We start from the raw sequence: 70424 nt of genomic DNA, 5'->3' as shown, positions 1-70424 counted from the left end.
AATTTTATATATATATATATATATATGTGTGTGTATATATATATTCCATTATATTTTATATATATACGTGTGTGTGTGTATATATATATATATACACATATACATACGTATGTATATATATATACGTATATTTTATATATATACGTGTGTGTGTGTATATATATATACACATATACATACGTATGTATATATATATACGTAAGTATATATATATATATATATATACGTATGTATATGTGTATATATATATATACACACACACACGTATATATATAAAATATAATGGAATATTACCCAGCAATAAAAAGTGAAATCCTGCCATTTGCCACAATGTGGATGGACCTGGAGGACATTATGCAAAGTAAAATAAGTCCGACAGAGAAAGACAAATGACATGATTCCACTTATATGTGGAATCTGAAAAAAACAAAAATAAACAAAAAAAACCATCAAATTGATAGTTGTCAGAGGGGAGGGGGTGGTGGGGATGGGTAAAAAAGGTGAAGGAGAATATAGTCAATAATACTGTGAAAAGTTTGCACAGTGACAGATGAGTACTACACTTAGGTGGTCACTTTGTAAGGTATATAAATGTGACTCACTATGTTGTATACCTGAAACTAATATAACATTTTATACCAACTTGAATAAAAATTTAAAAAACAAAAAAAAATACATTTTTATAAAAAAATTAAAAATAAAATAAAATTTCTTCTTCCTCAAAAAAATAAAAAGGTTTTTACTCTCTCCGGTCAGGACACCGAGTCTGAGTTAGGTGCTCCTCCTGTATATTCCCTTGGCATACTGTTTATTCCCTGTTTAGCATTATCTCACTGTAAGCTAATTACTAACTTACTAACTTGCCAGTGTATCCTACCTTGATGATACATATGTAGAAGTCATTCAATAATATTTGTTGAAAATAAAATAAACTAAACCCCTGATAGGCCAAAATCTAAAGTCCTCTGATTTTAGCATGCAGAGTTTCATGTCAGATTAAGACGAGGTGCTATTCCTACATAGTAGAGGTTTGCAGGAAGTGGAGCAGAACATGGAGCTGATTGTTTAATCAATCAGTGATTTATTTACTCTCATTATAGTTGTCGAACATCTGCTATGAATCACATGGTGTGCTCTAGGTCACTCCCTTGCAAGGCCTTTTGCCTCTTTCCTGAAATGTTTTGTCCTGAACCTGATCAACTACGTTGGCCTTAAACTGTAAGTCTCCAATTCTTTACCACATGTGGTATGTAGAGACAACTATAAGATGTCTTATAAGAAAGTAGAAGTGAGAGAAATACGAAAGAAAATTGCCCTTATAAAATCAATTCCTTAAACATCAATTTCCTTATTACTATCTATATCCCTTAAAAAGTCTTTGTATAGGACCATAGGCATATATACCCCAGTTTGAAGACCGCTGCCTCAGAACACTAACTCTGATTATTCTTGTGATGGTTAATTTTACGTGTCAGCTTGACTGGGACATGGAGTGTCCAGATTAAACATCATTTCTGGAAGTGTCTCTGAGGGTTTTTCTGGACAAGATTGCATTTGAAATGGTGAACTAAGCAAAGCATATTGCCCTAGTGTGGGTGGAGCATCATCCCATCTGTGAGAGCCTGAATAGAACTAAAAGGTAGAGAAAGGAGGAATTTATTCTCTGCCTGACCGCTGAGCTAGGAATCAATCTTCTCTTGCCCTTGTCTAGGAATTACACTATCAGCCCTCTTGTTCTCAGAACTACATCACCAGCATTCCTGGGGCTCTAGCTTGCAGACAGCAGATTGTGGGACTTCTCAGAATATATAATTGCATGAACCAAGCCTTATATATTATATGTATCTCAGTACTGTTTCTCTGGAGAATCCTGACTCATAGAACCTCTATTCCATCTTAATGTTTCAATCTACTGATACATGCCTAATTTTGTTATAGAGAATTATAATAGTGTGGTCAATAAAAGCTTTTCAAGCAAAATTTTTTTATTTTAATAAAATCAAATAGGAAATGAATAATTGAATTTTTTAAATTAAAACCCCAATACCATTTATATTAGCACCAAAAAACAAAAATCTAACAAAATTAATACACAATTCAAATGAGGAAAATTATAAAACTCTGATTAAAAAATGCAAAAAAGCTACAAACAAATGGGGAGATACTCCGAGTATGTGGATAGAAAGACTCAACATTGTCAAAATATTAGTTCTTCCCAACTAGATCTATAGATTCAATATTATCCCAATCAAAATCCCAGCAGGTTATTTTGTGGATATCAACAAAATGATTCTAAAGTTTATATGGAGTGGCAAAAGACCCAGAATAGTCAACACTATATTGAAGAACAAAGTCAAGGACCGACTTCATACTACCCATCTTTAAGACTTATTACAAAGCTACAGTAATAAAGACAATGTTTTTTAAATATTATACTAATTTTTTTTAGTTTTATTAAATTTATTGGGTCTACCACCAAGCCACTCTGAACATGCCCGATCTCGTCTGATCTCAGAAGCTAAGCAGGGTTGGACCTGGTTAGTACTTGGATGGGAGACCACCTTGGAATGCCAGGTGCTATAGGCATTTAAAAAATAAAAAAAATACAACTCTATCGGGATGACATTGGTTAATAAAATCATATAGATTTCAATTGTACAATTCAATAATACGTCATATGTGTATTGCATTGCATGTTCACCACTCAAAGTTAAATTTCCTTCGATTACCTAGATAGATAATTGGATAAAGACATTGTGGTACATATATACAATGGAATATTACTCAGTGATAAGGAAAGATGAAATACTACCATTTGCCAGTCTCATAATAATCTTGAGATTATCATGCTAAGCAAAATAAGTCAGACAGAAAAAGTTGAGAACCATATGATTTAACTCATATGTGGGATATAAAACTGAAAGCAACAAATGAACATGACAAACAAAGACAATGTGATTTTGATGAAAAACAAGCAAACAGGTCAATGGAACAGAACAGAGAGCCTAGAAATAGACCCATACAAATACAGTCAAGTAATATTTGACAAAGGAGCAAAGTTGTTTCAATGAATAAAAGGTAGTCTTTTGTACAAATGGTGCTGGAACAACTGGACATCCACATGGGGAAAAAATGAATCTAGATATAGATCATAAACCATTCACAAAAGTAAACTCAAAATGGATCATAAACCTAATGTAAGATATAAAACTTCTAGAAGAAAACACAGAAGTAAATCTAGGTGACCTTGAATTTGGCTATGACTTTTTACATACAACACAAAAGCTTGATCCATGAAAGAAAAAAATAATAAGTTGCTCTGTGAAAGATACTGTTAAAAGAATGAAAAGATGAGCCACAAACTGGGAGAAAATATTTGCAAAACACATCTCTGATAAAGGCCTGATGTCCAAAATATACAAAGAATCCTAAAACTCAACAATATGAAAACAAACAACCCAATTTTAAAATCTTCACATTAAAAAATCTGAAGAGAAGTAAAATGGTCTGAAAAAACACCTCACTAAAGAAGATATACAGATGTCAAATAACCATATGAATAGAGATGATACATCGTATGTCACCAGGAAATTGTAAATTAGAACAATAAGTTACCACTATGGACCTATCAGCTGGCAAAAAGTCAAAACACCTATAACGCTAATTGCTGGCAAGAATGTGGAGCAAGAGGAATGCAAAATGGTACTGACACTTTAAAAGATAGTATGACATTTTCTTACAAAACTAAACATGCTCTTCCAATATGATCCAGCAATTGTGTTCCTTGGTATTTACCCAAATGAATTGAAAGCATATTTCATTTTAAAAACCTGCACATGGATGTTAATAGCAGAGTTATGCGTGACTGCCAAATATTCAAAGCAACCAAAATGTCCTTCAATATGTGGATAGGTAAACTGTGGTACATCCACACAATGGAATATTTTACTGTGATGAAAAGAAATGAACTATCATACCATGCAAAGACATGGAAGAGCCTTAAATGAATATTGCTAAGTGAAAGAAGCCCATCTGAAAGGCTACATACTGTATGATTTCAACTGTATGATGTTTTGGAAAAGGCAAAACTCTAATAATATTAAAAAGATCAGTGGTTGCAAGAGGTTTGAGAGGGGGCGAATGTTGAACAGGTGGAGCACAGGGTATTTTTAAGGCAATAAAACTATTATATATGATACTGTAACGTGGACATATGTCATTATACATTTGTCAAAACTCATAGAGTGTACAACACAGAGTGAATCCTAATGTAAATTAGAGACTTTAATTAATAATAATGTATCAGTATTGGCTCATCGACTGTGACAAATGTACCACACTAAGGCAAGATGTTAATAATAAGGGAAACTGGCTGAGAGGGATGTGAGGGGCTATGTGGAACTTCCTGTACTTTTCACTCAATTTTTCTGTAAATGTGAAACTACTCTAAAAACAAACAAACAAACAAAAAACAAGAAAAGTAGACTGAAAACACAAATGAAGGACAAAAAAAAGATGTAAAATTTCCTATTATTGAAGAAGAGTTTGTTAGCATTCTTAAATGAATGACAATGGGTATGAAATCATTATATTTAAATTCCAAGCAATAAAATTCATATTTTAAAATTTCTAAATTTGGAATGTTATGGTGATTACATTTCTTGCAAATATTTTTTAATGTGATGACAAATATATGAGAGAGTTACATAATAGTTGTTTTAGTTTGATTTTTTTTTAAATCCCATATTAAAATCATGTTTATTCATCTGATCTTCTAGTGGGAAAAATTGGGTAATCTTTATTTTTGAAATCTGGTATAAATTCCTAATTTTTTTGAGCTATATCCTCCTTTACCTTCATCCATAGTCCTTCATGTTCTTTGTGCATTTAAAAAAAAATTTTATTAGTTTCAAGTATACAGTACATTGGTTAGTTATTTATATAGTTTATAAAATGATCCCCCTAATTGCTCCTTCTTTCCTCTGTTTTCTACCTAGCCAATATATTATTAATGCTAGCTGCATTCCCTATGCCGTGCTCCCCATCCCCGTGACTATCAACTACTAATTTGTACTTCTTTAACTTTTCACCCCATTCTCCCAGCTCTCCAGCCCTCCCTCCCCTCTGTTACCAAATTATCCTCTATGAGTTTGTTTTTGATTAGTTTGTTCTTTCTGTTCCTTAGATTCCACATATAAATGAAATCATATGGTATTTATCTTTCTCTGTCTGACTTATTTCATTCAGCACAATAACCTCTAGGTGCATCCATGTCATTGCAAGTGGTAGCATTTCATTTTTTTTAATGGCTGAGGAATATTCCATTGTATATATGAACCATAACTTCATTATCCAATCATCTGTTGATGGGCATTTTAGGTTGCTTCTATATCCTGGCTATTGTTAATTGTGCTACTATGAATATTGGGGTACATAAACCTTTATGAATTATTGTTTTGGTTTTCTTTGGATATTAGGTTGATTTTTTAATTGAGATTATAATTAACGTATAGCATTATATTAGTTTCAGGTATACAATATAATGATTTGAAGAATGTGTATATTGAAAAATGATCACCAAAATAAGTCTAGTTAATATCCATTCATCCAAAGTAGTTTTACAAAATTATTTTAGGTGTTATGCAAACAAAAATGTTTGAGGACCACCATTCCAAGGACTTTTCATTGTTTTGGAAGAAGGTAGAAATAATCATAGTATTTTCTTTTTTCTTTCTTTTCTTTCTTCTTTTTACAGTGTTTTAGACTTTAAGTTTCATAACATTTAAAAATTAAGATTAAGAAACATGAGAATAGAAATAGATTATATAACTCCCACACAGTAGGGAGGAGAAATGGATAAAATAAAATAAAAAAACCTCAGTCAATCCAAAAAATGTCAGTGATTAGCTCCACAATTTCTTCTTTGTTTTTGTAATTTAAAATCTGTTGACAAATATAAACAATACTTGCTGTTCCATTTACAATTAGAAACTTTCAGAAGCACATATTGTTAATTTAAATTCATAAACAGCTGTAGTAGGGATATGGAAATTTTAAAGCAACCATTTTAAACATTAGTAAATTCTCTGAGTTTTTAGGGTGTTTAATAATAAAGACGCTTAATTTTAACCTAGAAAAAATATTTTTAGAATGCTGTTTTAGTATATCTGAAGTGACTAACAAGTAGTACAATTTATGATTACTATCTTTGACATGAGCCAGGTTTTATGACTTCCCATAATTATTTAAAACATTTCTTACAAACCTTGAAATCCACACAGATAGAGAGTTATGTTTACATATGTAAACAATAGTGAAACAATTTGAAAGCATCAGTTATTACTTCCTTAAAATGAATAGCTAGCATTTACTCAATAGTTTCTATTTGCCACGTATTGTTCTACTCACTTAACAAACATTAACTTATTAAATCCTCTCAACTCTATGAGGTAGATACTATAATTATTATCCCAGTTGTACAGAGGCATAGGGCAGAACCAGGGTTTCAATCAAGACAGTCTAATTCAGAGTTTATGCCCTTAATCCTAATGCTATATTACCTCTTATGACAGTAAAACACAACTGAGAAATCTGCCACTATTAATAGAGAACAGATTATATATGATTCAATCTTTCACAAAATCTTTTCCTCAGACTTTTCAATCGGCTAATCAAGAATCTTAATTTACAATGTTCATTAAGTCCAAATAGTTGGCTTATGTGACTATTTCCACCTTAATCATGCTCTGACTTCTCCCCGAATGGATGTGCCACCAATGTGAGTCCCTGGGCAACTGAGAAAGGACACTGTATCTCAGAATTAAAGAGGAACAACTTAGAATGCTGGGGACATTAAAACAATTAAAATCAATTAAAGCATCAAAATAATTTAAAAGAGCAAATATATGAAATGTCAATTTTATATAATTTTCCCTGTCACTTAAAATTAGACACTCACAAATGTTTGGCAAATCCTTTGTTTACATAAGCAGAGAGAGATTAAACCAGTTCTAACAAATTTTGTTGTACTTTGGCTAGAGGATTAATGGATTTTCTTTCTTAGGAATTCTTTCAAAAGAATTAACCTGGTTTGCAAGAAGAAAGCTTATAAAATGGCAACCAAAAATAATTGAAATGTTTCAAACGTTAATCTCTAACCCCAGTAGCTTACTACAGTGCCTGGCATATCATAGGTATTCAAGAAATAGTTCTTAAATAATCAAGAGGGTGAAAATCAATCTTCTTCAATTTGAAAATTAGTTACACAACATACAAGTAGTAAACATTTTTTAGTCTTTTTCTTTGGCCTTAGTTTATTTTTAAAGGAAAAAAATCTGTTCCTCAAATTTTCAAGCTCTGCCCCAAGTGACTAGATTTAGGCAAAGCTAGAACAAATGATCAGTAACCATAGAGAGAAATTCCCCTTTGTATTTAGCAAAGACTGTGTTGATGAAGAATGTTATTGCTAGGACTACATGAACTTCTCTGAAGCATATGTGAGTGTATAATGAATGAATTTCTTTGGTTGGGCAGAGTTTAGCATGGTCTAAGACTATATGCATCAAGCTGTGGTAAACAATGATAATTTCCTAAAGCTAATTTTGATTGTGTAGCTATTCCTAAATCATTTGATTCACTACTTCCTGAGAAAGTGAAAAAAAAAAAAATCAACTGATGAAGCTTAGGTAAAAATACCGGCTTCCAAATTTCAGTCTGAGGCAGAGACTTAATCACATAAAATTGAAGGATGAACAATCAGGTTGTACACATAAGTGATTCTGGATTTAAGGAGCATGAGACTGCTGTAGATTTTAATTTTTACAATTTGAAAATTATTAATTGGTGATTCTAGCTGTGAATTGTTATTCGTTTGCACTGACACATCAATGTTTTTGAGCAAAGCTAAGTAGTAAAATATTTATGAAAAACAGTCTATTTAAACTTGATTATTTAGTATGACACAAGCTGTTTGCTTTGATATTTATTCTGATTGCTAAAAAAGATTTTCTTTACATAGGTAAAAAATTGAAAACAAGGAATCTTAAAAACATCTGATTTTCTGATACTGGATATAATTATTCCTAATATATATATACATTACTAACATATATTTCCTAACTTAATAACAATTTACTGAAATTTTAACATTTAAGGTTATCTAAGGAAGGTCATAAAGTACAGGTTAAATAGTATTAAAATGAAGTTACTATAAATATATATGTGTTTATGTGTATGAGTATGTGTATACTTGCCTCACTATTTGTAAGAGATTTTCATCTTGTTTCCTGAAGATCTCAAAGGGATAGCATTCAAGTAGCTAATCTTAACCTAATATACTTCAAGATCATAAAAGCCAATTACAGTATACATAACACTCTAAAACATGTAAACATAAAATAACCAAGCAACCAGCTATTAATTGGATTAATTGGCTCTGTGCTTTAAATATTTAAATACAATGTTTAATAACGAATGATTCCAAATGTATAGCTGGAGTAAAAACATAAAAAGATGCAATAAAAGGTGATGAGTTGAACACAGATGTAATTTTGTGCCCTCATGAAACACTATGAAACAAATTTTCAAAACTAATGAAAAATTTCATACATATGCAAAATAGAAACACTCATCACCTAGATTAAATTGTTGTCAAGATTTTTCTGCACTTTGTTCTTTATTTTTTTCTTATTTTCTTAGCTGAAGCTGATTTATTTTAAAGTAAATCATAGATATCACGTCATTTTGCTCTTCTATATTCAACATTCTTAAAATAGAGCTGAAAAATGCTCATGCCTAATGACATAGCCATCATAAGGGTTGTAGCACAATGCATTACTCACGTTTGTAATGATGCTGGCGTAAATCTACTGCTGTCAGTCATGTAAAAGTATAGCACATACAATTATGTACACTGCATAATACTTGATAAACTTCCATTCAGCTGGTTTTTGTATTTACTATACTTTTCAATGTTATTTTGGAGTGTACTCTACTTATTAAAAAATAAATTTTGCTGTAAAAGTGTTTTACTAGCAGCAGCCACAAACATCTTTTAGTGCATCTTGTTTGCATCATTTTCTCTTGTATTTGATTTAATCTAGTGTTGTTTTGTACAGTAAGATGCTGTATAGGCTATACCCTATTGCCTAGGTTTGTGGTAGGCTGTACATTCTAGGTTTGTGTTAAGTGCACTCTGTGATGTTTGCCCATCTCAGAACATATCCCTAGCACATGGCACATGACTAAGCAGCACATGACTGTATATGTTAAAAGAATGGACATAATGATGCCATTCTCATATCTAAAAAATGATCAATTATTATTTGGTATTGTCTTATATCTAGTTCATAACCAAATTTTCCAACATGTGGCTCTCAAATATTGTTTGGTTTGTCGAATTGGGATACAAACAACATCCACACAAATGATTTGGGTGTCATGTCACAAACATTTCTCTTAATTTAGAGCAGCACCTCCTTCCTGTTTTCCCCTCAATACTGTTGATTCATTGCAAGAATCAGTTGTCCTTTAAATGTTACATATTCTATATTTTTAAGTTTGCTTTCTTGTCATTTAATGTGTTCCTCCATCCTCCAGATTTTCCTTAGTTAGAAGTTCCTGCTCTAAATTTGATTAGATTCTAGGCTGTCTTTTTTAGCAAAAACACTTCATGGGGCGTTGTGCTTCACACTGCATCATACTGAAAGGCCTACAATGTCTGGTTGTCCCACTTCTGGTAATTCTAAGATTTATCAATGATTTCAGGTGCTGACAGCTTAAGGCCTTCCTTTCATCTAATGGTTTCATATGCTGATAACCATTGCCTAAAACAATTTTCATTTGGGATTATGAAATGGTTATTTTCTAATCTTATCATTCACAAAAAGCTACGGATCTCTTCTCCTATTTCATATAGCTGAGTAAATGTCCCTCCCAGACTCTGGCAGAAAACTGGAGTTTTATTCTCTGGAGACAGTAAAATAGAGGGGAGGATACCAATAACAATTGAGGGTATGCATGGGTAACACACTGAAAATGGTATTTGAGTGAATGTCTGCATATAGAATGCTGAGACCCTCTCCACACTTTCCCCAATCACATGACTCCAGGAGTTTGGAAAACGATACAAATAATTTACTATTTAACCATCTATTAGTATGAATGCCTATTAAGAGAAAAATAATAGATTTTTATAATTTGTATTTTGAATCTTAGTAGAAGTACATGATAGAAAATGCAAAAAGTACACATATATAGTGAAAAATAAATCACTTTCTTACCCCTGTCCCTCAGCCATCTAACCCCTTTCTCTTCCTAAAGACAGCCACTCTTTCCAGTTTGTTATGCATCTTTCCAGACATGGGCCTGTGGGATGAAACAATGTTCCTCTGCAGCAGGACATGGAGGGAACAAGACTTCCCCAACATGTGGTCAAGACAAAACATGCTCCAGATACAAAACTGGGCCAACCACATGAGTTAAAAAGAAGTACGATGGCAGAGGATCGTAGTATTTGTGGGAACAACATCAGCAAAGCTAAAAAAGCCAAAATTGTTCATCACAAGGGCTATGATACTTTCTCAGTAAAAAAGTCTGTACATACATTAATTCAATAAATATTTATTAAGGGCTATTATGTATCAATATAAATTTCCAATAAATGACCCACATGAAATCTAGGTTTTATGGAAATTTGTCAGACTTATACAACTACACAATTTCATAAGTGATTATTACCATTTATACCTTATGTGAATATGATCTAGTAGTACACTTTTAGTCCATTTTCCATTATTTTTACTAGTCAAAATAAAACATTCAAATTTCATTTTAAAATAGAATTTATTGAATATCATAATGAATTCAATACATTAAAAATTGTTTTTCTTGTCAGTATTGGCACATAATGAAGAGTTTTAAAGCACTGCTAAATTAACACTTGAAAAAATTTTTTAATTTTAAATCATGTTCCATAAAAAAAGCCTAATAGTGTTATAAAGTATTAATTTATATAACTTACATATCAAAGTGTTAAAAAAAAGAATTCCACACTCAAACCAATCATCTAAAAAGTAAAAATTCAATCATATGTATTTTTAAAAAGGTTCTCGTTAAACAAAATACAACAGAAGATATAAAATGCCAAATTTACATTGATTGGTTTTACTATGAAATTCTGCAGGCTAACCAGATAAACTTCGGCTATTTTTTTTTAAAAACAATCAATATTCCAAAGGAATATTAGTTGTTTACAATACTTTTCATGCCTAATCAAAGAAACACATGACATTAAATATCCTATATATTTTTTCTTGTAATTGGCAATATGGGACTATAGTAAAACTTTAGTTTAAGAAATAATTTCCCCCCAATGATTAATTTCTTAGATACAAAAGATGTCCTTAAGTATAGAAACATTAAACGAGAAAGCTCACACATATGGTCTTCACTAGAACATGGCCTGTATATTACTGTCAATCATTTTGTTTACACTGAAAATTCAGTAATCCAGATCATGCATACTATACAATTTCTTTCGAATTCCAAAACACTGAGTAATTTGGTTCAGATCTCTTTAATTTACAGAGTATCTTCCTTCCAGGAAGCAATATTCAGTATTTTTATTTTATTTACGTTACCTTCCCCAACTTGTTTAGAATTATCTCTGCGATAAATAGATCACTGAAAATAAATTTTTTAACTGTAGAATTTGTTATTTGGCATGATTTTAAATCGAACTCTTTTCCTCATTAATGGATAAATATAAAGCCTTTCAAACTAGTACATTCTACCAGTCTGAAATGTAATTCGTGTTTTTGATGTCTCATTGGTTGAGAACAGGCTGATAATTTAGAGATCAAGCTTAAATAAATTAGTTCAAATATTTTTTGGTCAAAAGTAAAAACCATGTTTGCTTATACCTAAGGCAAAAATTGAAAGAGAAAAAAAATATATTAGAAAGCTCATTTGTATTTACTGTAAATGCACCATTTCACCAAAATCTCTATGGACTTTAAAATCTATGAATGCCAACAACAGATGGATTGAAGTTTTCTTTTTTCAAAAGAGAAATGGCAGATTCTACTAGTAAGGTACTGCTAATCTAAAGAATACAAGCCAGAAGAAAGTATAATGTATTAGAATAGCAAGGTCTTTCCTAACAAACCTCATATTTATCTTTGCTAAACTAAACTGAAGTAAAAATCACCTATATTACAATTTGAGATACTTAGTTATTTGATAAGCTACAAAAATGTTCAGGGAGAATTTCTAAGAATAATTTTTTTCAATAAGTAACCTTATTGACATGTTTAGGAAAAAACAACTTCTCTTCCCCTTAAAGTTATGGGTTGTAGGAGGGCAAGAGAAGACATGATACAGCCTTTAAAAGCCAAATTTTCATCTCCCCTACCCTTTGTTCATTTTGATTCCCAAAATAAAATATTTCTGTACTTTATAATTTCTCTTAATATTTTCAGCTGGGTTGATTGAAGGATTGTTTAAGTACAATGTAAAGTTGACACTGAGGATGGAGAAACAAGGAATTTCACTTTTTGTTTCTTATTTCTAATTAATCAATAAGATTTTAATAGCAAACTAGAACAAGGTTTAACTTCCTTGTTAAATAATGGTTGGATAAAGTAGAATTTGTATCAATGAGCCAAAATTTCAGAATTCTACATGTAAAATTTTCTTTAACATTCTTCATAAAATGTGGTTGAGGCTTTTGAAAATCAAAAAGCTGGGATGAGAATGCAGATAATTTTACTAAAAAAGCTGTATTTTGGCAAACATTTTATTGATATTATAAAGCAAAATATAGTTGGAGCTTTAAAATGGCACTTAATCTCTTCTCTCTATCAGAGTCTGCCAACTAAATCAGATTCTTTGGAAAGAATTCAAATGATATTATGGAGGCAAAATTAAGATTAACCCTTACTTGTCAGATACTTACTTATCATTTATCAAAGAACCCATAAGTGTATTAAGTGGATAGAGGGCTGTCAAGAGAGCCTCTCTATCTACAATTTACTCAGCAAGTTAACCAACAAAAACATCTAATTCTCTCAAATGCTAAATTTAAGCTCTGAATCAAAGCTCTGAATCATTTTAAAAGACATTAGCTTTATCCTTTAATCAATCAAAGGGGACTTAGAATGAAAGATCATAGATTTATTCACATATCTTGTATATTATTTACAGAGAAATGCAAAATTCTGCTGCCTTTGCAATCACTTGTCATTTGGAAATTTCTCAAGAGAAAATAAGAAAACGGAAAGATAATTTGATGTTTGACTCCCAGTAGAACGTTCAAGGCCACATCTGAGATTTAGCAAAGAATAAAAAGATTTTTTCAAGCTGGGAGGTACCAGAGTGATTAATTGGTCTAACCTACTCATTCTATAGATGAGAAAACTGAAACACAAGTGTCTTGAGCTAAGACAGTTTACACAAACTCTTGTAATATAATTAAATTCAAACTAACACCCAGTCTTCTGTCTTTTGTCTCCAATTCTTTCCTCTGAAGCACACTTTGTATATTAGTAAACCATCCTCCACAAAATATTAAAAGGTTAAGAGGTTTCCTTTGGGGAAAGGAGTGGGAATCAGGAAAAAAAGTGGGAGAAGGATTGTTAGAGATGTTACACTCAAACAACGAGCTATATGTATCAATATACAATTTGATAAAAAAATAATTTATACAAAATATCAAGCCTTAACATCAACAGAACCAAACTTCAGAGATCAGAAATGCTGTAGTGAAATTGAATGTTAATGTAGAAATATAAGCTACATCTTCAAGGAAACAGCAGACCACTGAAAACTGTGGACTTCAGTTTTTGTGTCCTTTTAATGACTAGTTCTATATATTATGCTTCTCTAATCTGGAAAAATAATCTAATATAATACATATGCAATTTGAAACAATTTAGGTTCTCAAGTTTAAAAAAAGGACTGGAATCTTTGTTAACTTATACTATAAAAATATGCATTTATGTATATTCCCAAGTTATATTTTTCTAACTTTTGCAGTGATAAAAGACCAAAATTTCATTGTTGAACTGCCTTTTTGCATGGTCTTAAATAGTTATTTCTATAGATCATAAAATCTGCATAAACCTTTACAAGAAAATCTGTTCGGAAACTCACTTTGACAGAAATACTTATATCTATCACTAGAGTTGAAAAAGAACAGATTTCAGTAAGAAAAGTGCAGGGGTGAGTTAAGACCTTTTTTTTAGAAAAATATACTGTATATAATACATTCTGAAAATTACACAGGCCATATCCTTTTATTTAATGTGAAGGCACAACTTTAACATAGTTAAAAGTAAATGTATTTTAATTATTTATGATGTAATTGTCAGTACCAGTGCTTAGAAATACATATTTGCAAGCTATCATTGGAGATTCTTTCAGATTGTCAATTCAAAAGTCAATTTAAAAGTTGAACTCTATTTGTAGATAATCAATTGATGCATTATGGCAGGTCCACATAATATTATTGTTGGACAATCTGTTCACCAGGAGTCACAGAGTTTTCTTCATTTGTTGCATAGTCCGGCTGGTCCATCATCTAGGTATAAACAGACATGTTAGGAAATGCAAATTTTCAACTTGTCACTAATTTGGCAAACGGATTCCCAATTTTTAAAAATGACAGAGTGCTCTATGGACCTGAGCACTCCCTTTTGGAGTAATGTACTGGTTCAACATCCATGCTCCTAAGGACATGGTTGAAGTGACACTGAACCTTTCAGCAAGCCCAATCATTGGACTCAGGGCCAATTTGATAAATGCTTTCTCCGGACCTTCACTATTTCCCTTTCCCTAAATGAATACTGCCCTTCATGGCAATGAGAACCCTACTGTAAAAGGATGATATTCTTGATGCTTATTCCAGGACACTATACCAATCAGCGTCCACTCCTAGAAGTGAAAAAACTAAAAATGGCCCCACGACTCATTATAAGAATACCTGCTGGTTCGGGAACAGTGCAGCCTGGTTGACACCTTGAACTGACTTCAAGACAACTTAAAAATGATATGAAATTCTGGAAATATTGTATGACAAAAATTTCTACTAAAAACAAGTAACTTCAAGGTACTTAAGGTCAAATGATATCTAAAAACAAAATCAAGAATACGTTTGCTATAGACTATTTTAGAGGAATTAATTACCAGTTAAATTTTTCTCAAATGATCACTTCAGCTCTTCCTATATTCCCATAAAAATCTTTCCATATTTGGGAATGAAGGAAGAAGTGCTTAAAATATTTTCAGTGTTTTTACCCTGTTCTTCAGATAAATTCCTTAAAAATAGAAAAAAATACTTAATGTCTTTGTGAATATTGTCAAAGATTTTTAGATTAGTGATTAAATTTCAGTATTGTGATGCACTTTTTTTTCTCCTTTATCAAAAATCAGAAGAAAAGACCAGCAAGATAAATGTTCTTATTTTTGTAAACTGATTCTATAAGCTTTAGTGTCTTTTGGAAGAGGAAGCAGAGAGATTGAAGCACTTCCAAATAGGGTCTCAGGACTCGCCAGACAAGAAGAATACAATATGAGCTGAGGCTTTCAGCTGACAACAGTCTCAAGTATAGAGAGACAGCTTATATAACTCAAACTTGCTGATACTCTGAGTCATCGCAAATCACCAGTCAGTTTTGAGGTCCTCTGTCTGCCAAAGATATCCCCTATATGAAGGTAGTTACATGTGCGTAGCTCTTCTGGAGGGACAGAAGAAGTCAAATCAAGGCAGGTAACATTTATTAAGCATTTTACTATATGAAACATAAGGTGAAGTTGTTGAAGAGTTGATTTTAGTCACAATTTAAATGAAGGAGTGAAAGGAGAAGCATGTAAGATATATTTAGCCCCCCTTTCTTCTAGGAATTTAGAAGCTCTGGGTCTAAGAGGCTGGAGCTGTGGTGAGAGAGAATGGAAGCAACCTCACCTAATGGATGGTGGGGAAACCCTCTTTCTTCCTCAAGACCTGTTTATCCTGGTACCTGTAACCTAATGAAATAATAGCCTACATACTTTAAGTTACAATATGCCTCCACTTTGCTAATGTTCGGGCACCTCATTGGTACTGTAATCTAATCCCTAAGTATAGAACTATATTAGTTTTAAAAAACACTTTAAAAATCAACTTACTGAGAAGTAAACTTCTCTACTCTGTATTTACCTTTCTTTACTGACTTTTCAATGAAAATAATATAGAAACATATCATTTACTGATAGCTCTGCTTATTTATAATTAAACCAATTTCCAAAAACAGTTTAATAAAACACTCATTAAGGCAGGAGAGTTACTGGAGAGTTGTTGATACTAAAGTAGAGTTGTTCTAAGTATCTCTACTCTGACTAGTTAGTCACAGCTTGTGACTTCTAAAAATAATTAGAAGCACTAGTGACATTTAACAGAGACAAACCCACTGTATACTGGATATCAACAAACTGAAAACTTACGTCCCACCCAGAGTAAAACTGCCCATTGGAGATAGCTGCATAAATCTAACTGTACTGATTTAGGATTAGGAACAAACAAAAATCCCCTAAGATGATTATTTCTTTTAATTGTTCTACATGCCAAAGTAATTACACTACTGCCTGATTTTTCTCTCTCGAGAAAATACACCTTTATTTACTCTATACTAATTAGAACTAAGACTTTTAGTAAAATCAAATAAATGGAGTCAAATACTGTACTCTTGAAGCATTCTAGAAAAAAAGTGTTAAGTAGCTTTGAGCTACAGAAAAAATATACAATTGAGATTTCGAAATTAGTATTATTTTAGTGAAATCCTATAGAAACATTACTTATTTTGATCAGAGAAATTCACGGAAAGGGCAGTAACACTCCATGTAAAATACTTAAGTATTCTATGAAGTCTCTCTAAGTTTCGACAACAAGGGAGGTATAATTTGCCCTTTGAAAACAACACAAAAAGGCTGTCAGGGTTTCCCATTACATTTAGAAGTCTCCAGTGTAAAGCCCTGCTTTTTACCACCACTGTTCATGCACTCCACGCTAATATTAGGCATTAGAATAACCAAATGATTAACAGCATAAACAAAGATGCCATTGCCTTAGATTCTGACTTTATTTTATATTATTTGTTTTATCTTGAGTTATTTCAAAACAGCAGCAAAAATTTTTAGCATCTGCAAAAAAAATGATTCTACATACAGATTGTAGAAATAGAGGTCTAGTTTAATGTTTTTAAAGTGCCTCACTTTTATACCTTATAACAATTTTGGTAATTTTATGAGGGCTGCTAAAAAACAATCAAGAAGCTTATATACACACATACAAAACTGACTAAAGGTTAGTGGATTAAGGACCAAACATTACAGCTACTTTGCAGGAAGAATTTCAGTAACACTGAGAATTTCCAGTATATAAAACACTGTTATCGGCACTTCGGAGCTAATAACTTAGGGAGGCACATAAATATCTACATCAGAAGGCAGATGTTAATAAGTATTTAAAGTACAAAGTCTAAAAAAAAAATATGGGGAAAGGTGAACGAACTTAATTGCAGTTAGAGAACTCTTGGATGTCTGCTTGGAGAAGGCTGATTATGAGTTGGGAGTTACATAAGGGATATTCTAGAAACTGAGACTGCCAATACTATAAAGGTAATGGAGATAGGGAGAGGAGGGAAATGATTATTACACTTGTTAGCCTAAGAGATGAACCAGGTGTCTGACAGTTGTCTTCAGAGCTGACCCTCAGGCTTATCCTACACAGAAGGGGTCCATATCTAGTCTCCCTCTGTTTTACCAGGCTTGTTGAGGTTCCCTGGTCTCCTTTCCCAGTGTCTGCCCAGCCTTATCTGATTTCACCTGCCTCACCAGGTCTTGGGCTAACTCACCACTATGGATTACACATTCTCCTACCTGCCTGTGGATCCAACTTCATTTTATGGATGAAGAGACAGTCTTAAGAGATTAAGTAATTTGCCAGAACTGACGCCAAAACCTATAATATACTTTATGTATATAACCTATAATATACCACAAATGGTAACATTCAAACTAAATTAATTTTGACTTTAAAGGCTGGACAAAAAGCAATGAGAGATTTTTCTTTTTCATAGTAACAGGAAAATAATTTTGTGAAGGCATCACATTGTATAACTTTTAAAAATGCTAGTTTTCTGGAAAAATGAACTCTCTCTTGGCAGCAGTTTATACCATCCTACAATTAGCTTGCTTAAAATTTCAGCAAATATCCATTCTTCATATTTTAAAATCTAGTGCACAGTGGGAAAATGACTGCATTTAACAAACAGCTGTGATGGGTATCAAATCCTTTTACAAATAAATTAAAGGGACCAGATTTAACAAAGACCCAAAGTTTTGATACCCAAACCAGGAAAATGGAAATCTAGTTAATGAATTGAAAAATAACAGCCAAAACAACAAATAAAGCAAAGCATAAAACTCCAATTCCTACAAATAATAATAGCAAATACATTTAAAGTGCTTAACGTTGTGCCACGTACTAGTCTAATCATTCTATATACAGTACAACAAACCTCTTAAGTAGGATGGTTATTATCCTATTTTATATTGGAGGAAACTGAGACACCAAGAAATTAAGTAACGTGCCTAAGATCACACGGCTAATAATTAACAAAATCAGAATTCATACACAGGCAATTTGGCGGCAGACTCCACGCTTTTTATTACTATGTGTTATTTTACATTTTGAATGTCTTTATTTAGTAAAATTATGACACCACACTACAAAAGTGAGAAGTGTATAACCAAGTTGTTCTATCTTTTCAGACACTTTTAAAGGACTTTCCTACAATCAATATCCTTATTTAGCTACTATGTCACATGATGAAAGCCCTGGAGTCTGTCCTTCTGGGGTGATTTAGTACCTGCTTTGTATCCAACTGCAAAGATTGTTCCCTTTACAGGTAGCTGCTGTGTAGCAGATCATAATTTTTTCAAGATCATAACTTTTAAGAATAAAATTTGGATGGTCCAGGGCAGAGCTTTTATTCATAGGTAATGTAAAAGCATCCCATGCTTGAATTCCTTATCTACGACCCTTTCTCCTCAATAAACATGGAGAGAGAAAGAAGGTGCTACATTAAACCCTAGAAAAAATGAGCTGTAGAATATTTCCAAAGAGACACAATGTTGTTACATCCACCTATAAAACATCTCTAAATATTCAACTATTTTTAGTATGAGTTGGCATAAAAAAAGATGTGGACGCTCCACACAAACTGTTCAGAGTAGCTGCCCCTTCAGGGTAGGAGTGGGGTTGGAAGATAGCCTTCAATATTTAGAGTTTTGTATTGTTGGTTTAAAAAATGCAAACATGCATTACTTTGTAATTAAAATACAAAAAGAAAAACAAAGTAAAAGCAGGATTAGGGTCTATGTAAAAAATTTAGTTCATTAACTGCCAATAATATTAACCTATAAGTCATTAAATACAACAAAGATGACTAGAAGTACACTAATGAACATCTTTTCATGTCAATTTTGCCCAAATTTTTAATCATTTTCTGGATGAACCGCTGAAGAGAAATTACTGGGTCAATGGAAATGGTGAAATAATGTATGGTAAGTACAAGTAAGAAAATATTATACAGCCATTAAAATGATTCTTACAAGGAATTTAAAATTAAATAACACAAACATGTAGTGGAGAAAGAAGACAAGAGAGAATTACTTAGAGTATGGTATCATCTACTACTCCCCTATCCATTTATCTAGGAAGGCATAGAAAGAACCTTACTTAAATCTTAAGAATGAGATTATCTAGGTGGTGGGATTACGGGTGGATTTAATTTTCTTGTATTTTCCTACGTTGTCAAATAATAAATAATAAAGTACTTTAAAAGCTATATTAAAGGGGAAGGAAAATTTTATGAGTAAAAATGAAATGCTGCTGATGAAAATGACAAGAAATATAATTTAATTCTATAAGATAGCACATGTGTTCTAACAGTCCCAAATTTAAATTCTAACGTAAGTAAAGATGGAGTGAAGGGTTAAAGAAGTACAAATTAATAGTTGATAGTTGGGCATGGGGAGCACGGCAGAGGGAATGCAGTTAGCATTAATATGATTGCTAAGTGGAGGGCCAGGGGAGGGAGGGAGCATTTGGGGGGATCGTTTTATGAACATTATAGATGTCTAACCATGTACTATATTCTTGAAACTAACTGAAATAAATTTATTAAAAAAAAAAAAAAAGGATTTAATGCCAACTCTAAACAAAATTTCCTCATGTTGCTCATCTTCCTTACCCTTAAGTCATAATCAGTTAATCAAATGGTCTCCAGTGCTCTTAGGACAGAATCCAAACCCTTTAACATGGCTACAAGACCCTACAGGCTCTGACCTCATTTCCTCCTCCAGTTTTCATTTCCCACAGCTCCCTTACTCCTACTCAACATTATGGTCACTCTTATCTCCTTTTGGTCCCTAGAATGTGCCATGCACTCTTCCCTCTGAAGACATGGTTCCCTCAATATGGAACACAGCTTAAAGTCTCAACATAGGTTTTTATATTCTTTAAAAAGCCTTCCCAAAATCACCTTTGACTCTGCCATGAAACCACAAGCACTGGGTGTCCCACCTCTAGCTTTCATGTCACGCTACCCTGATACATTTATCACACGTTACTGTTAGTGACTCTATCTGCAACCCTCACTACACTCTAACTTTCAAGAGGCTGTGAGAGTAGGCCTGTTTCTAACTTGTTCATCTTTTATCACCAGCACCTAAAATAGTACTTGGGTCATAGAACTGCTCAATAAACATTTGCTAAATGAAGAAATATAAAGCTATTGTTTTAAAAAGGATGACAAAGAGCACTTAGGGGGATGTGACGTTCAAAGGCTATTAGTAGGGCATACTTTAATTTTTTTAATCTATAAAAAAATTCTATGTGGATGTCCTCTTAATGGAAACATTACCATAAACTAAGTCTATGTGTATAAATATAAATTAAAGCAATAGCATTGTGAGGTAGGCAAGGCAGGTACTGTTATTTTATATAAATCTCAGAGAAATTACAAGATACTTAAAAAAACTCTAGATCAGTGCTTTTTCCAATTATGATAATCTAACTTAATGTGTTAAATCACCTCTTGTTAAATAAAAATGATCCTACAGACCAACCACAAGATGGGTATGAACTTTGAACTGTTTATCTACTAACAGAATTGTAGCCATCCACTCAAAGTATCTCTATTTTGTTCATGTGACCACTGATATGCATGCATGAGGATGGATGGAGGAGGGCAGTTTGTTGTAATAGGGCAAAGCAAAGCTAACTGCTACATGAAGGAATCAATGCCATGACCCTGACCTCAAAGGCTAGGATTTCCCAACCTTTTAATTTCCATGCAAACAAACTTTACTGGAATACCAAGAACATTCAGAAAAAGAAGAAAGGGGTTTAACTTCAGCGAAGAAAGAACTCAAATATAATAGATTCTGGTATCAAGATTTTCTCTGTTCTGAAATTTTACAGAAAGGTCAATCTTGATCCATTTAAATCTGAAATGAGTGCCCTACTTAATTTAGTCAGGCCTACTGAAATGCTGAAGAGAGTATACTTTTTATCTGCAAAACCTTAGGACTATTACTATAAATAGCTAATGTCACTCTCAAAATTCAGTACTTAAACATAGAGTGTTACCTCATTACGTCTACTTTTGTGTGGATTTTACAAACTCATGTTGATATGCTTGCTGTTTTGGTTTTCCCTGATGCCTTCCACTTCTTCCTAGTAGTTTTATCTTGAGTCACCAGGATTTTGGCATCAGATTGACTTTGGACTGAGAAATGATGACACAGCAAGTGGACGGGAAGGGGGCAGTAGTGGAAAAAACTTAGGACATCCTGAGAGATCCAAGATAACTTTTCGGCACATAAAAGCTCTGATATACATAGGCAGCTCCCAGCTTAAGTCAGTAGTGAAGTATGTCAAAAGATAACTCAGTAAACGAAACATAAGCACATACCTGATATCCGCTACCTTTCCAAAACCTTTTCATTTCCTTACGTTTCCAAGCAACAATTGAGGCAGTAATAAGTGTGCAAGGTACTAAATAGAGAAGAGCAGGTTGCCCCTTTTTCATCAGCACCAGAACAACAAATGTAAGTATCATGCCAACAGCATAGGCTGCAAGAAGAATACCAGGTATCAGTCATTTCTACATGCTCCCAAAGGTGGATTTTAACTCCTTCATTGAAGTGATGGTTTTCAAATATTTGAAGACATTTTTACCCTATGTTGTCTTCTCATAATTTCATTATTTTCCTAGATAGTAATTAGGAGAGACATTTAACAGAACTTCTGAAAATTTTGGAAACTGGTATTTCAATTATAATTACCCTAATCATCAATCATAGGTAAAGAAGTAATTCAATAAAGTCTCAATTATTTGTCACTATTAAGGATTTGAGTTGGTCCACATTTTAGATAACTAAAATCTGTACCTATAGGTACTAACGGTTGCTTTGAAAGATATTCCTAATATTGATTATATACTTCCTGAACTTCTTCAACAAAAGTATACCAAACATCATTTGATCTTTTCTTAATGACTCAGGGTCTCATTATGAACATAGGACCTCAGAATTTTGGAGCTAGATGGGCCTTTACAGACAATTTACTCTTTCGCTTCATTTTATAGATGAGGCAATGGAAAATCAGGGAAGTTAAGTGAGTTGCCCAAAGTTAAACAGCAGAATTGACAGACAGTCCTATTATATAACTTCATTGAGTGTTCTTTTATTGTATCACTGTGACTCTCTTATTGTGACTCTATTATGTTAATAACCTTACAAAGTACCATACATAATGGCCTCAGATTGCTTTTCTTATTTCTTTATAGATTTTTCTTTTTTTTTTTTCATCTTTTCACTCACTTAACTGTTCTTTCTTATTGTCAGAGTACCTATTTCTAGCAACAGCCTTCTCTACTACTAATGTATACTTTTAATTTACTGGACTTAATTCTACTGTGGAATTGAAAACCTTGCTAGAACAGTATCTAATTGGCTCTGGTGCAGGCCCCTTACCTAAGTATAAAGAACTTCGGTGTATGGACTTTGAGATAATCTATTTGATATATTCAGAAGTATTAAAGTTATTTTTTGGCTCCCTTTCTGTTCTTATCTGTTTTCAATAATACAGAGAGGTAAGTAACAACTACCTCTGCTGTCCTAAGTAAGATGTTATTTTGCCATAAATTCATTTATATAAACACAAAATTATCCATACAGTATTTTTTTAAAAAGTCTAATATTATACAACTTATTGACTACTTATGTGCCAGGTGCTTTAATAAGCATTTTCTATATAGAACCTAATGTGTTTCTTTCACATATAACTTCCTTTTTAAACTTTGAAAACTTTGTGATATAGGTAGTATAATTATCCTTTTTTGAAGGAAAAAGAATTATCTTATTAGTTAATGGTAAAGAATTAGAATCCTTATTTTCAGACCTCTACCTTTTCCTACAGATAATACAATTCAACATAATAAAAAGAAAAAACAAAAAATTTACCAATTGTGGAGGAGACATAGTATATAGAAGAAGAACCAGTCTGTTCATCAAATCTTCTACAGTATGCAATCAACAGACCTTAAAAACAAAAAAACAAAAAAACATTCCATGTTAAACAACAACTGTAACACAAATTCAACTGTTAACTGTGGCAATAGTACACGTTGTATTTAACCTTCATTTTTGCATCATGAGAACAATGAAGTACCTCAAATTCTGGACAAAATTTTATATGCTAATTTTTTGTACTTAATGCCATATTTTAAACATTCCTCCAAGCCATTAAACAGTCTTTAAAAACATGATTTTATTAGCTGCTTACTATTTCGTGTCATGGAGAAAATTGTTTATATTTCTGTTGTATCAGTTGTAATATTTTCTCTTTCATTTATAATTTTATTGATTTGGGTAGTCTCTCTTTTATTCTTGGTTAGTCTAGCTAAAGGTCTGTCAATTTTGTTATCTTTTTAAAGAACCAACTCTTAGTTTTGTTAATCTTTTCTACTGTCTTTCTGTTCTCTGATTTATTTCTACTCTAATCTTTAGTATTTCCTTCTTTCTACTAACTTTGGGCTGAATTTGTTCTTCTTTTTCTAGTTCCTTAAGGTGTAAAGATAGGTTGTTTGTGATCTTCCTATTTTCTCCATGTATATGCTTATCGCTATAAACTTCCCTCTTATAACTGTTTTTGTTGCATCCACAAGTTTTGGAATGTTGTGGTTCATTTTTGTTTGTCTCAAGATACTTTTTCATTTTTCTTTAAAATTTTTCTTTGATCCATTGGTTGTTTAATTTTCCTGTGTTTATGAATTTTCCAGTTTTCCTCTTGTTACTGATTTCACAGTTCATACTACTGTGGTCAGAAAATACTCTTGGCATGATTTCATTCTTCTTAAATTTGCTAAGATTTATTTTGTAGTCTAACATATATCCTAGAAAATGTTCTGTGTGCACTTAAGAAATATGTGTATTATACTGTTGTTGGATGGAATGTTTTGTATATGTCTGTTAGATCCATTTCATATACAGAATAAAGAAAATATTTTAAAGACAGCATTTTAAAAAACCATATTGAAAAGCATCAAAGAAGGCAATTTCAAATTGTGATCTAAGTCTCCCTCATAGAATAAAATGACTTGGAATTTTAATACAAAGAGTTCAAATAAAAATTAAATATAAGCTCCCATTTGTAAATATGCATGTATGCAGAAATAACCCATTTTACTACCTATTTCTTTTAAGAAATCTGTTGACCCTTTCCAAAGAAGTTTCAATTGTATTTACTGATTTAACACTGTTATAAAACAGTAAAAATGACACTTAACTATTTCAAAATCATAGAATAATTTTATTATTTTTATTGGTTGTTTGAATTAATTAGTTTTGGTTCCAACATAATTAATCAAATAAGTTCCTTGACAGTCCTTGTTATTTTTATTATATTTGCTGTTTAATTACATTTCTGCATGCTTAAAAAAATGGTATTCCCTCCCCCCAAATCAGAAATATAGCTTTTACAATTAAGTCATGTATTGTCAAAAATTCTGCTGTTTGGGAAAATACTTGTTTGGGACCTTTAACATTTACTTCAAGAAAGTAAAATTTATATACTTTTCCCCTCAATTCGATGCTAAGTGCTATATACAAGATTTTATATAGCACTTGGTGTAGAAGTAATAAAATTGGGGACAAGATTAAAGGTATCTGACAAGTTACTCAGTAGAATGCTCTCCCTACTTTATTTGAATGGAGACTCACTGAACTAAGACCAGTTGCCAACACTGGACTCTGGCACACCAACTCACAAGGCAACACTGTTAAATTCTCCCTCTACCTGGCTTTGCTATGTAAAGGAAAGAGTTTTTTCAGACGAGCTAGTACTCTTTACCCATCCATAGGCAGTTAGTACACAAGGAGACTGTAAGAAAAGTGAGGAAGGACAAACTGTCAGCTGATGAGAAAGATTAATTACTTCTAAATTAGTTTATTAATGAGCTAGGATTAAGTTTATTCTATAGGTAGCCCAGTTAGGAAAACACCATCAGAGATGGGAAAATGATGCAGAACTGCAATCACCGTCAGAGATGGGAAAATAATGCAGAACTGCAGTCACTGTCAGAAAAGACACGCTGAGAGGCGACTGACTCACTACATGCCGTATTTTTGGGTATCACAGTGCCCTACAAGCTGGTGTTCTACTATGTTTCCCCTCTTAATCATGACTTTGTCTAGTATTCTTAAACTACTTTTCCTAAAATATAACTATTATTTAAAAATAGAAAAGAAACTTTAATGGATTTGGTATTATTACCTTTGACTTTTAAAAAGGGTGTAATATATATTATACTTTCTTGGGAAAGAATGTCAAACTGATCCTAGTTGCTTCATCTAAGACACTTTTTCAGTCATGGAAGATATACTTTGGTCGTTACCAATTAGGCTTTATCTTCCATACATCAAAATGTTTTCCTTTCTATGTTACTGATCCCAGCTCTACTGATATATTTAATACAGAAATATTTAATACAAAGTAGGTAACTTTTAACAGATACTATGCATTTGAGAATTTTAAACCATCAGTATATTTTTAGTGAAACTGTTACAAACAATTGCTTACCTGGTACAATAATGTCTCCAAAACCCAATATTGAAACTGGCATGAGGCACACACTCATTACTGAGAAATGGGCCAGCTTTGGTACCCTGATGACTACTGGTAACTGTAATTAAAAAAAAAAAAAAGGCCATCAATAAACCTCTTAGGAATCTTTACTCATTTCTTTTAGAAAAGGAAGGATTAGTATTAGAACAATTGTTTTAACATTTTAAAATTGACATTTATAAGAACTTGAAATTAGAGAACATAAACTAGACACATATATACTCAATGTATCAGAAAGCTTGAAAGAAAGAGATTTGTAGTGCGAGAAAAATGAAACCCAACACACATATAGGGTTAACAGTATTAATCCAGTATTCCCATATCTAACCTTTTTTTTTTTTCCTTTTTATCAAAAATAGGACTCAGGCCTTGAAACAGATTTTTTTTGCAATCTGAATTTTTTTCCCCAAAGAAGAGTCTTTTCTCAGAGGGTGTGATTTAAAGTCCAATGAACATATCTGAAATACAATCCTTACTTTCTCATGGGGAGCTGAGGGTTGAGCAGTGGCTTCCACCAAGTTTCCATCATTCTAGGATGAAACCCAAGTCAATAGGTATTTAATAATTTAGAATAACTGAGAAAAGGGCTATATTTTGTGAGAAATAAAGTTTTACAATACCGTAACATGCACTACATGACCAATGAGTTACACAGGAAGGCAAAATTATAAACAGGACACACATACATACACTGGCAACCATTTGTTTAATTGCCATCGCTACCTTTTCATTATTTCCAAAAGGTCCAGCTGCAAGTTCAACCATGATACTCTCGCCGTTCTAAAATTGAGAAGATGAAAGAAACTGTCCAATCATTTAAAGAGAACAACCTACCAGTATTCAAGAATGATTTGGCCCCATTGCTCATGGCCTACTGTAAATTGTTGAAAAATGGGCTGTAGACTGCTATCTCTGTAGATAGTAAAATCTGGAGTCATCTAAAACAAACTCACCTAACACACTGTTCCACTTTATCAGAACTCAGCAATTATCAAAAACTGACAGATAAGCCACACACTTATTAAAGTGAAGCTTTAAACACTGATTTGTATTAACAACTAGTATCTAGCATTTCTAATCAGCTACAAATTTTAAGTGCTTATAGTTATATCATATACTAAGTGTCCTTAGTCTCTTTAACAATCGCAATAGGGACACAAGAAACACTAAAATTTTTAATATTTAGATTTGAATAAATATACATTTGACCTCTGGCTACTCACCACAATAACAAAACAATGAGGCCAAACTTGAACAGACCCAACCCTAAAGAACTTGAGAAGTTTCTCTAGCCTGACTCCTTTCCAATTTCAGCCCTGCCTACTTTTTATGTCCCAATCAAAACATTAACCTTAGCTGAATTTCCTCCCTTGTGTTTGGCTAAGTCTTTTAATGTGGGCTGTGTGAGTTCATTAAAAAGTTCTTTCCTGACAGCCAAGTGTGTTGTGGAGTGAGGAAACATTTTGAGGTTAGCAAGCTAAGACTGCATGAGCGCCCATCGTATGCTTCACATTATAACAAATGTATCACTAAAACGGGTAATGGGAAGATAAATAAATGCTGAATTTTAGGTAAATTTGATTAACTAACTATAATATTTTCCATGTGGGTGGGGTGCATAGGAGATATCGCTAGAGTATTTTTAAGAGGCCTTCACTGATACCTGAGCTGAGTAGAAAGAAGGATAAAATCCCCAGCTACAGAAATCTTTTCTTCATGTTAAGCTTTGGGTTACAGAAGGGTTAAGTTACAGGAGTTTAGGAAAATAAACTAGTATTAAATACAGTTTCTTCCAGCAAACTCCCATCATGTGATTCAATTTCTCGATAAAGAGTTCATTTTGGTTTGTTTTCTAATTGTTTTTAAAACATTTAACTGAAGACCGTCATTGACATACTCTCATATATTCAAAGATATCTGAGTAACTACTATTTGTAAGATACTATACCAAGTACGGTGGTGGAGGAAAAAAATGAAGAAAGGCTCTTACTACCTGTACTAATGGCTAACTGCTCTGCCAACTCATTAAAGTTTACTATACCAGGTTCAAGAACATGCTTAGAATGCTCAATATTTAATTCCTGAAATTTTCATTGAAAATCACAAAAATCAGACATATCTGATTCTCATTTCAAATTATGTACTATAGCCTTAATAAAAACAAACAAGACTGAGAAGGTGTTAAAGTAAATCTTTAACAGTGAATAGCAAAGAGCACTTTAGTTTTTTCTACCAGATCGGATTACTAGAAATCACATTCCTAGTCAGTGGGAACGAAGATGGAAAAGATGAAAAATCCCCTAAGCACAGAAGGAAGAAAGTAGGCTTAAAGATATCTTGATTATTACCTTATACCTTTAAAATTCTAAAACTTTTTATGTGTAGAAAATAGTTTGCTGGCAGATACTTTTGGCATCTAAAAAGTGATACTAGTGTTCAAATAGAATGGTTAAGAATTTAGTCATAGTTTATAGCTATAGCCACTGTAAAATATATGACTACCTGTTGACCTATGACAGTGGCTTTGTAGAGAGAATACTTTCATTACGAGATCTCTGAAAGAGTGACTTACAGAGATGTTTTATTGAACCGAAAAAACTGACACAAGCTAGGACAACTTTAGATAGAATTTTTAAAAATAGAAAATTAACAATTTTTGTTATAATCCACAATATCAGTTCTATGCTTTTGTAGATTACTATCACAAATGAAGTCAGTTAGTCAAATGGCTCATCATCAAGGTGTGAACATGTGCTAGTAAAAAAGCTTGGGTAGCTGTGATTTGGGGCAGTTAACTAACTACATTTGTTACCTAGTTGCAATTTTAGCTCCCCGATGGAGCACATACTTGTTGTCTTATGCCATTACAGCAAATATCAGAAGTGCAGAGTTTTACAGTGATTTCACAGATGGTAGGCTGGGTTTAAGAACAGATAAAGAACCAATGGGAATATAAGTAGTGATTATAGTATCAAATACTAAATATATGAGAGTGACAAAGGAGAAAGAGATGATATATTTATGAAGCAAGACTCAAAATAAAATGGGGAAAGTGGGAGGATTAAGCAATAATTAATAATATATTCATGAGACAGGAATAGGAACAAGGTGGAAAAATTGGGCGAGTAATGAAAGATTACTACACTCACCCAACACCCCTTCCTTATTCTGGGAACAGCATCAGCATTTTATTGAGGAACTAGTGGCAGAGCTGTGAATAGATGACCTAGGAAGCTTCCAGTTGCTATGATTCTGACCTCATGGAAAAAGCCTGTCTGAGATAATGAAAAAATGGACAGAAACAGAGTGGGAGAGCATGTAGCCCTGCATCTAGTTTCTCCTAAGGCCACCTCCACCCTGGCCTCTACACACAGCCTCCAGAGATGGGACATTTTTAGTATAAAAGGGTAGGTTGGATTCTGTCAGTAGCAACTAAGAGATTTTTTACTAATGAAGAGGGAAGATAAAATGCTAGCAATATTCTTTCACACAATGGATTAGAAAACTGAAGCACTAAGAGCTAAGTGACTTGTCCAGGGTTACAAGGTTATGGAGCTACACTTTAGGTCTTCGGATTTCCAGTGTGGTGCTCTTTCTTAGTCTCAAATAAGGACTACAGAAATAAAAGCAGTGTTGATATTTCATTATTTTTGTATTCTACATTGCCTACAGCAAACATTTATTTTATAATCATAAGAAAAGTTACTTTAAAAAGGGTAGGAAGCAAATTTATAGACATTCTCATGTTCGCATCAGCCAGGAGACATTTTTTATTTAGCTGAATGTCTTAAAGGTTTGACAATATCCTTTATTAAAATGCCAATTTCAGTGACAATTTTCTGACAAAAATTAGATCTCACTCAGTGGTAAACATCTGCATAATCAATAATCTAAGGGCAGGGTTAAGATTCTCTTTTAGCATGTTAACATCTTTTAGCATGTTACTCGTGGATTTCAAAAAATATCATACCTTTGTGATGAATGGTGTTATGAAAACAAAAAATACATCATAGAGGAGGAGGAGGCCTAGAAGTATCACACATGACTGTTGAAGAAAGAAACAAATTTAAAGGTCAAACTTACCATGTCTAAATTAAGAGATTATTTTTCAAGTTACAAATAAACTGTGAGCATACATTTGAACACTATATTTTTTAAAGCATTTAATGATTATTCTATTTGTAGTTTTATTCTACAAATCACATCAAAACTTTTATCTTCTTTATCTAAATCTTTTTTGTTTAAAAAAAAAAAAGAATCACTCAAATGTTCTTCCCTGATATTTAGTCCTTTATGGATTTTATGAATTTGTCATATTATATGAATGATTAAAAATATTTTAGCTAGCAAGTCAGTGGTTATCTGGGGCTAGGGACTAGGACTGATTGCAAAAGGGCATGATAGAGCCTTTGAAAAAATGAGAAATGTTGTTGGACTTGATAGAGATGGTGGTCACAAAGTTACACATTTATAAAATTTCAACAAACTGTACACTTAAAATGGGTGCATTTTATTGTATGTAAATTACACCTTAATAAAGTTGTTTTAAAAAGAAAAAACTTGTTTTAGCTAGAAAAGCAGTATACTTTACCTTGAAGTTGGGTAACTTCAGTGTTTTAATTAAATTCAGACAGAAAGCAATTCCCAAGATATCCTGTAAAATCCAAGCCCACCTAAAATCAAAAGAGGTTACTCTACTGTTTTATCCAGTTATTTTTGATGGAACTTTTCAAAAGAAGCGATCACTAAAATAATACTGTTCAATTGCTATAATTTGACTATTTAATAATTAAGCAGCAATTATAACAACAACAAAAAAAAAAACCTGTCAGTCTCCATATTTAATAATTTACTGTCCTAGTAGAATAATGAATACTACACTAAGAAAAAGTTGAATGGCTATCTCAGAAAAATGTATATCAGAAATAAGTGCATATTTATCTTTAATCTTTGAATTTATAGACGTCTCTTTCTAGAAAGGTAACTCATCACAAGGATATTGGTGTTAATACATGCCCAGGTAGCCAGAATATAAAGGAAACAAGAGCTATACAACATACTTTATCAGAAACTGATATGAATAATTATCAATTGATTTATCACACCTGAAGCTGCCTAAAAGTATATGAACTTGACACCTAAATTTTAGACCATTAAATCATTTGGGCTTTAATGATTTTATTAAAAGCCATTAAACAAACTTAAATATACATTTTTTTCTGGTCATCTTTCCTGCAAATAGACAGATACTCATGTATTTTCTTATATCTCCTTCTTTATTAAATAAAAGGTAGCATATTCTAGATATTCTTTTGCACTTTGCTTTTTTCACTTATAAATATATTCTGGAAATCACTGCATATCAATTCATAAGAGATTTTCCTCATTCTTTATAGGTGTATTGTACTCCATTGTGTGGCTATATAATAATTAAGTACATTTTTGAAGTTTATTTCAACTTAAATGTTTAAATCATGATTCATATTTCCTTCTCTATATAATGTCAAGTCTATTCTCTATATCACAACAAATCTGCTTATTTAAGAAGTAACTTTTTTCAAGACTATGGTGTTCTGGGGTAAAAGCAAAAAACTTCCATAATAATCATAACAAATAATTATCAGGGCAAGATATACAATAATCCATCCTTAATCTAAAAGCAAATTGACTCATACCTATCTTCATTTCGAAACACAGCCCAAACAACAGCTACTGCTATGCACAGTCCAGAGAGAAAAATAAGTCTCACTTCAATGCTTTTGCTGCAACACACAATCCTAAAAAACAGATTGAAATAGGTTAACTCTGCAGATGAAATAAACTGTTCACTTAATATGAGAAATGACAAATGTTAACCACAGTCACAAGAAAGCTACTGAAGTACCAATTTAAAAGTCTTGATTTTAAGTAAAACAAATGATACACAATAAAATAAAATATTTACCAGTTCAATAGGACTTTCTGTGATGACAGAAATGTTCTTTATCTGTGCTGTCCAACACAGAGGCCACTAGCCACATGGGGCTATTTATTTAGCACTTGAAATGTGGCTAATAGGCCTAAGAAATACGTTTTTAATTTTATTTAATTTTAATTAATTTAAGTTTAAATAGCCACATGTATATTGAACTGCACAGGTTTAAAATGAGACTCTAACTTTTTCTTGTATTGTTTTAAGTTACAAACACAATAATAGGATTCCTCATAAGAGATACATACGTGCATTGTCCATATGGTATCTTACGAATTAGTGCAGCAAGGCAGTTGTACAGACTCATTGCTGATGCTATGCAGAAAATTGCTATCATAACATAAACTAGGAAAAAAAAAGACACTAAATTATATGAGAACCAAAAAAAAGGTGACAGAGAAATATCTACACAAGCAATATTAATTCTTTAGCTTTCTCATTGGCTAATGAGAAAGTAATGAGGTACTTTCAATGCAATGACCATACTATAATCCGAATTGGTTACTAAACTGAAAATATTAAAATCCTGAGTTTTAAGAGTGGGTATTTTATGTGTTGTTTTAGTTACACTATACATTGGTAGGATTCCCTAGGGGGCTGAAGCTGGCTCTACATTTTCTATCATTCAATGATTCAAAGTAACGTGTTTGTTAAAGATTTCTATGAAATGAACTGTGGACTTTTATAAATATTCAATTTTAACGTAAGGAATGGAAGAATTAATAAACTATTACAAACACTTTTTAAAATGTAGAACTGAGACCTGATACATTAGCTATGCTACCTCTATTTTCCCATGGTGGAATTTATCTGTGATAAAACCAAACCTATTTAAACAAACCTTTTTTTTTATAATACAATACTAAGGTAGTTAAAATTGACAAGTGTTTTTCTATAGTAGGTACACTTATTTGAGAATTCTTTAAAATTAAAAACATTTTATCTCTTTGCTGTTAAAATGAAAGACGAAATTATTGTATTCTAAAATAAAATAAAAATATTCATTTTCTGAACTTTACCAAAACTTCATAATGAAAATGCAAATTTTACCTGAATTTTTCAAATTCTACTAAATTGCAGAAAACTGTAACTGTGCTGTGAGAAAGAGAGAGTAATCTAGAGGCAGTAAATCAGGAACAGCCACTTTCTAATTGGTGATCTTGGACAAATTACCATTTTAGTCCCTTGAGTCTCATCTTTAAAATGTAGTAATACCCATATCAAGGTTATTGTGAGGATAAGTTAATATATGTAAAATGCTTACAACAGTATCTGGTGCATAACAAGCTTTATATAATTGTTATTTATTGTCATTTTTATTATTGCTTATATACAGTAATATGAGTAGTAAGACAGACAAAGATTGCCAAGTCAAGTTAGAAAGTCATCCACCAAAGTCTCCAACCCAAGTTTGAAAACACGGTAGAAATCATGCTCTTGAAGCCATAACAGAGTTTTAGGTGTCTCATTCAGTGTCATACTATATCTAAGAAAATGATTAAGCATGGAGAAGAATTTGAGCATGACCATCATAAAATGGTAAGGGGAAGCCTAGCAATTTAACATAGTCCCATTATTTAATTTATTAAGAAAAGGCAGCAATTTTAGCCATAAGAAATCAGTTGGAAGTAAATTAGATCTTGCAATATCACACAAGACATTCTGAATCATAATTAAATCCCATGTCCTAGGATAAGTTTCCTCCTACGTCAAAATTACATTTATAAACAGGGTCAACTTTTTAAATAGCAATCGGTTTAAGGAAATTTCTCATAAAAAAAAAACACACGTTTTATGGTAGGGTGGCGAAATCTCTTTTTCTATCAAAGACCACTAACATATTGTCTGAGGGTCAGACACAAACAATTGAAGGCTATCAAAATAGAAAAATTAATCGCTCAATGATATGATACAAATATCATCCTAGTACCCACTCTCCCAGCAATATATTGAAATCTGAGTGATATTCAAAGAATGATTTTTTTCTAATTGGAAATACACGTCATAAGTCGTATTTTTAATTGCTGCCACAGGACAAGAGAAATTGAATAAGCTGAAACCTTAGGGCCTCAGTTTTCTAGTCCAGAAAATAGTACTAATGTTCTCCAAATAAGCACTGTAGCCTTTGGTGGTTTTGACAAAGGGTTTTTGCTAGTTCTCATCGAGCACATCTCCCTTTTCTCTGATCTCACCAGTCTCTCTTTGTGTTGTACATTGGTCAGAGATGGCAAATTTCCATCCTATCAAACCATTAAGATTGTTCAGGGGATGGACAAGCCATTACAGTTCCTACTTCTACCTTCTCAAAGGAAAAAATATCAGTTACTCTCTAGATCGCAGGCAAGTACCTGTGTGTCTTTAGATGTGTTATGATCCCAACTGTTTATAGAAGTAAAACAAAATTCAAGCAATATAACATCTTGATTTGCAAACTGAAAAAAAAGAATAAACTACATTTTGGGGATAAGCAGAGAAAATAATTCAGTAATCTGAATAGCCTTCTATTTCATGTAACTAAATATAGCCACCAAGAAGTCCTTAGTCTGCTCTTTAGATACTAGGCTATCAAGCTTTATCTGCAGAGAGGGAAATTTAGAAACCATAGCAATTCTTTCAAGTCATCCATGAAGAAGTGTTCTTATCTGAAGACATAGTACATTTTTAATCTGAATATTTTTATTCCAGAGTAATGCAGACCTAACACTTCTGACAATTTAAAAAGTTAATATCACTTCTTAATTATTTACTTAAGTTTTCCAGGTAGAAAAAGATAAATCTGGCAAAGTAAATAAAAAGATTGTACACCAAAAGTAGCAAATATAAAATATGATCTCTTACCTAACCATTTGTAGAAGAAATAAAGTAAGACCATCATAACACAGCAGATGACCACAAATATTACAACTGTTAGAGGACTAAATGTTAAATATTCTTCCTTCTTTCTTCTCATTTCTCTATCTTCAGTGTTTGTCACTGCCTTCATGTTTTCCCTGCATAAACATACACGGGAACTTCAACAAAACTCTGCCAAGCAGTTATTTTTAAAATCTATCTTTAACTTAAATTTTAAATTTGTTACTGATTATAAAGTAATATACTTTAAAAAAAATTGTACGCCAAAAAAGAAATATTTAATCCAGACAGAAAAAAACTCCCATAATTCTATACTCCAAAGATAATCTGTTATTAATCACTAACTTTTGAAACAGCGTTTTTTTCTGAAGGCAAAATTGTTAAAATGAATGACATTTATTATATAAACAAATTAATGTTTGTGGAATTTTACAATATTTAATTTGGATACCATACTGATGTAATAAATTTCAGACAATACCAATTCTTCTTACACACTTATCAATTGCACATAGTAAAGTACTTCCAAAGTTAGCTTCTTTCAAATGTAAAACTAAATTCTTCTATCCATCCACTCAGTATTTACTACATGCCTATTCAGTGCTCATCAATGTAATATGAAGGATTCGAAAGAAGTTCAAGACATAGCTTTGTTCTACCTTGATTTGAGATAGCAAAATATTATTTCTAATTCCTCCAATAACCCTTGCTAGGTCTCACAGCTAATAAAACAGAGATAGAAGCTGAAGAAGAAAGAGCCACAAGTGTCCTTTGTTGAGCAGTCTCTGTTCTGTCACTTACTATCTCCTCCCAGTCCTACGGAAGCCACTACATACTGTTCCATCGCCAATCCCGTCAACTTTGGTCTACTAAACTCTGTTCCCATCTTATCAGGTCTGCGGCTCAATACAAACTTCAGATTAAAAAAAAAAAAAAAAAAAAGACTATTCTTATCAAATTGCACATTGGCCAAACTGCTTATTCACCAAGGTGTCGATTTCTTATTAGAAAATTGTTGATTGGGATGGCCACCATAGTACGCATCTATGACTTTAGGAAGGCTGCCTAGGATAAGAGAAAGGACAGAGTTTGGCGAGAGACACAGCAGCATCTCCCTGAAACTGAAGAGCTGGATGATGGGGTTATTAACATAAGTTTCAATAAAAGTGATATCTGAGTGGGAAAACATGCCAACTTTTGGTATCAATTATTACAAAGAGATACATTTAAAAACGTTTTTATCATAGTACATATGTGAGCCATAATAATGAAAGATTTATATATTCATATTGAGTGAGTGTACTAAAAAGCACCAGGCAATTTCTTGAAGGGAAAACATCTACTAGATTGATATCACATTAATTTGATACTATAAATCATCTGTTTAAAAAATTGTACTCTTAAATCTCTCAAGAGCCACAATGGGAGGGAAGCTAAGCTCTTTCATCCATGCCATCTTGAGTTTACGAAGCTTGAGGACCAGTGATTTCATTATAATAAGACTTAAGTCTCGACTGAAAAGTCTGTATATGGGACCAAGGCATCTTTCCTTTTTGCATAAGGTGCACCTTTCATATGGCAGGGTAATTCTGAGTTATGAGGTCCTGTTCTGGCAAATTTTCCCTTCCCTAAGCCTTATTCTCTTTCCCTTTCTTTTATCTTACTGTTTACTTGCTAAGTAATAGTCTTTATGTTCTTAATAATTCTACTTTTCATGAACATTTTTCCTGCACATTACAGTTTAAGAAGCACTACTCAAAAGAAACAATTTACATAGTAATGGAAGTACAGGGAGAATCTATATTAAATGGGAAAAGATGTTTAACAAATCAGTAGCTTTTGGGAAATTATAAAGTTTCACCGAATAATCTAGAAAATAATCTTGGAGATCTTATATAGTATGCTTCATAAAGATTAATAATGAAAAAAAAATGTTTACATGAAAACATGTGACTGATACATGTTGAACCATGTTTTCCGAATATGTAAAATATGTAAAGTTCAATCCTCCAGGAACCTAGACTTGTTAAACTCTAAGATTTCGTTCTTGATGTAAGTCAATCAAATTTTAGTATTTTAAGTAATTACAAATAAGCTTATTAGCTTCGTTTAGTTGCAAATAAGCCCTTTTTAATGAAACCTATAGACCAATTCACAAGGTGAACATACTGTTCTTTATGAATGAAATAATATGCTCTGAACACATTTTTTTGTTCAGTTATAAATATGAACTGATATTGCCTGCTTTAATTTAGAGCCAAAGGTACATAACTATAATATTGGGTATAGGTTGTTATTAAATAGGGAAATCCAAATTTTATGTACATTTGGAATTTCTGTATTTAAATTAAAATATGGACACACTTAATATCCTTAGGACTCCTACAGCACTGAACAGAATGATAAGGTTGCACTGTAATGATTCAACTCAGAAGGAGCTGAAAAACTCCCCACCTCCTCTTACTTATTTTCTTCCAATCAAAATAAATAGGCATGTTAAGACACTAAGTATTTTCACCTTTTCTGGGAGAGATCATTAAACATCTTAATTTAAAGGAATCTTTGATGGAATTTCAATGTTTCTCTACCTCCAGAAGAGTCAAAGGAACCTATGACTCCCTTCTTCTCAGTCAAAAGTTAAATGACCTAATGCGGACAAACTGCAATATAATCTTAATGGCATCATATTCTGGGGTCAGGTAGAATTTTAAATGTCACATGATTAAAATGATTATCAAACAATAACTTTTAACCATATATTACAAAAACACTGAAGTATAATTAAACTTACAATTCAATTAGTCCACTCCAGTATCCTCCTAATGCCACTGTGGATACAGCAATTACAAAAATAACCACCACAGTATAGTCAAAGTTAGGCCATGATGGAGAATACATTTTCACAGTAATGTTATCTCCAAGAGTCTGAAAGGCAAAAAATAAGAATTAAAACACTGGGTTTAGTTTTCTTTTTATTACAGTGTATGTCAGTGTATGTCCATTTTCACTCCGGAATAGCCACTATACAACAGACAGTCAAGAATACTACAACTATTTTTGACAACATGATATATTCTCTTGTCAAAATTATGAGGCTAGACTTTGGTTTATTAAATCTTGAAAGGGCAGTGTTCCACACAATTAGAGATTTTGAAAGTAGAAACAAACACATATCCTTTCTACAGTCAGGGCTCTGAAACATCTTGTGTTAAATGAGAGGTGAATACTTCCCAAGTAAAGACTTGCTAGGCATTTACAGCTTCTCGATAGCAAATGGGGCACGTAAAATCATTTAAATATCAATGGTTAAAAGCAAAGAGCTGTTCTATTAATAAACTTTGTCTAATATGTAATTACTAATTTACCTGTTTCATATCTTTAAAGTCTTTGCGGTTTATAAATGCAATCAGTATTTTCACATCATGAAATGCAGATTTGTTCCCTGAGGGAGGAAACTAAAAGAAAAAAACATATTATGAAAACATGAAATACTAGTATTTTTACAGAATAAAATACAAATTATTTCATTAAATATAAGTATTACATCTTTTTTGAAGTCATAAAACAAACTTTCACATGTTCTTTCTCAACACAGTAAGCGTTCTCAAACTGATATATACAGGTATATCAAACACATGTACCACACACAGAGACACACATACATATACATATTTGTTCCTATCAAAGTCTTGTCTACTTTAGGAATAGAAAAGAAACTACAAAATTTTCCAATTTAATACATAACCAGAATGTTTATTTAAAAAGAATCCTACCATCAGATTATTCAAAACTCAGCCCCTAAAACACACACAAAGAAAATAATTCGATCTGTGAAATTTGATACCATGAGCTCAAAAGAAGTCATTACAGTTTCATAACTTACTAGGACACTGTTATTGGCAACCAACAACGCTTCAGCACCTCCTATTTGTGCAATTCGGGCTTTTTCAAGAAAATGGCAGGTTCCCCACTGTACCACAACTGCTTTGTTCTTTATTCCATCAGGGGGAATATCAGAAGTGTTGCATAGTGGTGTGGAAGTCAGATTCATCAAACTAATGGAAGTCTGAAAAAAAGAAATGTCTTTAATATGACAAATATCATATTTCACCCTAAATGCATTTAGTGACGAAGTATCTATTGGCTTAACACAAGTTTCTTTTAAGTTATAAATATTTTTTTATGACGATTAGGCTTTGAAGTATTTTAAAGTTCCCTAACTTATTTTTTTTCCACAGAGAGAAAAATATTTAAGCAAAAGCAATAAAATGAATATTACTTATTAATCACCATATATTACAATTAGTTCATATACTAAAACATAATCATCACTTATTTTCACCTCTCGATTCTTTCTATGATTACAAATAAATAGTAACTATGATTTACTTACTGCATTTTCTAGGGTACTTGGAAGAGCTGTCCAATGAGGGTTATATAGCATGCAATAGTCCTTAGACAGTAAAGGTTTGCCATTTCCAGACGCATGCAGGATTGCTTCCTCAGCAGCTGCCTAGGATGCGAACAATAATTTTCACACTGGTGATAATTTGGCTTGCCAACAGCTAAGGATTTTAATAAAGTTATTTATATACAGGTTTGACCACATTTCCGTAAAAGGGAAGATCTTCCAAAGAATTGTTTTCTTATTTGAGGAAATACTGAAAGTACACATTTGCTTAGAACACATCCTTTGAGGAAGTTAAGTCACTTTTTTATGGGGATATAACTATGGCTCTTGTTGTAAAGGGCCATATCCCAGGGAGGATTCTTGCTATAATGTGTTAACTTCAGTACTCCCTTTACAGTCTGAAACTTTCCTTCTCAATCTCTTAGGTGTTACTACGTCACTGTTTATGTTCTATAAAAAGAAAATTCACTTGAAACCCCTCAACCTGTCATACCTTCCATATTCTATGAGTAATAAGGATAAAAAAAAAAAAAGTGCTATCTTTGGAAAAGAACCAAAGAAACTGGGACGTAAGAAACTGCAACTACTTATTCAAAAAGGCCAATTCAGAGTTTAAAGTGAGGAAAAAGAAGAGCTAGAAAAATGTTCTTTCCTTTTGTCTCATTTCTCACTACCTGGAAAGAAAAGAGAGACAAGAGATAAGAAGTAACTGGAAAGAATAACTATTGTACGTGGGGGTGGGAGTGGAGATGAAATGATGAAACATCCTAAAGTAATTAGAATACCACTCCACGTCACAATTCCCTTCAAACATGGATCAATCCAAATCCTTCCTCTTTCCTCCTTTGAGCAAATCCTTCTCTAAAACATAAGAGAGAAAAAGATTGCTTGGCAAATAAAGATGCTCTACTAAGCCTCCATCACTAAAGCATGCATTAGGGTTGAGCCACATAAAATATCTGATATTTGACCACTTTATATATAAAATTGATAATTAACACAAGTCAATCTGAATTTCTAAAGAGTACAGAAATGTTCTAATCCATGCTCTCCTACTTAAAACCTCCCTTGACCATTTGGTCAACAACTTCCACCAGTAAGGAGCCCATTACATTATGATATGCATCGTACGTAGCTATTAAAAAGAAAGAACCAGATCTACTTGTAGAAACAGATGTCCATACTAAGAAAAGCAAGTTCCAGGCAAAAATTTATAGTATAATCCTATTTTTATAAAAATAATGACCCCCCCCAAAGCTCTTTATATATTTATATATATCTGTACATTTATGTATCTGCGCATTTATATGAGCTTGAAAGAGGATGTGGTGACAGACACACCAGGCTATAGAAAAAAAAAAGAAAAAGGAAATGAGAGGAAAACAAAGGTAAAGGTGAGGGTGTGAAAAGGGTGGAGAGAGAAACTTAAAAGTGAAAAAGAAAAAAATTCAAACAAAACAGAAAGGTAGAAAGTCCCTCTCCTATTATTCTGGCTTTCACAATCATACTCTCAGGGGTTTCTTTTCTTTCCTTTTTTTTCAGGGGTTTCTTTTATATCTTTCCAGACACTACCTATGAATATTTAGACTATATATAATATACATATATTGTTTATTTTACACATGAGATAGAGATTATACTATATATTCTGCTCTATAGCTTTTCTAAAATTTAAAATTTATAATTAGATTTTCCATATTGATACAGATAAACTACCACCTTTTACACAACTGTATAATATTCAGTGTTACTCTTATAATTACAAAAACTAAGAGATTAAAAAAAGCTTAAATGTCCAAGGATTTCCTATAATAATAGAAAATTCATCACTGATAAAATAAAAACAAAACTCATTAATATTAAGATGAAACAAATTGTAGTGGAAGATTAGTATAAAAGAGGAAAGTATAACCATACATGTTGTCGATTAGACTGAGTGTGGAACATGCAGCAAATTTCACGGCAAGCTAACAAAACATAAAAACTTAAGCATTTCCATTAAATTTTAAAACATTGTGGCAAAATTTCTTATAAAGTTTGTATAGCTTTAAAAATTCAGTTTATTAGCAATAGATGTCATGAGTTTTGGAATTAGAGACCTAGACAGAATGGCAGTTTGATCTTTTACTGGCGATATTACAAGTCATTTAATCTGTCAATCGACATCTTCAGTTTTGAGATGACAGTAAATGCCAACCTCATAAAGTTGTCATGAAGATTACGTTAGATGATGCAATTGTTTGCACATATTAAGCTCTTAATAAATGTTAACTATTATTATTAATAATACATCTAACACCTTGCCAAATACTTGTACCACGCAAAGAAATACAAAATAATTAGTGGTTGCTTAAGGTTTGGTGGGATGTGGGGATGGGGGTGATAAGCTAATGGTTATGGAGTTTCTCTCTTTAAATAGACTTCATTTTTTAGATCGGCTTTAGAGTCACAGCAAAACTGAGCAGGAAGTATAGAGTTTCCACATATCCGCTTACCACACACACGCATTATTAACATCCGCACCAGAGTGGTGTATTTGTTACAATCAATGAACTTACATCCATCATTACCAAAGTCCATACTTTACAGTAGGGTTTACTCTTGGTGTTATATAGGTTTTGACAAATGCATAATGTCAGGTGTCCACCTGGCCTAAAAATCTTGTGTTCCACCTATTTGAAGATACTTTTTAAGGTGATGTAAATGTTTTAAAATTGACTTGGTAATGGTTACACACATCTGTGAATATATTAAAAGCCACTGAATTGTACACTTTAAATGGGTGAACTATATGGTATGTGAATTATAGCTCAATAAAGCTGTCCCCCCCCAAAAAAAAAACACTAAACAAGAAATTATAGTCTTATTGAAAAGATTTAAAACAAATCTAAAGGTGAAAAGGATTAAAAAGTACAAATTGGCAGTTACAAAATAATGACAGGGATACAAAGCACAGTATAGGGGATAGAGTCAATATTACTTGTAATAACTGTGTATGGTGTCAAATGGGTACTAGATTTATTGCGGTGATCACTTCATAATAAATGCCTAATCACTATGTAGTACACCTAAAACTAATAGAATGTATATCAACTGTAATTGAAAAATAAATTTTAAAAAAACCTGGGACAGATTATCACAAATAGAATGTGATTAAAGTTAAGAGTTTCTAGTAAAAGCTTTTGTGGTTATAAGGGTGTTAAAAATGCAAATTCTTGGCCTCTATTCCAGATCTATTGTATCAGAGACCCTGGGTAGGTCATTTTTAATAAACTCTTCTTGAGATTCTGCTTGTTAAAGTTTGAGAACCACAGCTATAGAAGCAGTGCTTCTCAAGATTTAATGTGCGCACATATCACTTGGTGATCATATTAAAATTCAGATTTTGATTTAGGTCAGTACGAGTGTGAGATTCTACATTTCTAACAAGCTCCCAGGTGATGCTGATGCTGCTGGTCTATGAACTGTACCTTATGTAGCACGGCTATAAGAGAATACAGTAGTGGATATTATACCACTGTGGATCACTTAATTTGAGAAGCATAGAGAAAAAGGCTTGGAATTCAGTATCCCTTCAAATATTACAAGCACAAAATTAGGTTGAGATTCGTGGCCCACCCAGGCTGTTAAATCATCTGACAAAGACTCTATTGTGAGAGGGCAGGACACCTCCTTTATATCTTCCAAGTTAGAGACATGCTCCAAAACATCTGAATTTTCCCCTCTGATCAACTGTGGTCCAGGCTTTTATGACTATTCAACTTTTAAAAAATATCTGTTTATATTTTCAATCAGTAATGACAATACTCTCTTTGTAAAAAGCTCAATATCAGGAGCTTGAAAGGATTTAGGGTAACATAATCGAGTGCTTTTATTTTATAGCTAAAACAGATCCAAAATGATCAAAATGGAAGTGGTCTCAGGGGGCAGGATTAGACCTGAGCTCTCCAAAACCCAGACCAGCAGTCTTTCAATTCTGCTTTCACTTCAAGTTCCTTCATGCAGCCAGATGCCCAAGCACCTTTTAGTGCCCAGTCATCACACTCCAGTTTTAATAATGGTTGCATATATCTCTGCATTAGCTGTTAACTCCTTCTTCCACAATAGTGGCATGGGTCTCCTACCACCACTCAAATTCTTCTAATATCCAATTAGTTCTTCCCACATCCTACATATCCCAAACTCTAAGTTCTTTCCTTGTACTCTTCAAAATACCCTCAATTCTAAGACTGTAGAACTCCATGGGATTCATTTCCCTATGACAACTGCTCCTTATTGCCTGCCCCAAATCCTCCTCTTCAAGCTAGTTTCTACAACCACTGCTCATGGAATCAAGCGTTCTTCCGGGCCATCAAATCATCAATCCCACGCCAGTGCCTTTATTTTCTGCATTTTACTTGATTCTCACATGCAAGGAAGCAAGTTTATTAGCCCTGAGTGTGAAGTAACACTTTTTTTTGATGCAAATTTACTTCACATAATACTTCATGGGATGTCTGTTGTTCATGAACAATTCCTAATTTACTTGATTTCAGATAATTTTTCATCACCTTCTTTCTAAATCAAAGAATACTGATATTTAAGTCTATCTTAATGTTACAGTTGCCTATTCCTTTATTTTTTTCCTAAACAGCTTTTGGTATGACATGTGTCAATGATTACCAAAAGTCTAAAGAAGAGCTGTAACAGCATGTACTATACTAACATCCTTGCAGGTGCGCTATCTCCCCATTTTCCCAGACCAATCAGACCTTAAAAAGAGGAACATATTTAAGGTCCTTTATGACATCAACATACTTGAGACTGCGTCAGTCTTGCTCTTGCTCTGACCTTCGAGTTCCTGTCCCTCGGGGCTACACCCTTGCTTTAAACTCCAGTCTCTTGGTAGTCCCAACTACGGGCATTTGAATTCCTGGCCTCTGTTCTAACAGCCTCCTGATGATGACTCACCAGTCCAATATTAACCCACTGGGAACAGGGCTGTTGTCCTACTGTCCAAGTTAACAGCACAGTTTGAGGATTCTTCTTTGACCTTGGCTCACAGGTTTAGTTTGTCTTCTACCATTTCTTTCTCCTTCAAAAGGTATCTTCCAGCATTAGCTCTATTTTCCAAATTTAAGTCTTCACATATTCCTTTTGAAAACAATAATTCTCTAGCTAAAAATTCATCTTACTATTTACCCTGTATCCGTGCCATCTTTTCGGTCTGCCAAGAGTCTGTATCTTGGCCCATTTTTACCTGCTCAAGATTAAGCCTGAATAATGCAATACTTTTTTTATTTGTATGTTTTGTTGTTTTTTTTGAATAATGCAATGTTAACCCTTATCCATTTATATATTAAATTCCCTTAGAAAATGTTAACAGATTAGCCACACATGGTTCTTTTTTCCTAAAGATTATGCTCAGTAATATGTGTAGCAATTTCTTACTCTATATTATAGATCATTGCTTCTTGAACTTTAATGTTCTTTTTGAAATGCAGATTCTGATCCAGCAGGTTTTAGGTAGGCTTATGATTAAGAATTTCTAACAAGCTTCCAGGTGGTACTATGATGTTGGTCCACAGAATACATGGTTATAGACTTCATAAAGAACAGTAAAACTTGCCAGTCTTCCAGACATTGTTGGAATTTTCTCAAGAGGTGAGTCACATCGTACCTGCTAGTATAGCCAATGTTCGTGTTTTGACCAACAGTTCCCCCATTCCATACATAAGTTCTTTCAAAACTCTTCAGTATATGTATCGCTGGGTCCTAGCTTCCCTACAGTATGTGAGTTAAATGTGGTTTACGTTATTTCTATCATTCTCCATTAGAAATACTTAATTCTCCAGTTTCAAGGGGAAGTATGTGATTGTGATTAACTGCAACTCTCTTTTCAATTAACTCCCTGCAAAATTTCTTCATAAAATCTACAAATTTAACTATTCCTCTACTTTTAGAGACCAAATATGAGAGATGAGGCTTTTAAGTAAATTTTGTTAATAAACAGACTTTATTTATAATGAGAACTAGCAATTTTTTAAAAAACTATATTCCTAAACCAGAAGATATAAAGTTACAACGTAATCACTGAATGGTAAATGCTGAGGACCTAGTCATCTAACATTACCCTTACATCATGGCAATGTAGGAGGTGTTCCTTTCTTTACAAACATCTTTCTTTTTACATAGCTGTGAGTTTTAAGTCAATAGCAATACAGTAAAAGAGTTGAAAGGGGCCTCTACAGGAAAGGCAGAGGGGTAGTATGCCTGAATGACATATGTTCCAAAGTCAGGCCTAAGTAACTTTCTCATCATTCACTATTTCTATTCCTCTTTGCTCCCTAATAAGTTATATAATCAAGACAATCTATATTGTTTCTACACTCGCTTCCAGTATTCAAGGTTTATGGAAATGATTCACTAAAAGCACACAGACCCAGACCCAAAAAGATTAACTGTAATCTTATTACTTAGCTAGTGGTTTAGGGGGAGCTAGGGCATCAAACGGGGATTTACAGGGAATCAGAGAAGACTGTGGGCCATGGGAAAAGTAGAGCTAAGATCATTCCTTGCACTTGGAGAATATGGGGACATATAATATAGAGGTTAGGTACTAGGTTGTGAGGAGGAGACAAGGTAACCATTCATTCATTCAACACTCTGCAGTCTATGAGAGTGTTGAATGAATGAATGGTTACCTTGTCTTCTAGGAGTCTAGGGGAGATAGCAGAGCACAAGTAAGGTAGGGTTTCTCCTTCATGAGGCTTATATTCTACTTGCTACCTAGATCCAGCCTTCTTCCTGGTTATCGTTAAGTAATCTTACTAATGATATATCTTGGCTGTTAGAGAACTTATTACTAATACTAGAATTCATAAACTCAAATGCTTACAAGGCCGGGCAGATATAAATGCATAAATCGGAGTTGATTTATGACCATAGGGCAAGGTAAAGTATGACAAATTCTGTCCTAAGGCAATAAAAAATATTTTTTAATTAAGTATTTTGGGGTAAAGGCCTATACTTGGAGACTTTACGGTCTAGATTTTTGTAACAGACCCAATATCAGGTGATTTTTAACAACAACAAAAAAATCTTATCAAATGTATAATGAACATGACTTCTCCTATCTTTAAACCTTTTCTTACTTTCACAAATTTATTCAGTCTTGTGATATACTGATTCACCAAAAAATCATTACGACACAACTAAGTGAATGTCTGGAATCTCTGGGTTGTAGTTTTCTTTTTCATGACTTCCTATCTAATCTAGGACAAGACATAATCTTCCTGAACCTTCTCAGGATTATTTTTAATTTCAAAGAAGATGTACCTGTAGCAGTTGCATTTTGGTAACAAGATAACACAGTCATCGGTGACTTAGAAAGCAGAAAATGGGATGCGGAATCCACAGAGACAGCTCAGAAAAAAGAAAAATTGTGAAGAATCTCAAAATTAAAGGAAGAATGTGACAAAATGTATCTAAGCTCAGGCTGTCATAACAAAATACCATTGTCTGGACGACTTACTCAATAGAAATTTATTTTTTCACAGTCTGGAGCCTAAGATCATGTGCTAGCACGGTTGATTTCTGATAAGGGCTCTGTTCCTGGCTTGTAGATGGCTGCCTTCTCACTGTGTCCCCATGATACGGAGAAAGAGGGAGAGCAAGACAACAATCCCATCTTAAAGGCCCCACCTTGATGACGTCATTCTAAACCTAATTATCTCCCAAAAGCCCAATCTCTAAATAACCAACCACATTGCGGGGTAGGTCTTCCACATAAGAATTTGGGAGGACACAATTTAGTCCACAGAATTCCGCCCCTTGCACCTCAAATTCATATCTTTCTCATGCAAAATACATTCAGTCCATCCCAACGGTCCCAAAAGTCTTAACTCATTCCAACATCAACCCTAAAATCCAAATTTCATCTAAATATCATCTAAATCAAATATGGGTGAGACTCAAGATACAATTCATCTAGAGGCAAAACTCCTCTCCAGTTGTGAAACTGCGAAAGCAGACAAGTTATGTGCTTTCAAAATATAATGGTGCGATGGGCATAGGCTAGACATGCCCATTCCAAAAGAGAGAAATCAGAAGGAAGAAAGGGGCGATGGAACCCAAGGACGTCCAAAACCTAGCAACACAAATTCCATTAGATCTTAAGACTCAAGAATAATCCTTTTTAGCTCGATGTCCTATCTTCCAGGCCCACTTGGGTGGCAGCATCACCCCCATGGCTCAGTGGGGTGGCCCCACCCCTTTGGCTCTCTGGAGTCCCATCCCCAAGGCTCCCAGCATATGCCTAAAGCTTGCTGAAACTGAGCCAGTGGCCCTGATGATCTCTGAATGCCTTTGAGGCCATTACTCCCTCTTCTTGAAGAATAATGCACATTCACAGCCACATAGCTCCACCATCCCATTCTGTCAAATCCAATAAGTCCAACAACCTTTCTTCATTTTGTCCCATTTCTGTCCCTTCAGTTCAAACTGGCAGTGTTTCTACTCATATAATCCTATCCATTCATTATCAAATAGTTGTTCAGCCATACCCTTAGTGTTCCTTCCAGAACAAGCTTCTCATTTTTTGCAATATGGATAGCCCCCAAATTTTCTAAATCTTCAAATTCTGCTTCCTTTTTACTTAACAATTCCTCCTTCAATACTCTTTTACAGTCAGGAGGAACCAAGCTGCTCCATGAACACTTTGCTTAGAAATCTCCTCAGCTAATGTCCAATTTCGTTGCTCACAATTCTTCCTTCCAAAACACTAGAACACAGTTCAGTCGAGTTCTTTGCCATTTTATAACAAGGATCACCTTTCCTCGTTTCCAATGACATGTTATTCATTTCTCTCTGACACCTCACCAGAATCGCCCTTAAGGTCTATACTTCTAGCATGCACCTGAAATCTCTTCTAACCTCTAGCCATTACCCAAGTTACAAAGCTGCTTCCCCATGTTTAGGTATTTGTTACAGCAGCATCCCACTCTTGGTACCAAAACCTGTCTTAGCTTGGGCTGCTATAACAAAATACTGTAGAGTAGCTTAAAGAGAAATATATTTTCTCAAAGTTCTAGACATTATAAGTCCAAGATAAAGGTACCAGCATGGTTGGTTTCTGTTGAGAGCTTTCTTTCTAGCCTATAGACTGTCGCCTTCTCATTATGTCTTCATATGGGGGGGAAGGAGAGACAGCAAGCTCTCTAGTGTCTTTTCTTATAAGGCCACCAATCCCATCACAAGGGACCTACTATCTGACCTCATCTAAACCTAATTATTTCCCAAAGGCCCATCTCCAAATACCATCACGTTGGTGGTTAGGGCTTTAACATATGAACTTGGGGTGGGGAGTTAGGGGGTGGGGGAAGGTGGCACAATCCAGTCCATAGCACAGCAGCTCGGCATGTCTCCTATAGCTTAGGTAGCAGAACACACCTCATTTCCTCAGGAGGTTTCGAGAGAAGGACAGAAGATAAGGAATTAAATCCTTTCAATTGGTGTAACATACCAAAGGCATGCAGATTTCTGCAAGAGATTTTCCTGCTGGGGATCCTGATTATTACTTCATTGTAATGAGTTCAAGATAGGTCTATATAACACTTCACATTCTTCGAAGTTATGAAAAAATGAACTGAACTTTTGTTAAAACATTATGAAAAAGACTCAGGATTCTTCAGAGAACTTTGAAGCAATTTTAGAAAACAGAACCAGGTTAAACTGCATTCATTCTCTTTGCAATAGAACTCTGTGACTGTATGCAAGTAACACTGAAATAAAGGTCTAATCATCAAGGTTAGGGGTTGGGGTTGCACTAGAGAAAGATGAGTGTGATATGGAATTATGGCAAGGCAAAGAGAGAATTAACTACCTGCCAGAAATTCTTTTTAATTCTAGACTTAATGTTTAATGGGTTTAGAATTCACTAAAATATCCAAACACACAGTAGTTTGAGTTTAATACACACAGTGACGTCACTGATGTGAATAGGGCAAGATGAGGAGAGCAGACTATATGAGGTTCAAGGACCTTTCCAAAATTAAATCCTCTGCCTCTTCTATAAGAATGCAGTGGTTTCTGGAGATTACATGCTGCCTCTAGATGAAGATGTTGGCCCTGTTCTTATGTGACTAAGGGGAAAGAAGCCCAGCAGTGTCAACTGCAAAAGCCCAGAAAGGAGAAATGAAATAATTAAGCTGACATCATTAATTCAAATGAATTCAGCGAGGCTACCTAGAGCTGTCAGATTACAGAAGAGGCATAAACAAGAGTTTCAGGGAGAAAATGGTAAACCAAACATAAACAAACAAACAAAAACATCAGATAGTGTTGTAGGAAGGGAAGTCATATCCAGTAAGCAGGCAGAAGGAAAAAGATCGAGCTCCTGCTGAGGAAAAAGAGATCAGATTTGAGTTCTTAAAAAAAAAAAAAGAAAGAAAGAAAGAAAAGAAAAATAAAAAGGAATGAGAATCATTTCAGGAAATTAAGAGTCAAGACGAAAACAAACCATTGAAAAATCAACAACAAACAGGAAATCAATACTAGTTGGCACTGAAAAAAACTTTGACAATTGAAAAAGATTTTGTTGGTTTATTCAGTCACCAGCACAGTACCTGGCATATAACAGATGCATGCCAAATATGTGTGGAGTGAAAGAATGTTACTATGGGACTTCAGAAGTAGTTGCCCCAAGATGTGCATCTGTAGCATGTGGACTGTATTGAGCTAAGGGCAATTTTAGGCGTGGGCCAGGAGAAACTTCTGTCCCCCTCTGGGATTAGGAGCTTTACCCTTAATGGGAGATTATCACAGATAACCAACCTCTTTTGACCTGTCTCTAGGACAGGACAAACTTCTATTTACTAAACTGTCTGCTTTTCTTACCATATGGCAATGACCCTTTGAAGTCTCCAAGTCACCTTATCTCATTCAAACTTCAGAATGTCTTACATATACATTTTCCCTTTCTAACTCTGAACCTCTGACTCTCTCATGTATATGAGGTTCCCACATATATGTATGCATTAAATTTAGTTATTTTCTCTTGCTAATCTGTCCCATGCCTACCTGATTATTGAGCCAGCTAAAAAAAACCTTGAGGGTAGAGGAAAGTTTCTTCCTCTCCCACAGTCCCCACAATCCTAGGATTGAGGATTACAGAACCCAAGATTAATACAGTAAGATACAACAAAATACATACATGCAATATAAAAAGAATTAAATCTAGAATGTGGGAATAGGAGGCTAGCAACAATTTCGAAAAAGGACAACCTTCAGATTTGTGAAGCTTTTGAAATTGTATGAAAATTTTGCTTACATTTTTCTAGTGAGAGGGTTCAGAGATTTTATAAGAATTTCAATGTGAGATCATGAGCAATTGATGTATTAGATTATTAATTTGTGTTGAGAAAGGATTAGTGAGAATGTGATAGAGAACATATATTCTTATAATTAGCGTAAGAAGTTCAAATGAAAATGAGTGCAAAAGCACTCATTTCTATCTGCATTCACAGACTGTGAATTGTTATCTTTTGGACATAACTGACTATATGACAAACGACACCTCAAAGAGTCAGTCTAATACTGCTGTTATTCTTTTTATATTGTTTATACCCTTCCTCCCTCCCCATACAGGTTTTAGATACATTATCTCATTCATGTACCAAATGTTGCCTAACAAATTATAAATACGCCAAAGGCACTTATCCCTTTTAGACTCTGATTTTGTTTCTTAACAAATGTTGAAGACACTTTCATAGCGAATATATTCACTGATAGTAATCCTTTAAACTGGAGAGTATGCAAAATATACTCTTTCGGAGAAGTTACACATTCTGATGGAAAGAACTAGACAGGCATACACCCCACGAAGTGTGTAAATAAAACTCATAAAACTCTGCAACCTTAAGTTCCCTAAGTGAACTTTACCAGAAACAGAAACTAAACCACTGAACAATGGCTCCTGACCACCCACTAAGGCTCCAGCTGTTTGGTGTTGAATTTTTAAACACTACTTTTCTGTAATTTCGAAAACAAACTTGTGAACACACATTTGTTACTCTTATTCAACCTACTTCTCTACCCTTTAAGTAGGCAGAGAACTAAAAACCACCAAAGGCATTACACTTTGGTGTGTTCTTTTCAAAGTTATTTTAAATTACTGCTATTACTGAGCCCCCTCCCGCCATCCCAGAATGGAATCAAAGAAACCCTAAGGGTAAGCAGGAAGTACAGAGGAAGAAAAAAAAAAATCTGTATTTAGAGCCATTAAAGCTCAGTCCTTGAACCGCTGACCTTCCTGGGGCAATGTACATTTTTTCTTCTTGTGCCGAGGAGGAAAGAGGTTAAGAAGTTGTAAGAAAGGTTAGACCATAAATCTCAGAAGTCAATTAAAAATGCCCGGAACAGTGAACCAACTACACAGAGGCACCAAGGTCAATGCAGTAGGAGGGGCTCTGCAGAGAGCTTTTTTTAGGGTTGTTACTTCGGGGGCTTCCAAGGACAGGAATGGTGGAGCGGGAGGCTGGAGGAAAGGTGAAAAAGCGGCTAGAAGGAAATGGAGTAATGGGACGGGGAGGAAAATAAAAGGGAAAAACGGGAGCAGGCCGCCTAGCTGCGGGCAGAGTCCAGGCGGGAGCCCGGGGGGTGGGGAGGAGGAGGGGAAGGGAGCCCCGGCCCCAGCCCCGCCCCGGGGAGGCCGGAGCGCCCGCCCGCCCGCCCCCCTTACCAGCCCGAGCAGGAATCCCCAGAGCAGGGCGGCCGCGGCGGAGGGCAGCGGCCGCGGCGGCCCCATCGGACTGCTGTGCGCCCGGTGACGCGGCGCGGCTCGGCGGGGATGGGCTCCGGGTCCCGCCGCGGCGCTGTCTCGGTAGCTGGGCCGGACCCGGGCGCGTGGCGGGGCTTGGCCGGAGCCGCCGCTGTTGCTGGGACGGCCACTGCAGCGCCGACTTCCTTTTCCGGCCACGCCCGTAGGACGCGGAAACCCCCGCGCAGAGCACGTGGAGCTCCGAGTCCGCGCGGGCTCCGTCTGCGTCCCGGCGCTGGCGGGCCACCCGCGGCGCGGCCGGGCGTGACTGTTCAACTGCCTGACCTGAATGCTCTCCGGAGCCCGGGGGAGCAAGGGACCTTTTCAAAGCCCTCCTCCTCGAAGTCGCCGACTGCTACTGTGTTTCCGCAGTCACTACCCGGTCCTCCGAGCCTTAATTCATCTGCTCACCAGCAGGTCCTGACCACTTACATATGTATCTGAAATTCATCCACTTTCTCCCAAACCGCTTTGACTACCCTATCCAGGCCACCACTTCTCTCCTCCAAACTGGTCTGTTTCTGTTCCTGACAGCCCGTCATTCACGTAGCAGTACTAAAGATACCTTTTAAAAAATATAAATCAGATCATGTCACTCCCCATCGCTCCTAGAACAAAATCGAAACTCTACTCTGGCCTACAAAATTTACATAATATGGTCCCTGCCTTCTCTGACCCCATCTTCACTGCTTTCCCAAGTTTGCTTTAAGTCACAGGTGGACGCTTTTGATTTTTTGGCCTTTGGAATGCATCTCTCTGAATACCTGGCTCATCCAGCATTCACTTAACCAGCTTAAAATGTCACTTCCCAAAGGGAATTTCCTGACAAACCCAATCTAAAGTAGCCACCTACTCAAGTTCATATCATATGATTTATTTTAATTATCTACATAGTTCTTTCACTTTCATATTCTCTTGCTTATTCGTCTATTTATTATGTCAACTCCCACTTGATAGCAAGGTGTGTCTTTGCTTTCTTCACTGCTACATTCCTTACACCTACAGTGTTTGGCATAAAGTAGGTCCTTCAATATTTGTTGGATGAATATTCAATACCAAACACTTAATAGGATACTGTCCCTGCCACCCACAGCTCAGATTTTAGTGAGGGACACAGATGTGTGAGCAAACACAGTTCAGAGTGAATATTGACTTGTTTGCACAAGATGCTATGGGATTATCAAAGAGACATATAAAAGGCGTGCCAGGAAAACTTCTAGAAAAAACTTAAGTTGTGTAGAAGGGTAAGTCAATTTTAGCCAGGCAATGGGCAGGGGAAAGGATAGACTTCCAGGAAGAGTGAACCATTAGTGTCAAAGCCCAAGGTGATAGTGGAGGAACTGCAAAACAGCCTTGGGTGGAGTTAGGAGGTAGTGAAAGATGAAGTGAGAGAAGAAGGCAGAGACCAACCAAATCATGAATAGATTGGGAAAGCCGGATCAACACTTAAGGCTTCATCCAGTTGGTGGTGGAGAGCAAATTAATAAGTAGAGCGTGACAGGAAATTTTGGTTTTACAAAGCTCTCTGTGGTGGCAGGTGGAGTGGCAGATGTACTGAAACAGGGCAAAGTGTAAAGGAAGCCAGGAGATCTGTTAGACAACTGCAGTAACCTAACTCAAGCCAGGGATTGTGAAAGCCTGAAGTGAGACAGTGGCAGAAAAAATGGGGAAATCGGATCCCCCAAAAATGGATCTTAAAGAGTTGTAGCAGCATTTGGTAACTGAGAGAACATGGGAAATAGGAGGAATGAGTTCTAGGATCCTGCCCTAGGCCATTTATCGAGATGATCATATTGGAGACAGGGATGGTGGTGGAATGGGTGAGGAAGGGGAAATACTTTTGGACAGGAGTTTGAAAAGCTGGTGGGACATCCGGGGCATGTGGCGGGATGTCTAAGGTAGACGGCAAAGTAGGTTGATCCAAATCTTACCAGCACAATGAAGCCAGAACTCAGGTCTCCTGCCTGTCAACCCTGTACTCTTTTCTCACTTTCTAGCTGCCTAGGGCAAGCCAGATTCTCTGTTTGTAAAATGATTGTAATGGACTAGATGACTCCATCTCTAAACATTTCCTTCTGCCCATAGTGGCCCTTTGCCTAGTGAATCTCCAAGGTGGCTCCTGAGGTTGTCTGAGGATCTCTGGTTTTTCTGTCTGCATTTATGCCTATGTTTTCTTCCCCTCAGTTTGGGAAAATTTTGTGCCTGCAGCCAAAGAACTTGTGTTATAGGCTAGTGTTATGGCGCGAACAATTCTAAGACCCACGGAGCCAATTGAGATTAATTATGAGCCTTTATTAGCCGGCTGGCGACTGACCCTCTACCACACAGGGTTAGAGGAGATGAGCCCCGAGCTTCCAGAGGAGGCAGCTTATAAAGCCTCCAACTACATCCTTGAACAAGCAGATTACAAGAAGCAGAAGTTAACTGTTAACGTTTTGTGCAAAGATAAATTTATCCAGGGGACTCTTAGATCAAACAGGGCCTAGTAGAGAGTTTTATCATCTGCACCTTGGAATGTTGTGCTTCGCCTGTGGCTGGCGCCTGGAGATATCACCTCCCTGTAACTGAGTTACTGCTCTCTCTGGAGGCTGGCGCCTAGAGTATACCACCTCCCTGAAACTGGAGAATTTCCACTTTTACACTAGTTCCTTGTGCAATTTTTTTTTTGCCCGCTTTTAGTTTTCTCAGCTGAAAAATGTGGACAGCAATACCTGTTCTTCCTGCCTCACATAATTATTGTAAAAATTACACGATTTATAATTTGAGTGAAATTACTCTGAAATTAAAAAAAAAAAGAAGAGGAGGAGGAAGATAGAAAGCCTGTATTATTGCTGTAGTCCATTGTCATAATTCTTCTGCCAGAATTGTTTTTCCTTGGTCAAAGTCTCTATGCAGGAGGAAGTAAAGAAAGACAGGAGGGTTAATGGAAAATTAAAAGCTTCTTGTCTAATAATTTTACTACTAGAATGACTCTTAAAGTTTATTTGGAGTATATCTCTGTTACATATGAATTTCCCTGCAAGTATTAGGTGGGATAAAGGATACCTGGATAACTTTTAGTCAATATTTTTCTTTTCTAAATAAACTATACATAAAAACCCAATTGTAGAAAATAAGTATCATTAGATTAAAGATTGTTTTAATTTCTAGATATATTTAGTAAATGGAATTTTTTTCCAGTGTTAAAAGATAGACTGTTATTGGTTGTCAGAACCTTTGTATATTCTAGGAATTGACCAGGAAATATAGGCTCCATTTTACAAAAGACGAAACTGCTAGGTTGACAGCAGAGGAGGAGGAGCTAAAATCCAATTCCTTAGCCTAGTACACTACTAGATCATTCATACAGCCTGTTGTGTGCCAGGACTGACAGTGTTTTTCACTCAGGGGACACTGATAAATGAGCTCCAAAGACTTTCTTGGGCAATCTGGAGAATTACTTTAGTATAGTGATTCTCCATCTTGCCTATTTATCAGAATTACATAGGAGAGTTTTAAAGGACACCGATGCCTGAGTCCTACTACTCCCCCTTTCCTGATGCAGATTTTAAATATAATTGGTCTGGTTGTAGCCTGTGTATTATAGTTTTTAAAGCTCTTCAGGTAATTCTAATATGCAACTAATGTTGAGAAATTTTGGCTTACTTAGTGATTCTGGACCAACCGGTATCAACATCACTTGGGAACTTAGAGAAATGCAAATTCCTCCAGATCTACTAAATTAGAAACTCTGGGAAAAGGGCCCAGGAATCTGGGTTCTAATAAGCACCCTAAGCAATTCTGATGCATGCTAAAGTTTGAGAATTATTGGTTTAGAGCAATATTCCTTAATTCTGTCTGCATATTAGAATCGTCTGCAAAGTTAAAATAAAAAACAAGCCTTATGCTTCAATATTAATCAAAATGAAAAGAAAAATAGACAAATCTGTAGTTATTACAGTTAAAGATTTCAATACTTTTCTCTCAATAATTGAAAGGACGAATAGGCAAAAAATCAGTAAGGATACAGAAGACTTGGTCAGCACCATCAACCAACTTCACCTAATTGGCATTCAGAACACTCCACCCAACAACTGCATAATAATACACATTATCCTCAAGTGTACATGGGAACTTTACCAAAAAAAACCATTTGGCCATAAAACAAGCCTCGATAAATGTAAAGTTTTCAAATCATACAAAGTATGTACTTTGACCACAACAAAGTTAAATTAGAAATCAGTAACAGAAAGGTATCTTGAAGATCCTCAAATAATTAGAAAGTAAACCATGAATCCTTGCTAAAATAAATAAATAAATAAATAAAAAATAAAAAAAGAACTGTGAATCAAAGAAGGAATCATAGAGAATTAAGAAAATATTTCGAATTGAAAGAAAATGCAAATGTAACACATCAAATGTTGTGGGATGCAGCAAAAGAGTTTAAAAAAAGTACTTAAAAAGATAATTGTAGCACCTATAATAGACAGGTAGAAACATTTAAAATCAATGATCTAAGCTTCTACCTTAAGAAACCAGAAAACAAGAGCAAATTAAAACCAACAGTGAGCAGAAGAAACAAATGAAATTAGCTGAACAGAAATCAACAAAACAGAAAACAAAAAAGCAATAGAGAAAATCAGCAAAGCCAAAAGACTGACTTTTTGAGAGGATTGATAGAACTTGGAAAACTCTAGACAAACTGATTAAAGAAAAAAGAGAGAAAATACAAACTACCAATATCAGGAACAAGAGAGGGAATATTAGCAAAGATCCTCAAGACATTAAAAGGATAGCAAGTAAATATTATAAATGACTTTATGTCAATAAACTTGAGTGAAATGGAGAAATTCCTTGAAATACAAACTACTAAAAAAGAGATAGATATTAGCGATAGATGATCTATTTTAAAAATTGATTTTGTCATAAAAAATCTTCCCACAAAGAGAACTTCAGGTTCACATGACTTCAATGGTGAATTTTATCAAACATTTAAGGAAGAAATAATACCAATTCTAAACAAATAATTTCAAAAACTTGAATGGGGATAGTACTTCCAAACTCATATTATGAATCCAGGAACCCCTGATACCAAAACCAGACAGATGTTGAAAGAAAACTACAGACAGACCTCAAAGAAGGAAGCCATCGAGAAAATGAAAAGACAACCTACTGAATGGGAAAAATATTTGCAAATGATATAGCTAGTTAGGAGTTAATATTCAGAATATATAAGGAACTCATACAGCTTAACACCAAAAAACAAAAAAACAAACAAAACCCAACTACGATATGGGTAAAGGACCTGAATAGACATTTTTCCAAAGAAGATATACAAATGGCCAACAGACACATGAAAAGATGCTCAACATCACTAATCATCAGGGAAGTGTAAGTCAAAACCACAATGAGATACCACCTTATACCTGTCAGAAAATTATCAAAAAATCATCAAGCAAGTGTTGGTGAGGATGTGGAGAAAAGAGAACCTTCATACATTGTTAGTGGGAATATAAATTGATGCAGCCACTATGAAAAATAGTATGGAGGTTCCTCAAAAAATTAAAAATAGAGCTGACACATGGCCCAGCAATACCATTTCTGGGTATCTATTTGAAGAAAACAAAAACATTAATTTGAAAAGAAATATGTGCCCATTTGTTCATCGCAGCATTATTTACAATAGCCAAGATAGCAAGCAACCTAGGTGCCCAACAATAAATGAATGGATAAATAAGATGTGGTACAAAATACAATGGAATATTACTCGGCAATAAAAAAGAATGATATTTTGCCATTTAAGACAACATGAATAGACCTAGAGGGTATTATGCTAAGTGAAATAAATCAGACAGAAAAAGACAAATACCATATGATTTTCCTTATATGTGAAATCTAAAAAACAAAAACAAATGAACAAACAAAAGCAGAAACAGACCAATAGATACAGAGATAAAGCTCACAGTTGCTGAAGAAGAGGGGGCTGAGGGGACGGGTGAGAAAAAAAAAGAAAACTACAGACCAATATCCTTCATGAACATAGATGCAAAACTTCTTCACACAATTTTAGCAAATTGAATCCAGCAAAAATATAAGAGTAACAATACATCGATTCTAATTAGGATTCATCCAAAATATATAAGATTTAGTTAACATTTGTAAATTAATCAATGTAACTCATCACATCAACTCTACAAGGTTAGTATACAAAAGTCAACTATAGTATTTATACTAGCAACAAACAATTGGAAATTAAAATAGAAAATACCATTTACCATAACAACAAAAGCTATCAAATACTTAGAGACAAATCCGGCAAAAGATGTACACGACAACAGTGAAAACTATTGCTGTGAAATATTAAAAGGAAAACTAAATAAAAAAGGAGATATACTATGCTTATGGATTGGAAAAGTCAATATTGTTAAGATGTCAGTTTTTATAAATTGATCTTTAGAAATAATGCAATTCCAATCAAAACAGCAGCCAGACTTTTTGTTTTGCTTTGTTTTGTTTTTTAGAAACTGAAATGATGATTACAACTTTATATGGAAATATGAAGAAGGTAGAATAACCAAAATAATTTTTTTAAGAACAAAATTGAGGACTTAAATACCTGATTTGAAAACTTAAAGTTACAGTAATTAAGTATAGTAGTAGCATATATAGACATATAGATCAATGAAACAAAATAGAGAGTCCATAATTAGATGTACAAACGTTGCCAATTGATTTCTACAAATGCACCAACGCTAAGTCAATTAAATAAGGAAAGACTAATCTTTTCAACAAACAACTGGTGCTAGAACAATTAGGTATCCGTGCCTTCCAAATAAAACTCCCCCAAAATAAAACATAATTCTTACCTCATGACGTATTCTAAACTTAACTCTAAATAGATCATAGACCTAAATGGAAGAGCTAAAATTAAAAAATTTACAAGAGAAAACATAGGAGAAAATCTTAGTAACCTTTCGTTAGGTAAAGATTTCTTAAATAAAACACACACACATAAAAACAGAAAATATGAAAGAATAAAAACTGATAAATTGAACTTTATCAAAATGAAAGGCATCTGCTCTTTGAAAGGTACTGTTAGAAGAAAAATCGAGCCACAGACTGCGAGAAATTATTTGTAAAACATATTCTAACAAAGGACTTGTATCCAGAATATATAAGGAACGCTTATAACTCAACAAAGAGAAGACAAAACCCAATTAGAAATGAAGAAAATATTTGAAATAATAATTCACCAAAGGAAAAAATATATATAAATAGAAATATATGTAGCAAATAAGCACATGAAAAGATGTTCAATATCGTTAATCATTAGAGAAATGCAAATTAGAAACATTTGATACCCACTAGAATGGCTAAAAATGAAAAGATTGATCATATCAAGTGTTGACAATGATATGGAGGAACCAGAATCCTCATACACTGCTAGCGGAAATATAAAATCATTCAGTTGCTTTGGAAAACTGATAATGTTTTATAAAGTTACACATATACTTAATATATGATCCAGCCATTTCATTCCTAGGCATTTACTCAAGAGATGAAACCATACGTCTATGTAAACACTTGTACATATAAAAAGATTCTATGCCCAAACATCATCACCAAGAAATTCTGATTATTTGGTCGGGAGTAGGCCCAGACATCAGCATATTTTTAAAGCTCCACAGGTGATTCTACTGTGCAGCCAGGAGTGGGGATGACTGGTATAGATAAATCAATTTCTTAATACTAGTAAACATAAAGAATTTCTAGAGGTTTCCAGTCAAGGAAGCTATGGGCCACATCTTATTCCTTCTTCCATCCTTTCTCTAAAAGTGGAAAAAATATCCCATCAGTTCTCATTTGTGGTTGTGCTTGTTGGGGTTGGGTACATGTGTTGGTATCTATCTCTGAACACAACTTCTAAGAGGTAAAATTGACATATAAGCATTGTATATGGTTAAGGTACAAATTGGCTTTGATACATATACATTGTGAAATGAAAATCACAATCAAGCTAATTAATCATCTCCACGTAGTTACCCTTTTCTTTTTTGTGTGTGGGATGGGATGACTTAACATCTACCCTCTTGGCAAATTTCAAGTATACAACACAGTATTGTTAAAGATAGCCACTATGCCATACATTAAATCTCAAAAATCTATTCATCTTGCATAACTAAAATTTTGTACCTTTTAACCAACATCACCCCATTTCCTCCTGACCCCACTCCTGCTTCTATGAGTTTAACTATTTTGATTCACATAAAAGTGAGATCAGGCAGTATTTGTTTTTGTGAGTCAAAATTATTTCACTTAGCACAATGTCCTCCAGGTTCATCCATGTTTTTTGCAAATGGCAAGACTTCCTTCTTTTTTAAAGTGAAATAATATTCCATTAAATATATATACCACATTTTTTAAATCCATTCATTCATAGACAGACATTTGGGTTGCTTCTGTGTCTTGGCTATTGTGAATAGTACCGTAATAAACATGGGAGTGCATTATCTCTTTGAGCTACTGATTTCAATTCTTTTGTCTATATACTCTGTGGTGGGATTGCTGGATCATATGACAGTTCTATTTTCAATGTCTTGAGGAAACTCCACACTGTTTTTCATAGGGGCTGTACTTTTTTACATTTCCATAAACAGTATACAATGGTTCCAATTTCTCCACACCCTTGCCAACACTTGTTATTATTTGGGGTGTTTTGGTAATAGCCATCCTAACAGATGTGAGGTGATCTCATTGTGTTTTTGATTTGTATTTCTCTGACGATTAATAATGTTGAGTATCTTTGCATATACCTATTGGCCATTTGTATGTCATCTTAGAGAAATGTTGTCTGTTCAAGTACTTTTCTCATTTTAAAATTGGGTTATTATTTTTTTACTATTGAGTTATAGAAGTTTCTTATATATTTTGGAAATTAACCCCTTATCAGATATATGACTTACAAATATTCTCTCCATTCCTAGGTTGCTTTTCACCTTGTTGATTGTTTCCTTTGTTGTGCAGCAGCTTTTTCATTTGATGTGGTCCCGTTGGTTTGTTTGTTTGTTTAGCTTTTAGTTCTGCTTGTTTATTTGTTTTTGTTGCCTATGCTTTTGCTGTCCTATTTGTGAAATCATTACCAAGGCTAATGTCATGAAAGTTTTCCCCTATGTTTTCTTCTAAGAGTTTTATAGATTCTCGTCTTATGCTTCAGTCTTTAATCCATTTTTTTCTTTATTTTTTAAATTAAGTTTATTGGGATAACATTGGTTAATACAATTATATAATTTTCAGGTGCACATTATAATTTGATATCTATGTATTTTATTGTGTGTTTACCACCTAAAGTCCAGTTTCCTTCAAGTCTTTAATCTATTTTGAGTTGATTTTTGTATTTATCATTCTTTTAATGGAGATAACCAATGTTACCACCTCAGTCTCAGTAATTATCTTATCCACGGATTAAAAAGATGCTTAGAATTTCCTGGTTTGGTTTTTCTGTAGAGACTATCAGGCTTTTGTTAAATGCTTTCCTCCCCTAATATCTGTTTATGACGCATTTCTCTTTGAGCAGACATGTGACTTGAATGCTTCCTGGTTCACAAGAGGTGGCTAGGAGCAGAGGTGAGCGTCAGCTGTGGTTTCACCACTAAATCTTCTCTTTACCTGTTCAGTGTATATTTATTACCATCTTCACAAATCTGCCTCCCCATTGGAATCTTGTAAATCATTGAAACATAATAGACATTTCCTACATGAGAGATGAATTTAGATAGTAACTTGAAACTTTCCGTGCAGAAAAGTATTCAGTATTTGGATATATTGGGAGAAAGAATTTCATGAAGCTCACAGTTGTGGAGTAACATGTGACAAAAATGATATACCAAAATTTAGGCTCTGGTCACCTTGTCTTAGGAAATCTCTATAAGCTTCCAGCAAGGGTACTTAAATACAAAGCCATGCAAGATTTAATAATAATGTCATAAACTGTTTATTATTATTATTATTTGAAAGCTAGCATTTACACCTGTATTAAATACATTGCATACATTATCTAATGTAATTTATTTGAAGCAATTTTATGACATAAATTATTTCTCCCATTTGCAGATGAGAAAATTTAGAGGTTGAATTATGCCTATGCAATCTCTTAGCAAGAAATGGAGCAGGAATTTAAACCTAATCAGATAGGATTCTGAATAGGAAGCACCAGGAATCTGCCAGTTGGATTCTCATTTATATCATTGTAGGTGTTCAATAAATATTTTCTAAGTTAACAAAATTTACCAACAATTAGAAAACCTGTGTTGTGATTTTTTATATTTTGAGGTTTAACTAAATTACTTCTAAAGTGTTTTCTAAAGCTTAAAAAAATCTTATCTTTTGAGGAATAGCTGGATCTAATTTTTCAAATGAAATCAGTCCACTGGATTTTGATTTGTCTAGAAAATCTGAGAGTTTCCTCACACTGGTAACAAGAAGGAGGAAATTTAAGTTGCAGATTCAGTATTTAGATCATTCTTTTTGGCCGTAAGAATTATAAACTCCAGGAATATTTTTTAAAGTTTTGCCAAACAATCCAATCAAAAAATGAACAGCAGACCTGTACAGACACTTCTCCCTAGAGGACATACAAACGGCCAACAAATTTATGAAAAGATGCTCACCATCGCTAGCTATTAGGGAAATGCAAATCAAAACCACAGTGAGATACCATCTCACACCTGTTAGAATGGCTATAATCAACAGGACAAGTAATAACAAATGTTGGAGAGGATGTGGAGAAAAAGGAACCCTCACACACTGCTGGTGGGACTGCAAATTAGTACAGCCTCTATGGAAAGCGGTACGGAGGTTCCTCAAAAAACTAAGAATTGATCTACCATATGAGCCAGCAATCTCTCTACTGGATATTTACCCCCAAAGACTTGAAAACTCATATCTGAAAAGATATTTGCACACCGATGTTCATAGCAGCATTATTCACAGTGGCCAGGACTTGGAAGCAAACAAAGTGTCCTACGATAGATGATTGGCTAAAGAAGCTGTGGTACATATATACAATAGAATATTACTCAGCTTTAAGAAGAGGTGAAATACTGCCATTTGCAACAACATGAGTGGACCTTGAAATAACCCTACTAAGCAAAATAATCCAAACAGAAAAGGTTGAAAATCACATAATATCGCATATGTGGGATATAAACCTAAAAGCAACAAATGAACAAGACAAACAGAGACTCACAGACATGGACAATGGATTAGTGGTTACCAGAAAGGAGCGGGGTGAGGGGAAGGAGAAAATAAAAAAATAAAAATTAAAAAAAATTATGTATATATAGCATGAAAAAAATAATAAATAAATAAACTGGCATTTAAAAATAAATAAATAAATAAAGTTTTGCAACTTTCCTAAGAGTTTAAACTTACCAGGTGATAATAGCTTGGATTCTTTTTTTCCTTCTAGGACATACTTCCATACTAAAAATAAATAAGGATAACCTGAAACATACATACGATAACCTTAAAGATAGATTGTACAAGTATTCTCTCGTATGAATGACTTATTTACTAATAAAATCTCTAAAGGAGATAACCTATTGTAAGCTATAGTTATATTGTTCTTGTTGTTGACGCATAACAAGAGGTGCTATTGTCTGTATAAATCAGGGTGATTGCGAGGAGCAGTGGTTGATTTTAGATGTTGCTGGAAAAGGCAAAGCCTACCCCATTGCCAAGTTTCCCAGGCGTAGCATATTGACGCACATGTTACTAAAATCCCCCTCTGGCTCCAGATGAATTAATTAATTAACATGGTTTTTTTGCTTAAGCAATACTTGAGTATTATCTATTGGCATGTTGAGACTACTCTGGGCTTTTATAACCAAGGTTGCTTATTTAAAGAAGCCTCCAGATGAATAAACTATCACCCACAGCAAGTAAAAGCAATCAGATGCCTTTTCGTACACAAGGATACTTTCAAGCTTCTAAGGTACCATTTATTATACAACAGAGTATTTTCCATGTGATCTTTCTGGCTGTTTTGCTATGATTCTATGAACTATTAACTGCTGCAGGGGAGAAGGGAACAGACTCAGGAGTTTTGACTAACACACTTCAGCAAAACTATATTGAACCCCTATTATGTGCAAGATGAATAAGGGATATTTTTGGTCATAAATCAGCATCTGTACTCCCCCAGATCAATGATAATGCCAATTCACACAAAGAAATTCACATCTAAGTCAATATTTTATCAATTGTCTGATTTGGCAAGAATGTTACATTCATAACAATGTGTAGGCTGACCTCCATGAGTTCTTAGCTGAAAATACAAAGTATGTAATTATGTTTTCTTATTAACAAGCCTTGACTATTAAACTGTCCCCACCCTTTCCTTGTTTTTTATTAACCTACACCTGGCATTCTGTGTCAGGTGTACATACCAGAGATGGCAGTGATAGGGCCACATGGTATCGCTAGCCTAGTCTAAGCATTAGTGTGTGACCCAGTCAGCAAGTGCAGCCAGTCATTTCCAGCCACTGGGAACAACTGAGATGAGAATATCAGTTTAAATGAAAGTGTATTTAAGGTGGTGACCCACTGTCACGAGACACAGACTTAAGGCCGTGAGTTAAAAATTCAAAAGGAAAGAGTGGAACACAGGAAATGAGAAAAAGTATTTTACAATTTATGAAGTTCAAAGAGCACTATATATCTTTAAAATAACTTTGTCTTGACGTATAATATACAGACAGGAAAGTGTACATAAATGTAAGTATGTACCTTGATCCCACACATCTGTGTATCCACTGCCCAATCAAGAAACTGAGCAGAATTAGCTCCTCAGAATTCCTCTTGTGTTTCCTTCCAGCTAGTATTGGCTCCCAAATGTAACTACTTTCTGACTTCTTTTTACCCCAGTGTTATTGAGATATAATTAACATATAACATTGTGAACATTTAAGGTGTACGATGTGATGACTTACTATACATGTATATTGTGAAATAATTACCACAATAAAATTAATTAATACATACATTACCTCACATAGTTACCCTCCAAAGAGCTGGTTGTTAAACATTTATGAGCACACGGCTGACTGCAGAGGCTGACTACAGAGTGAACAAATGAAAACCCTTGCCTTTGTGGAGTTCACATTTTAATTGGGGAGACAGACAAAATAAGTAAATGATGTTAGAAGTATATAAGAAGGCGATAAATACTGAAGAAAAGAAGTTGGGGAAAGAGATGAGGAATATGGGTGGTAGTAGGAATTGGAATTCTAAATAAAGTGGTCAGAAGAGGCCTCACTGAGAACGTAATATTTGAGCATTAATTTGAAGCAAAGGCGGGGAGCAAGCCATGCACATACATACGAAAAGAGTGGTCTAGGCAGAGAGAACAGCGAGTGCAAAGGCCCTGAGACAGGAACGCTGCAAGGGGGCCACTAGAGCTGGAGCTAAGTGAGGAAGGGGTAGAGTAGTAGGACCTGAGGTCTTAGAGGTAATGGGTGAAGTGGGGGAGTGGTGAATGGCCAGATTATGAAGGGCTTAGAAGGCCACTGTGAAGACTTGAGAGAATTTTAATGGGGGCGATTGCTTTTCTTCTTCTTTTTACAGATTTTAAATATAAGTTATCAAATATTAACTTGTCGGATCCCCTGCTGAATTCAAAGATGACTTCTGTAATTGCTTTCTTTGGGCTGGTTTAACTGCTACACTTACATTTTTAGCCACTAGCCACAGGTGGCTATTTAAATTTAATTTAAACTTAAATTATAAATAGAAATTTGTAAATTTAAATGAAATTAATTTAAATTAATTAAAATGAAATAAAATTAAGAATTCACTTTCTCAGTTGCAATGGCCACATTTCAAGTGTTTAACAGCCCTATGTGACTAATAGCTACTCTGTTGGACAGCACAGATATAGTACAGGCTCGTCATTGCAGAAGGTTTTATTGAATAGGGATATTCTAGGCAGCAAAACTTGCTGGGGTTAACTATAGGCTGGGCCCTGATTCTTAGCCTTTTTCTGGATGGTGCATTTGCCCTAGCAGACCTTTTGGCCAGGACACCTTGGTACAGGCATCCTGGAGCCATTTGATTTCTGCTCAGATTGTAAGTTTCTATTTCAGGACCTTACTTCTGAAAGTAGCTTTACGTGAAACCTGTAATCTTCTCCAAAGACATCCTCTAGTTCATTTATATATTCATAAAAAAGTGAGTGGTCACTGGCTATTACCTAGCTTGTATAACCTGTTGTTGTGAAAAGGAAGGATGGGGTTGATGCAAATTACTGGTCAAAATGGCCCAAATTACAGCCTAGAGACTTCAATTTATTCATTTATTTATTTTGTGGTTGTTTTCAATACTAAGGATTCACATTAAACAGTGATTAAATCTGAGATATAAATTGCTCTGAGTCAAGAAATGCAAAAAAAAAAAAAAACCCTTAGTCTTTTCTGTAAGAAAGGATGGTTTGTAGGGTTAATTCAGGTTTTTTTTTTTTTTACCCCATGTTTCCCCAGTGCTCCCACTCTGAGTGTGATGTGGGACTATCAAAACTTGATCTCATCAGGGACTTTTCTCTAACTGGTTCTGAATGGTGAAGGGAAAGCATTCTCTGAACTTCATAAAAATGGCCGTTATCCTGTAAGCTTCTAAGCTGGCCTTACTTGGAGCAGGGTGATTCATGAGCACGTGAGAGCTCATTCTTTATACTTTGCTAGAGATGAGATCTTTATGGGGAAAATGTGTCCCCTGGGCCTAGGTGAGCATCGATCCTTCAGGCTGAGGAGGCTGAGGAGGCTGAGGAGGCTTGGCTGGCACCTGTGGTTCCTTGTGGCTATTTCTCTGGGTCGAGGCTGGGTCTTAAGGTCAGAATCATCCTCAGACCTCTACAGTTTCCCTTATGCAGTGTTCTTTTCCCTCTTCACTCAGCCAAATACAGTCTAGAATTCTAGACTGGCTTTTTTTCTCCCTCAAAACTTGCCCTCTGGGAAAAATTTGAAAAGTTTATTCATGTTAAAATATAAATTACTTCTCCCAGGAGTAATTTTATGGAAACTGAGCCAATCTCCTTGCTGGTTTAAGACAAATAAAGCTCTAATTGTGGAATTTCAGATATCAACTAAGCATTTTTCTAGTATTTCTGAAATAACATAATATTCAGTGAGGGGAACTAATATCCAATTTTCCTGGGACAGTCCAGGTTTATACCTATTACACTTGCATATTTATTAACAGTATTCCCTTTCACTTTCAAAATATGTGGATGATAAATTAGTCACCTTGTTTATAGCCCTCTTACTGCCTAAAGCCTGGAGAATAGGTTCAAGGCAGAATTTTCTCAAAATTCTTTCTAGAGTTGGCTTCCCCTAATAATCTCTACGCCTTTCCCTCCTTTTTCAAATTTCGTTCTCAAATTGAAGAGCACCAGGAGACAAATGACGGTGCGTGGAGTATTATTTTTTTCAGCATTTGGTTAAATAATGTAATAAATCTTGGCCCTTGAATAAAATCCCAAAGGAATGCATCTTTCACAGGCTACTCCTTATCAATTGAGTATTCCTGATTTCAAATATTTCCCTTTCTATGTGTCTAGGAAAACTCACTTCCTCTGCTAAGTCCTTTTATTGAATTATTTCCCTATGTTGGCATTTCGATTGGATTGATTTCCTCTTCTTATTTCTAGAACTGCAGTGACTGTTCACAGATTTTTGTCCAGAAGGCATGCAATTAGAATGTGTTATGATCTTGCTTTGGGCCCTACATCTTATCTGAAATTAGAGCCTAGAGTATCCAGCATTTGCAAAGTTCATTCCCAGCTAGGTTAGCCTCAAGGCAAAGTGGAACACCAGGCATTCGCGTAGCAGCCTTTACACCTGCATGCATATAAATGGCATTTTAAGAAGAAGAAAGCATAAAGCCATCAAGTCATAATGTTACTTTAGAGCCTGACTAGAGCTATAAAAAGCACAACATGCAGGCACATTTTTGGCTGTTCTAAGTTCTTTATTGGTTATTATGAAAGTATATGTATATTAATTTGGCTTTTTATATCGAGGAGATATTTTAACAGTTCTCTTCGCTTGTGTAGCTGTTTTCCCTAAATATATTGGTTATATATCTTACACTTACCTTTATAAATAGCCAAGCCAAAAAGAATTTGTCTTGACATTTTAGTTAGCAGTTTTGACTATGGAATTTACAAATTTAAACGTGACTTAAGAATTTTTATAATTTTGCCCCTGTAACCCTTTGATTCCAGTTGGTTAGAAATTAACCTATTTAATGTCCTTGGGAGCAAAGGGTTAAATCCTAGCATTAAGGTTAATTTAAAACAACAGTTGGCCTCCTGCGCAAACATTCTCTTTCACTTAAGGACACACTCCATTTTTTTTTCCATTCCATTTCATGGCAGTTTACAATTCAGTGAGCTAGTTTGCCATTTATAGTGTCTTCACCTTAAATGTTATCCCTGAAATATCAGGAGTTATTTCTAAAACAAAAATAAGGATATCTATCTTCACGCCAAAAAAAAAATCCACATTGACCAAGAAAATTATCTATAGTAGTAATAGCAATGACAATATGAAAACCGTTAGTGCAAACGATAAAATATTAACGGTGTAACTCCATTAACTGAAGAACTTAATTAGACAAACAGAGACTGAGTAGAAATAAAAATGAACATGTATAACTTCCTGTCTAAAAGAAAGGAAGGATGCATTCTAACTAGCCAGAATGATGACATCCAACTTTAATTAAAATATCCCAAACTTATGGTTGTAGTGAGAGACATGCTGGGTTATGGGCTAGGAATGTATATTATTCAGGGGACTTGACTTTGGTGGATCTTGAGGCGTGGGCTTTGACTCAGCTTAGTAGGCCTTGAGACTTTTGTCAGGGCAGCTACAAGAAATTACAAGAAAACTAATGAACAAATAAGAATCTTCATGTTTTCATTTTTAACTTTTAAAAATTTTTATCTATATTTTATATATAGATAAATATGTCTGTATATGTGCTTGCCTGCATGTGTTAATTTATTTCTTTGGATATTAGGTGCAGAAAGTTGAGTTAATGACATTCTTTAGTTACTGGCACGTTATCACTTCCTCCATCCATCCCTTTTGCTCATCATATTCTACTCCTATTCCCTATCCCCATAGATAATTTAACATACTTAATATATATCTTTCTATTTGAATGTGTTATGCAAATTGTATTAAATAGGCTTGCATTTTTAGTTTACATAAATAGTATTGCATTCTATATCTGTCACTAAACATTGTTTTGAAGATCTATTCTCATTCTTATGTGTACATCTAATCCACTGCATCCAACCTATTCAGTCTCTCAGTGGTAGTTACCTAGTTTACCTCCAACTTTCCAGCACCATAAATAATGCTCCAGTGAATACCCTCTTACATGTTCCATGAGAGACCAGTCTAATCAAAATAAACTGATATCTCATTGTTTTTCTGAAATTTTGTTTAAACATTTTCTCCCAAAAGGGGACTCCATTTTTCCAATATCTCCTCAATAATCTGTTCCTTTTACAGTGATTTCCAGTTCCACTCTTGTTGCATAATAAGTTTCCATTTGGACATAGGCATGTCTCTGAGCTCTTCTCTCTGTCCAAGTGTTTCCAAAGGAACAATGCACTCCGAGAGAAACAATAACTGTGTAGACTCACCAGGAGAGCACCCCTCACCCCTGTGGTATCTGATTACTTAGCAGATCAAACGAAGAATTGGAACATTTCCTGGTGAGCATAGAATCAAAATATATCATTGTAAGGGATATTTTTATGTATACATTTAATGCAGCTGAACATTATCTGCTCAAAGAAGAATAATTTTCTGCTGAGCAGAATCTTTGTAACTACCCAGTGCTCATTTAGCTCTTCACTCTAGGATCCAAACAGATCCATTTCCTTTTTGATATTTCATTCATTCTTCAGGCTGGCATGGTATAAGTCATCAGAGTTGACCACACTTAGAACAATCATATTCTAGGCTTACCTTCTGAGATGACTCCAGGTGACCTCAATTTAATTCAACAGATGGGAGGTAGTATATAGTTTTGAACACAGATGAGTATAAATCCTGGCTATACTACTTCTTGGCTATGGCAGAGACTGTTTAATGCCTACCCATTGGATTTTTTACCC

At 34.3% G+C, this 70424-nt stretch overlaps 1 protein-coding gene and 1 pseudogene across 2 annotated transcripts; one reads left to right on the top strand and one right to left on the bottom strand.

Moving 5' to 3' along the window:
• The first annotated feature begins 2467 nt into the window (after window positions 1-2467).
• Window positions 2468-2586, top strand: LOC120580998 (uncharacterized; annotated as a pseudogene).
• Window positions 2587-10823: 8237 nt separating this feature from the next.
• Window positions 10824-52408, bottom strand: SPPL2A (signal peptide peptidase like 2A). Of its 2 annotated transcripts, XM_039889057.1 has the most exons (16): window positions 52184-52399; window positions 39448-39567; window positions 38938-39120; window positions 38420-38509; window positions 37846-37979; window positions 35040-35191; window positions 32450-32546; window positions 31906-32007; window positions 30822-30903; window positions 30201-30275; window positions 26954-27010; window positions 26707-26760; window positions 26186-26288; window positions 23569-23646; window positions 22017-22177; window positions 10824-14578 (listed from the first exon to the last, which is right to left on the bottom strand). In XM_039889057.1, the coding sequence occupies exons 1-16, from the start codon at window positions 52247-52249 to the stop codon at window positions 14504-14506; spliced, it is 1629 nt and encodes a 542-aa protein (XP_039744991.1). In that variant the 5' UTR covers window positions 52250-52399; the 3' UTR covers window positions 10824-14503. The 2 variants fall into 2 exon arrangements, with proteins under 2 accessions (XP_039744991.1, XP_039744992.1); XM_039889058.1 differs by lacking the exon at window positions 26707-26760 and having other exon boundaries at window positions 52184-52408.
• Between the last annotated feature and the right edge of the window lie 18016 nt (window positions 52409-70424).

The sequence above is a fragment of the Pteropus medius genome, unplaced genomic scaffold (genome assembly GCF_902729225.1).
Source record: "Pteropus medius unplaced genomic scaffold, Ma_sr-lr_union100, whole genome shotgun sequence".
Classification (NCBI taxonomy): domain Eukaryota; kingdom Metazoa; phylum Chordata; class Mammalia; order Chiroptera; family Pteropodidae; genus Pteropus; species Pteropus medius.
This window is presented reverse-complemented; position numbering and strand designations above follow the sequence as displayed.

Excerpts from the sequence above, each read along its gene's own strand:
- SPPL2A (XM_039889057.1), bottom strand. The coding sequence starts at position 52,249 with ATGGGGCCGCCGCGGCCGCTGCCCTCCGCCGCGGCCGCCCTGCTCTGG. Across the intron at positions 35,192-37,845 it reads TGGAGTGGACTAATTGAATT|GGAAAACATGAAGGCAGTGA; the intron begins GTAAGTTTAATT and ends ATGTTTATGCAG. Across the intron at positions 23,647-26,185 it reads TGGAGACATTATTGTACCAG|GTCTGTTGATTGCATACTGT; the intron begins GTAAGCAATTGT and ends TTTGTTTTTAAG.